Consider the following 65,000-nt stretch of genomic DNA (forward strand, 5'->3'; position numbering starts at 1 on the left):
CAAGCCCAACGTGGTCAGCGACAACATGTTCCACATTCAGTGGTCTCTCATCAGCTTCGAGCACAAGAGGTGAGGGCTGCAGTAAATCAGTCAAGCTGAATCCGTTCCCTCATGTTTTTGTGTAATTAAATGAGCATGATGTGTACAATGATCCTCATCTAGTACTGAGCCTGCAAGTACTTTTTTCAGGCTAGAGTGGACTTTAGGAGATGTTAGTTCACATCCAAATTGCTGTAGGTGTTCTACATAAAGGAGCTTATTCGTGGTTAAGAGCATTGGCCATAATAGTCTCCATGACACACGTTTTCCTTTGAGTTTCTCCTCTGATGTCTGGTAACCACAGTGCATACTCAGGGCCAGATGTACTGTACGTACATTTGCGAACGTAGCGTTATCAGCGCCATGGACAAACTGCATATTGCGAACGCAATCAGACCCAAGTTTCCGTCGTATTTATCAAACTTTCAATCCATAGTGTAAACTGTGACTTTCTCTGCCAGTCAGTGCTTTTAGATGAAAATGTCCACAGAAGAAGTCAACTGAAGCTCTGTATAATTATGTTGTGGTATGTCAACAGTGCGTTGCTTTCTGATGCATGAAAATACAGACAAAGAGACACCCAAACCTGTTCCTTGTGTCCGCAGCTACAACGTGAGTGAGAAGGCAGGCACGGTAGCCGTGACGGTGAAGCGAACAGGCAATCTGAACCAGTATGCCATCGTGCTGTGCCGCACAGAGCAGGGCACTGCCACCTCCACCTCCAGTGTGGGCTCTCGGCCTGGACAGCAAGACTATGTGGAGTATGCTGGGCAGGTACGATTAAAAACCCACAGATCACAGATATACTGTAGATAGGGTCCATCTCACAACTTCATACTTCCAATGTCATTTCTATGTCTTGCCACAATCACACTTAGTTTGTGTAGATGTATGGCCTTTGTGTAGATGTATGGTCTTATTGTTATGACTTATTAGCTAAACTTTTTCTTTGTTCAGCACTTTGGCTCAACCCCTGTTGTTTTCAAATGTGCTATATAAATAAATGACTTGACTTGACTTGACTATGGAAAGCATTTGTTTACAAAGGAATTCCTACATGTAAATTGCACAGTTGCAGAACACATTTTAGGATAACTTTCTACTGATAATCTTAATTAATAAACCTTACTGTGGATCTATGGTATGTTACTTTGTAATTTATTGTAATAGTGCTGCCATTTACCAGGTTTATGTCATTCATCATTCAGACATGTACTGTAATACAGAAATCACTTTTCCCCCATGTTACAGGTACAGTTTGATGAAAGAGAGGACACTAAGGTGTGCACCATCGTGATCAACGACGACCAAGTGTTTGAGAACATCGAGAGCTTCAACGTGGAGCTGAGCATGCCCGTCTACGCCCTCCTGGGCCCTGTGACCCGTGCCAAGGTCCACATCAACGACACGGAGGACGAGCCAATGCTGCAGTTTGACAAGAAGACTTACCACGTAAACGAAAGCACCGGCTTCGTCTTCGTTCCCATCGAGAGGAAAGGTCCGGTCACCCACATTTACTCTCAGTCTGAGACAGCATTGCCTTAGCTAAAACATTATCTGCATTTAGATTCCATGCTGAGTGGGGAAGGGGAAGTTAGGAAACATTACATTTACATTATATTAGCACACTAATTAGTATCAGCTAGATTAGTGAATTGTATGCATCCAGTCTCAGACATTAATATTATTATACTGTAATTACATTTCTTTCCTTTTATATAATTGTAAATTTTAAATTGTTAAATTGTTAAATAAAATGTTGTTTGTTTATTTGCTGTTTGTGATAGTCAAACTTTGAGAACTCATCCATAATTATTATAATTATAATTTATCCATATAATTCATCCATTATTATTATCTGTTTTACACCATTGTAAACCACGGCATTATGGCTGCTAGTGTCAGCTCTGACGCGCCCGACCTCTCTGTCTATCCCCCTCCAGGAGACACGAGCAGCACGGTCTCGGCTCTCTGTTACACCGTGCCCAAGTCGGCCAAGGGCAGCAGCCTGCACGCCCTGGAGTCCGGCTCCGACTACAAGACCCGTGGCATGTCCAACGACAACCGCGTCATCTTCGGGCCAGGCGTGAGCATGTCCACGTGCGACGTGAAGCTGATCGACGATAGCGAGTACGAGCTGTCCGAGGAGTTTGAGCTGGTCCTGTCGGACACCTCGGACAACGCACGCATGGGCGGCATCACGGTGGCGAAGGTTGTGATCGACGGACCCAACGATGCCTCGACCGTATCCCTTGGCAATGCGACCTTCACCTTCAGTGAGGATGCAGGTGAGTTGGAGTTGTAGTGGCTGATGCTTAACACTGGAACATTTGCTGTACGTCGTAAAAGAAGAATGAAAACTAATAAACATACAGTATACATTTTTTGAATCAGGGATTCTTCGAATCAGAGATTCTTTGAAGATTTGAATTGAGATTCTTTGAATTAGAGATTCTTTGAACTAGAGATTCTTTGAAGATTTTAATTGAGATTCTTTGAATTAGAGATTATTTGCAGACTCTCCCTATGTGTGTTCCTCCCTTGAGTGGCTCTTTTGAAAAATGTCCTTGTATTCTTATACCGCCCCCCTCCCCCTCTACAGGAACCATTGAGATCCCTGTGGTCAGACACGGCAGTGACCTCTCCTCAGTGGCCTCCGTGTGGTGTGCCACCAGACCTGCTGACCACGACTCGGCTACGCCCGGAGTCGACTACATCCCCAGCTCCAAGAAAGTGGAGTTCAAGCCTGGGGTCACAGAGGAGGTACAGCGCATTGCCTTTCCCAGCATATGCTTAAGTTCAAACACAGCGCAAAAACCTGTTTTATATCTATTTCCTTGACTCTTCACAGACCTGCAGCCTCACCATCATGGATGACGTCCAGAATCCCACCATTGAGGGGTCAGAGTCCTTTGTGGTTTTCCTGAGCTCTCCGCAGGGGGCTGTCCTCGTTGAGCCACACGAGGCGTCCGTCCTCATCACCGACACCTTCCTGGACAGTACGTACCACGCACAGATCCACCAAAAGCACTAAAACACATTGCGTTTCCCTGAATTTGGGAATTTGGGAATTTGAACACAACGTTCCGCTTTTCTCCTGTACTAGTTCCCAGCATGCACTTTGAGAAGGTGAAGTTCACGGTAAAGGAGAAAGACGGCGTCCTGCACATCCCAATTGTCCGCACCGGGGACCTGTCCTACAAGTCATCTGTCCGCTGCTACACGCGCACCATGTCCGCCATGGTGATGGACGACTTTGAAGAGAGGCGGAATGTGGACGCCTCCCGGGTCACCTTCCTGAAGGGGGAGAGGGTAACAATTTCTCCAAGTAGCGCACAATCATTCAGCAGATGGGAGAAAATGAGCTGCTGGGAATTTAGGTTGCTCAGGAGACTACAAAACAGTGACGGTTTAAATCATACTCAATCTAAGTTTTAATAAGATCCTTGGAAACCTAATGGGTTCTAACATTGGCAAATTATTGAAATTGACTGAATACGCTTCAGCAACCTCCCCCATCAGTCTCCAACATAACTTTTCCCAAATAAAACTTTTTAATCTTCTCCTTACCCTGAAAAAGAACTGTTTAGCGGAAAGCTAATAAAACTTGTTAGAATGCAGCATGGTATGCCATCAGCATTTATGCAGTGGAGTTCCAATCCACTAATTGGAACTCTGTTGATTGACAGGTGAAGAACTGCACGGTGCACATCAACGACGACTCTGTGTTCGAGCCCGAGGAAGAGTTCCAGGTGCATCTGGGATCTCCTCAGGGTGATCACTGGGGGGGAGCCATGATTGGTGTGAACGACATTGTTACGGTCACCATCACCAATGACGAGGATGGTAAGCTTCTGAGTGTTTCGAGAACTGTTTTGTGTCTCAATGTTATTTGGTCATCACCATTTTGTAGAAAGTAGAAGATTAGTTTTGATAGTAAGTAAGTACTCATGTTAAGTACGACTGAGAAAAAGTCTGTTTAGATGGACACGAAGTCATGACCAACATAACATAGAATAAATGTAAAATTCTGAATAAAAGAGAATTTTATGCCTTTTATTGAAGCAGTTGTAAAGAGAAATACATTAACAGATATGATGATAGGCTTTATAATGTCTTCCAAATGTGGTGCCTGTGACTCCCTTAGCCCCCACCATTGAGTTTGAACAAGCCTCCTACCAAGTGCGGGAGCCTCCAGGGCCTGACGGAATCGAGGTGCTGAACATCAAAGTCATCCGCAAGGGAGACCTGGACCGCACCTCCAAGATCCGCTGCAGCACCCGGGACGGCTCGGCCCAGTCCGGAGTGGACTACAACCCCAAGAGCCGAGTCCTCAAGTTCAGCCCGGGTCAGTGTTCTGTGAATCCGCTTTTTGAATTAGTTTCCATTTTTGTTCTGAGGTGTAGTTTTGACAAGTTAGCTTTTCAGTAAACTAATGTTGAGTGATCGTCTTTATGTGTATAGGCATGGACCACATCCTGTTCAAGGTGGAGATCTTGTCCAATGAGGATAGGGAGTGGCACGAATCTTTTTCATTGGTCCTTGGCCCAGACGACCCTGTGGAGGCTGTGCTTGGGGAGATCACTATGGCAACAGTGACTATTTTGGATCAGGAGGCTGCAGGAAGCCTCATCCTCCCTTCTCCACCAATAGTAAGAGATGACAATCCTTCTTCAACATCTCCAACGTTTACTCTCCCTACAGAAATCCAGTGAAGAATCTCAGATATATTGAGTATATAAATTGAGTATACAGTAAATACACTACAGTATGTCATTTAGCTACAGTAGGTGAAATCAGTGGGCCTTGTTAAATAAAATATTCAATTTGCAATCCACAGTGGTTTGATAACCTCTTACCCTCTTATATGATTTAATGGAACTATTACACCTTATAGTTGATCAAACCTTTCAGTGACTTGATATTCTGTGTTAAGCTTTATTCTCCTCTCACACACCTCTGGTATCTCCTCTGTAGGTGGTCTCCCTGTCAGACTATGACAACGTACAGGAAGTGACCAAAGAGGGCAGCAAGAAGACCCCGTCCCCGGGCTACCCCCTGGTGTGCGTGACCCCATGTGACCCCCACTACCCCAAGTACTCAGTCACGAAGGAACGCTGTGAGGAGGCGGGCATCAACCAGACCTCCATCCACTTCAGCTGGGAGGTGGCAGCGCCCAGAGATGCCAGCGGTGCCCGCTCCCCGTTTGAGACAGTGACCGACACCACGCCCTACACCAGCGTCAACCACATGGTCAGTCTGAATCCTCACAGGCATATAGTACTCCACTGAGTTGTACAACAACAATACGAGTTGTATAGTTCCCATTACGTGTAAAGAAGGAGAGCTCTTTTTAGCACTTCCTCTAGCACTTAGATAAGGAGTGGTCATTTCCATTGTTATTGTTGACATGTTCTGTGTTTGTGTGTGTGTGTGTGTGTGTGTGTGTGTGTGTGTGTGTGTGTGTGTGTGTGTGTGCGTGTGTGTGTGTGTGTCCAGGTGCTGGACAGCATCTACTTCAGCCGGCGCTTCCACGTGCGCTGCGTGGCTCAGGCGCGGGACAAGGACGGCCACCTGGGCACGCCGCTCCGCAGTAACATCGCCACCATCGGCACCGAGGGCTCCATCTGCCACACGCCCGTCACCACGGGAACCGCCCGCGGCTTCCAGGCCCAGTCCTTCATCGCCACACTCAAATACCTGGATGTGAAGCACAAAGAGCACCCCAACAGGTGAGCAGAGAGGGCCACTGATGGAGTGGTAGCTGATGACTGTTGGATCCCCTGGTCATTGCGTTGTGTTTTAGTTCTAATGTCTGTATTGAAGATGATCAATAAAGCTTGACGGCTGGATCAGGATCAGTGATCAGATGATGATTTATTGTAGATGGTAAAACAATAAAGAATAGAACACAGGCTAATTCTCGAACAGTAAAACGGCACAGTTGTGGTTGTTACTAGAAGCGGGCTGCTGCTGAGCGTTTTGACAGAAGATGCTCTCTGAGTCACTTCCTCGAGTCCAAACCTAAGACAAAGCCCATTATATTAAAACATACGAACGTAAATCATGCCAACGTGGCAGGTGCCAACCATAAAACCATCTCTGACCAGCTAGCTGGAAATACTAGCCCGAACAGAACAACACATTATGTTCCTCGGCCCATGTTATCACTGATGTTCCTCGGATGTTCCTGAGCAGGCCTAAGCCTCCCTTAGTGTCCACATCTGGTCAGGCTTTTGGTATTCGACAAAGTTATATACAATGGTAAGGACCTCTCCCCGTTGTATACAGAAGTAACATACTGTATGAACACATCAGAATACAGTGAGAATACCCCTGAATTCTACATGTCTTATAAATGCAAGAGAATTGTATCATTAAAGAATTATCACAGTATAATATAAGTATTGTCAGCTAAGATGCCTTGTTAGTTAAGCATTTAAGACAACAAGAAATAAAGAATTAGAAAAAATATATATATTACACTTTTCCAGCCTAGCAGGTTCAGTGTGACATAGTCAAGGATTTGGTGTTGAAATTACATTAACAAATATCAAGTGTCAATCATTGCTGTGTATGTAATTGACATGTACAGCCCTACCGCTGGCAGTGACTGATGTATATACGTGTGTGTGTGTGTGTGTGTGTGTGTGCATGCGCGCTCTGTATGTGGCAGGATCCACATCTCTGTCCAGATCCCTCACCAGGACGGCATGCTGCCCCTGGTGTCCACCATGCCCCTGCACAACCTGCACTTCCTACTCTCCGAGTCCATCTACCGACACCAGCACATCTGCTCCAACCTGGTCACCATCAGGGACCTGCAGGGCATCTCAGGTGAGCCAGCCCACGCCTCTCAGAGCATGTGGCAATCACAGAACAGAACAGTTTTATGTGGGTTTTGTTCTCTAAATTAGAAGCAGAAAAGTTTTAAAATTCCTCCCAGAGTTTAATCCATAAAAGGCTATAAATATCAAATGAGCTCCTAGAATCTCCCAAGGTCTTTAAATATGTATGCACCCCATAGATATGAACACCCAAGCGAAAATGTTTTAAATGAATTTGTACAAGAACCCCTGCTTTCACCACCCCAGTCAGACAGAACTAATGACTATCGTTCTTTGCATTATTTCCAATAATAACCACCTATTAATTTTTTTTGAGCATATAATGTGTGATTTGTCTTATCAGTTATTTATGGTTGTCTGTGTGTTCCAGAGACTGGCTTCCTGGATGATGTATCGTACGACAGTATTTCCCTGGGCCCTGGCTTTGACCGGCCCTACCAGTTCAACCCGGGTGTGAGAGAGCCAAAGACCATCCAGCTCTACAAACACTTAAACCTGAAGAGCTGTATCTGGACTTTCGATGCCTACTATGACATGACCGAGCTCATCGACGTCTGTGGGGGCTCGGTCACGGCAGACTTCCAGGTTAACAAGAGTCAATATATATAACTTTATCACTTTAAGCGTAATGTTGAACACTCAAGCAACCTATAATCTAATGAGGATATCTGAGCTTGGTTGAGTTAAGTTAATGTGTCGAAGCCAAGGCCCTTTGACACATCATTTGAATTAAATTTGACTACCTTTAAGCCAGACGACTCATACCCTTAGTGATCCAGAGGCAGGCTCATTATTTTGCCTATATTTGCATGTGTCTCGCCTACATTGTATTCAAATTACCTGACCATAGCGCTCAGCTGCATATGCAATTGGTTTGATTGTAAACGTTATTTTAAACTGTCCAAAATATGAAACTTAAAGGCTTGAAGTAATTTATTCTGAAATTCAGTAATTAATTCGTTAATCAATCAAATTGGTTCCCATAATGAATTGCTCATATTGTTCCAGCCGTTGGCTTTTACAACTTTATGTAACTCTACGCTCTCTAAGAAACTAAAATCAATCAAGCAAAAAGACTTTGCACTTTGAATTATTCCTAATTTGATCAATCATAATTCAATAATTCATAAACCCTAATTTATAATTCACATCCTCTTAAAAAAGTAATACTTTTATATTAAAAAATTATATTTTTCCTGAAACTCACTGCGTTCCTGTGTGCCCTCTCAGGTGCGGGACTCTGCTCAGTCCTTCCTGACGGTGCAGGTCCCTCTTTACGTGTCCTACATCTACGTGACGGCGCCTCGCGGCTGGGCCTCTCTGGAGCATCACACCGAGATGGAGTTCTCCTTCTTCTATGACACCGTGCTCTGGAGGACAGGTACTGTACACTGCCAATCCAGGTGTACTTACACCATCGGGTGGCCTGTTATACACTATAGATATTGCAGATAGCGTTGTACATACTGTATGAATTAACATTGTAATGTAAGTTATGATCCCATACATCATATTATTGGGCTTTGTGAATGTAGTTTACTTTCTAATCGACTTATCCTAAGCAGTCAATAGCGTCATTTATACAGTAAGTCATCATAATGTAAAGTCTGACCCACAGTATAAACGGGGCTAATGTCTTCTAGCCATGCTTTATGAGTTTGCCCCATGTGTACATCACTCACTCTGGTTTGTCTCCCTTCTCTGTCATTTCCTGTCCCTTTTATGCCAATCAAACATTCCTGTGCCCCCCCTATAGGTATTCAGACAGACAGCGTACTATCAGCAAGGCTGCAGATCATACGAATATTCATCAGGGAAGATGGACGACTGGTGATTGAGTTTAAAACACACGCCAAATTTAGAGGTAGGTTATTCTTCGGAGTGCTGATGCCTATTGTGTTTGACTGTCCCTGGGTTTTATGGACATGTTTAAACCTTGATAAAGGCTGTTTGGTGAACCATTGATCTTGAATAAATTATATTAAAAGAGATCAGAGTGTGTGGCTACTCTGTCCGTATTTTGTATGGACATGCTAACATGCTAACCCAGTACTCTGTGCACAATCCAGGCCAGTTTATCCCAGAGCACCACACGCTTCCTGGGCACAAGTCTCACCTCATGGCCCCAGACCACTTGGGGGGCATTGACTTTGACCTTCAGCTGCTGTGGAGCGCCCAGACCTTTGACTCCCCTTACCAGCTCTGGAGGGCCACTAGCTCCTACAGCAGGTACAGCCCTGCAATAAAACAAAATGACCTCATTTAATTTAATTAATTAATTTATTTATTTATTAAGACATCACTCACATTTCTGTAAATGTGCCGGTGTTAGCCAGTCCAGCCGGCTAATTTTCAACTGCAGTCCTTTAGCAAGATGTTGTAGGCCTTGTGGATCTGCTTGCAGTAGTGTGGGACCTGAGTGGTGGTTTCTACTGTGTGTTCCAGGAAGGACTACTCCGGGGAGTACACTGTCCTCCTCATCCCCTGCACTGTGCAGCCCACTCAGCCTTGGATCGACCCCGGAGACAAACCCCTGTCCTGCACAGCCCATGCCCCTGAGAAGTACGTCAGTGCCTAGTCCTCAAATGCCGAACAAACTCAACTTTTACAATGCATTAAGTCATAAGTCATCAAATACAGCACTCAACCAACTATGTTTACTGTCCAGAACAGCAGGATGTTTTGCATTGCTTATTTATGTTATTTCATATAGAGTAGATAGTGATTTAAGTATGGTTTTTCTGTCTGTTGCTAGATTCCTGGTGCCCATTGCCTTCCAGCAGACCAACCGCCCAGTGCCAGTGGTCTACTCTCTCAATACTGAATTCCAGCTTTGTAACAATGAGAAAGTGTTCATGATGGATCCCTCCACTGCAGACATGTCAATGGCTGAGATGGACTACAAAGGAGCCTTTTCAATGGGTAAAGACACTGCCTGCTGTTTTATGAATAATTAAGACCAAGAACAAGGTTGTTAGTACACACATTTTCTAATTTCCCTTCCTCTTTTGTTGCTCTGAGTCCCAGTACGTCCTCATTCAACTTTCTCTCATCCAATATTTATCATTTCAATGCGAGCGACAGAATAGAAAAAACAGGGTGTACGACAAAAGTTAAGCTCAGAATGGCAGCATGGTGTTGCTTGCAGCCAGTGAGGGCATTCTAATTGAAAACAAGGCAATTTGTTGCTGCCATTCACTTGCATTGCATTGCATTGCAGGCAGCCGTGGCCTACTGGTTAGCGCTTCGGACTTGTATCCGGAGGGTTGCCGGTTCAAGCCCCGACCAGTAGGAACGGCTGAAGTGCCCTTGAGCAAGGCACCTAACCCCTCACTGCTGCCCGAGCGCCACTGTTGTAGCAGGCAGCTCACTGCGCCGGGATTAGTGTGTGCTTCACCTCACTGTGTATTCACTGTGTGCCGAGTGTGTTTCACTAATTCACGGATTGGGATAAATGCAGAGACCAAATTTCCCTTACTGGATCAAAAGTATATATATAGTGGTATATATATATATATAGGCACTGACTTATATATATATAGTTATAATTACTGTAGGACATGGTGTGAGTGTGTCAGTACACTGTGATAGGAATATTTTGTCCTGTGACTCCCTTTCTTCACTCTGAAATGCCATGCGTCTGTGTGTGCAGGTCAGACCCTCTATGGTAGAGTGCTGTGGAACCCGGAGCAGAACCTCAACGCGGCCTACAAGCTCCAGTTGGAGAAGGTGTATCTATGCACAGGGAGAGACGGATATGTTCCTTTCTTCGACCCCACGGGAACCCTTTACAACGAAGGCCCCCAATATGGGTGCATTCAGCCTAACAAACACCTCAAGCACAGATTCCTGCTGCTGGTAGGTCAATTGAAACCTGTCTGCCACGCTGTCAGGCTAGGGACGAAAAAATGCAGTTAGTTGTTAAACTGGTTTTGCTACCTTTGGGTGTCACCTGGATCGGACAATGAAATGTAAATTATTAAGAAAACAATAGGCTTTATTGAAACAGTCACTTCTCTGTGGTGAAATGATCTGTTCAACTAAATCTATCTTGCAGGATCGGAAACAGCCAGATGTCTGTGATCGTTACTTCCACGACGTTCCATTTGAGGCCAACTTTGCATCTGACAGTCCAGATTTCCAGACCATGAGTGCAATGCCAGGTGTCGACGGCTTCACCATAAAGGTTGATGCCCTTTATAAGGTCAGCAAAAGATCTCTTTTCAGACAAATAATGAATACTTTTGTCCAAAAGATCATCCAAAAGAATAATATTATTCTTCTGTGCTAGTTGTGGATTCTGACAATCTGAGGCTGTTCTGTAGGTGGAGGCAGGGCACCAGTGGTACCTACAGGTCATCTATGTGATCGGACCAGAGTCCACCACAGGCCCTCGGATCCAGCGCTCGCTGACCTACGAGCTGAAGCGCAGCCGCCGGGACCTGGTGGACCGGTCGGGCCACCTCACGCTGGACGAGTCTCTTATCTACGACAACGAGGGTGACCAGGTGAAGAACGGCACCAACATGAAGACGCTCCGGCTGGACGTGCAGCCCTCGGCCACCTTCAACCCGCAGGTGGGCAGCTCCATTGGGGGCGGCGTGGCCGCCGTCACCCTGCTGGTCCTGGTGCTGTTGGCTACCTGCTTCGTCGTGCGGAGGTGCCGCCGCACCGCCAGGAAGAAGCTCCCCAAGAAGAGCCCGGCCGAGGAGTACCCGCTCAACACCAAGGTGGAGGTGTGCATCGAGCGCTTCGAGAAGAACCTCAACAGCAAGCACTGCACCGTCAGGAACGTCAACATCCTCCACAAGAGCCCCGAGTCCTGCAAGGTGAACGGCGTCAAGGTCAAGCAGGTGAACCTGGAGGTCAAGCTTCACAACAACTTGAACGACGGAACTGAAGTCTGATCCTTCATCGAAAGTATTTTATGGAAAAAAAAACTCCCCTCCCCACCCCTTATTTCTATCACTGTTTGTAATTATGAGATGAGATTATTATTAATGTATTTTTATACGACCATTTCAAAAGGGAAGTGTGCATGTGTGTCAGCTATGCATCATAAATCATTTCACAACTGAGCTACCTCAGTGACAGGAAAAAAGAACACAAAAAGAAGACTTAAGAACCACTTTTACATGATGTCTTCTTCGAACTACGTAATGGTTTTCCATTTCCACAGATATCTACATAAAGCATTGCTTTTCTTCAGGTACAGCAACATCACCACAGCAACATATCCAGGGGTAGCTCAGGCACTTTTACTCCATATTGCTTTGATGAATGGTTCAATTGTCTGGCAGAGTTACTACTGAAAGTCACAGCACAACCACTATTTTTAAAAAATAAATAAAAAGTATTAAAGACACATAGAAAGTGCCAGCACTTTGGACAGAGCAAGCTGTGTAAATATTGTTTTAAAAGTGCAATTATCTGATGACATGGTCATCCCTCATTCGCTGCAGGTGTGAGTGTGGAGTTTGATAGGTAGCTTCATCAATGTTCTTAGCTTTTAATTAAACCACTGGTGTGCCATGAATTACTGTTAAGTGTGATTTTTTTTAGGCTGAAATCAAGCAATTGTCCAAAGCAGTTTGTTATCAACTTAATGTAACTCATTAGAACACTGTCTGTAACTTGCCATCTTGTGACAGAACAAAACGAATGTGTTCTGATGAATTGTGCACTTTTAAAAAAATACTGTAGATTGTATTGATTGTCTACTAGCTCACTCCAAATGCTGTTTTGATTCTTTAACCACAGATATGAGATGGTTAAAAAATACTTAACTACTGTTTTATACAACGTGTACTCTACTATTATATTATCTGCCAAATAACCCCATGTTTTTTAGTATTGTTTAATGTACATACACATTCTGAACACAATCATGTTGATTTTTTTTTTTTTTGTCTCATCAAGTTATGTTGCGTTATGACATATTGTATTACCCACATACAAAGTATAATGTACGTATGTAGCCCTACTGTTGTATTTTAATTAATCTTTCAAGATGCATTCATCTGATGGATATGAAATGGTGCTGATTTGAGAGTCCTTCTGGCTTATGGATGCTAACCATAGCCTACATTGTCTTCATGGTTACAATAAGTGGAGAAATTGATTTCATTGTTGTCATCAGTTTCTTTAATATTTTATTTTGCTCTTTTATTTGTTAACCCTCTCACTGTTTCTGTTCATATGTCAGTCTATCTCTGTTTCATCTTTGGTCAGCTATGAGAATGGTGTGCCTATCACTTTAGCATTGGGAGATTTTAGGAAATAACATATTTTTGGTGCTATCATTTGTGGAAAATAACAATGCTCTAATAAGATGCCTGTATTCTGTGCCTTTTTAGTAATAAAGTGAAAAAATTACCCTGATGTAGCCTATTTTTTTTGCGTGTTGTGGAGTTTGGCAACTATTTTAGGCCTACCTATGAAGAAGTGTCCTAGAGTGTTCCTAGTAAACAAAACAAGCCTACTGGGCAGTTCCAGCGTTATGGATGTGACAATTGGACTCATATTGGTAAACAAAATGCCTTAGAGTGGGGGCAAAATTAGTATCAGTGAATTAATTTGCATAACTTTTAATGCAACCTCTGTCCTCTGAATACTGAGAAATCCTCAAATTTCATATAATCAATTTCATCCTAAGAATACAAGGCATTTTATCAGCGTTATGGATGTGACATGAAATGGACACACTTTTATGAGAGATTACAGGTTTTCTACAAACTTTGTGAATTTTAAAGGAAACTGCCGAAACTATGATATATGTACCATGAAGGAGACTTGAATGAACACAAAAAGTGTGTTTTTGAAACTATGGGTCATTTTCGTAATGCATTATGTAGGAAAAACTGGCGTTATGGATGTGACGTGTCTGAACCAGTCCTCGACAAACTACATAAAACATAAATAAGTAGTGAATTTTGATTTTTTGAATTTTGATTTTGAATTTTGAAACAATTGAAATGGTAATCATGAAAAACTAGCGATGAAATTATTGCTTCCTCAGTGCCCACTAAGATCCACAGGAAGAATCAGGATAACAAGTCATTTAAAATATAAAAAAGAAATGTATTTTTTTCTTTTATCGTCATCAATTTTGGTCAGTGATTCCCGGGTTACTGAAACACCAGGGAACATGAAACTTGGTGGCCACTCCCCTAAATAACTAGCCCTACCTGAACCGTTGCACCCAAGATGACAAAATATTTATGGTATGTTAGTCCGCATGAATCTAACCCACACCCACTCATTTGTGATTTGCACACATAAAGTACATGCACGCGCACGTGCACACACGCACATGCACACAGACGCACATGCGCACACACACACACACACACACACACGCACGCACGCACAGTCGCACACATACAGACAGGCAAGCACACACACACATAAACACATACAGACAGGCAAGCACACACACACACACACATGCACAAACACCCACCCACATGAATGCAGACACATAAACACACACACACAGGCACGCATACGCATGTGGGCATGCAAATACATACGCACACACACACACACACATAAACACACAAACACAGGCACGCATACGCACATGCACACACACAGACACACACACACAGACACACACACACACACACACACTCTGATAAACAAAAGCAAACTCACATATGCACACACTCATTTACATGCACATGAGTTGCAGGAGTAGGAGATGGAGACAAATTGACAAGCGTGATTTATTTTTGCGAAGAGAATATGCAGGACTGAGAGGCGGTCATATTTTGTACCGCTATGCGGTACATCTAGTTTATTGCTGCCCTTACTCATGTTACTCTGTGAGTATTAGCTGCAGAGGACCTGACACTTCAAATGCTGTCATATCGCGTCACATTTAAAATTAAACTGTGTTAAGCAGACGTGAACGGCAGGCTGAACAGATCTGCAACAGAAGGAGGTTGCTATTAGCCTGGCGGGCCATCCTATATCATTGAAATGTATAGTCTGGAATCGAACCATTCACCTCGCTTAATCCAATGGGCGGGCAGAGAATTGTCTTTCAAACTGCCTAGGCATGCAATAGGCCAGCGCTACGACCAAAACGGCAAATACATCCTTCTTCGAAAGGAATGACATTGTGTTTAAGTGCATTGTGTTGCTCAACTTTCAAAGAAAAGCACAAGTCCAACTCCTCCAAAGTTGACGCCAACGCCGATTCAAACAACCGCTCTTCGTTCGCCATAGCCACCTTCCTTGTTGTTCACGTCGCAGGACTGTCGTTATCCTGTTAAGCCCGCCTTAAGACTCTCTAACAAAATAGAGCGCTGTGATTGGATGACGTCCACGGCGTCAGCCAATATAAATCCCTATGGTTTGATACTAGACGTACAGGCTGAGCAAATTAATTTGCCGCTGCTAGGGTGCGTCTAGATTTCTAGGCTAGGTTGCTATGTTAACTCCAGCCGCAAAGTCAGCCATCTTCACCAGCTAACACGATAATCCAGTTACTGTACAACATTAGTATGACAGTTACAGGAAGATAATCGCTCAGATTTTCGTTATTAGGCCACTTGAAAATAGGATATGGCTAGGCTAATCACTGGAGGTATTTTAATATTATGTTTGTTTTGCTAATGGTTAGGCAAGGCCTCCCGGTTTTGATCAACCTAATAATCTTTGAAATGTCAGTTGTAAACACTAAGTTGAAATGTGGTGAAACTGACATGCCACCAGAACAGACGTTTTATCAGCATTGAGGTATAATAAAGTCCCCAGTCTTGTAAATTCACATTATGTAACATCCATAACGTCACATCCATAACACACCATTAAAAGTTTTTTAAAGTAAGAAAGGGGCACAATTTGGTCATCACACTTTACATTGATATAAATCAGCTTTGCACGGACACTATGGACATTGTCGCATCAACACTGTATATGTAGCATAAACTTTTCCTAAAAAACGTTATGGATGTGACATGGCCATGGAACTTGCTGACTTAAAAACAAAAGCCTTACAAATGTAAGGAGTTGTGCTCTTAAAGGCAAGCTGAGCATATCCATTGCTCTACCATTCCCTTGTCAATCTGGAATTTGTCAAATGACACAATTTGTTTGAACATTGGGTCCATTTATCCACTTTTGAAATATGGGTAATATTACCATGTAAAAAGAGTTGTTTCTGTATGGTTGCACACCGTATTTATGATGTAAAAAGAGTTGTTTCTGTATGGTTGCACACCGTATTTATGATGTAAAAAGAGTTGTTTCTGTATGGTTGCACACCGTATTTATGATGTAAAAAGAGTTGTTTCTGTATGGTTGCACACCGTATTTATGATGTAAAAAGAGTTGTTTCTGTATGGTTGCACACCGTATTTATGATGTAAAAAGAGTTGTTTCTGTATGGTTGCACACCGTATTTATGATGTAAAAAAAGTTGTTTCTGTATGGTTGCACACCGTATTTATGATGTAAAAAGAGTTGTTTCTGTATGGTTGCACACCGTATTTATGATGTAAAAAAAGTTGTTTCTGTATGGTTGCACACCGTATTTATGATGTAAAAAGAGTTGTTTCTGTATGGTTGCACACCGTATTTATGATGTAAAAAAAGTTGTTTCTGTATGGTTGCACACCGTATTTATGATGTAAAAAGAGTTGTTTCTGTATGGTTGCACACCGTATTTATGATGTAAAAAGAGTTGTTTCTGTATGGTTGCACACCGTATTTATGATGTAAAAAAAGTTGTTTCTGTATGGTTGCACACCGTATTTATGATGTAAAAAGAGTGTCATTCTTCATCAAATTCAATCAGATCAGTTACAAACAATAAAATATAGACTTAAATGAAGATTTTAACAACAGTTCTATTTGCGTATGCACAACGGTAAGGATGACCTTTGCATGGAATTGCCCTATATTAATTATAATATAGTTATTATATTATAGTATAGTATAGTAAACCAGACAAACACTGTTTATTTCATCGACAGTGGTTTATTTAACTAGATGTACCGCAGAGCGGTACAAAATATTACCACCGCCCAGTCCAGCACATTTTTTCCACAAAAATAAATCACGCTGAAAGGCCTATATGATTCTAAATTGCATTATCCACACTCAATTCTCACTGGTATCTGCTAGACAACAAGTACCAAAACATGATTAGTTCATAGATTTCACATGTAAAATTAATTTTATACAACCCCACCCCCATCATGCCTGTTCATAATTCTGAGAAATTCTTGTGTGCATGTATGCGTGTACATGTTTATGTTTGAGTGTGTGTGTGTGTGTGTGTGTGTGTGTGTGCTTGAGTGTGTGCCTGCGTATGTGCCTGTGTTTGTGCATGTGCATGCATGCGTACATATGTCTACTGTGTGAGTATGTGTCATGTATGATTACAGTGAATGTATGTGTGTGCGTGTGTATCTGTTTATGCACATGTGTGCACATGGAATGGGTTAAGATGACCCCTGGAGGCAAACATGTGGAAAAAATTGGTCATCCTAGGCCCTACGGTTCTCAAGATATTCACAGAAAAATGTGTCTGGTTCCATGCTATCCATGTGGGGTTACATGCCCACCAAGTTTCGTGTACCCCGGTCTTTCAGTGTCCCGGGAATCCTTGTTGGTGTACGGTCACTATATGTACACATAAATTATTTTATCGTAAGGCCCCCCATGAACGAAAGTACACAAAACTTGGCATGCATTCGGAGGGTGTCATAATGATCCTACACTTTCAATTTTGTGCAGTTTTTAACCATGTCAGCCAGAGATATTGTGATGAAAACACCTAATGTTTTGCTTTTTAATTTTTAACTAGGTGGCGCTATACATGAAATAAGTGGTAATGGGATGGGTTGACATGCCCCCTTAAGACCAACATACAAAAAAAAGGTGGACCTCCTAGGCCCTACGGTTCTTGAGATATTCACAGAAAACTGTCTCCGGCCACCTACAGGCCAGTTGGTGTATAGTAACATAAATTAATTTATTGTGTGGCCCCCCATGAGCGGAATTCCACGAAACTTGGCATGCATTCAGAAGGTGTCATAATGATCCTACACTTCCAATTTCGTGCAGTTTTGACTATATTAGGTCACAGATACCTGCGATTACAACACCTCATTTTTACTTTTTTGTGTTTAACTAGGTGGCGCTATACATGAAATGAGTGGTTATGGAATGGGTTGACATGGCCCTTTGAGATCAACATACAAAAAAAATGGTCCTCCTAAACCCTACGGTTCTCGAGATATTCACAGAAAACTGTGTCTGCCCTACTCTCCTTTCGGGGGTTCCAGTCCAGGGGGGGGGCTACAGATCAAAACGAAAAACGATGGTTCCATGCCATCCATGTGGGGTTACATGCCCACCAAGTTTAGTGTATCCCGGTCTTGTGTCCCGGGAATCCTTGACGGAAATTTGGACATGCGAAAAAGAAAAAAAAAAATCTGACTAAACCATATGCTTCGCTGCGCGGCGGTCATAAGAAGTAGAATTGCCAGAGGGCGGGCCATTAAGTAGCCTAACCCAAATTGTTCAGGTGACTGACACCATTTCCTTTGACTGAAGCTATGATTTAGAAGGGTGTGGTGTGATACTGTCATAGTTACGTGTGGCACCACCCGGATACCTTTCTTTGATACAGGTAAGTGACGGAAAGACTCAATAATGTTGCTTTCCTGGAAAATATAGACGTATAGAAATATATGAAATATCTCTTCAGACTAGATTGAACTTAAATGCTTTGGGGAATAGCCTACGATCTGCAATAACAATCTGAGTGTTAATACAAGGAAATCCTGTGAACGTAGAACTCGACAAAACAGGTTTATTAGCCTACAGCGATGACGGGTCCATCCCAAATGTAGAACTCGTTGTAGGCCTATATTGATAATAATAAAATGAAATAAAATAATACAAGAGGATATGGTCTAGGCTATGAAGAAACAGAAAAAAAACGTGTGTCGCATGTGTTTGACTAAACCGACTTATTTTTTTTACAATGTCACTATATATGAAGACGACATTTGTTCAATTTGTTATTCCTTAATAAGAAAAGGGCATTAGTGCTATTTGTAAACAATAATCATAATGAGTAGGCTAATAATTCCATACGAACTGATAAGCCCATCCTATCTTTGCTCAGGAGGCGTACATCTTTCACCATGACAACTTTATGGGTAGGATATGTTCTGCTTCTTACCAGAGTAAATATCGAGTGCTTGTATTGTATTATTACTGCATTTACTACAACCTCTGTATCAATATTCTTGTGCAGGATGACCTGGAGAGCATTGTTGATGCACCTTCCTCTTTCACAGTAAAGGTAGCTTGATGCCAACACTACAGTATACTGTTAGGCATTATGATGATATGACATGGCCTCATCTTTCCTTCTTGCAATCTTATAACAGGGTGGAGAGAAAAGTAGCATCAAGCCAAAAGCAGACTTTAATTCTGGTGACGATGTTGTAGCCCTGCGCAAAGCCATGGAGGGAATAGGTAATGCACTTATCTCCACGTACCCTTCCTCTGTGTGTTGTGTATGAGCTGAAGCAAAACCTTTTTTTCACAGTTTTTTGCACTTAAAAGAAACAAAAATCTACTGTATAGCGTGTATAGATTTGAGTAAGCATTTTTAAAAGATTAGCTACCCCCTGACTCTCTTAGACTATTCTTCATACAAGGGCAGAATATGGCACTTTTGCCCTTCATCTTCATCTCTCTGTCTCTGCCAGGTACAACAGAGAAGACCTTGATTGACATACTTACCCATCGAAGCAGCAGTCAGCGTGAGACAATTTGTAAAGCATATCTTGCAGCTACAAACAGGGTAAGAAAACTTGGTGTGTGTGTGTGTGTGTGTGTGTGTGTCTGTGCGTCTGTGTGTGTACTGGGTTTTGCATGGAGTAGCAGTAATCAGTTCTCCTTGCATCTCCATTGTAGACTCTGGTGGATGATCTGAAAGGTGACACCAATGGCAACTTCGAGCGGCTGCTTGTAGCCCTTGCTACCCCACCAGCTGCGTATGATGCTCAGGAAGTGGCGCGAGCAATGAAAGTAAGGGCAAAGGCATTTTGTTTGTTTGATCGCTTCTCATAATTTGGAAAGGCATGAGTTTTCATATCAAAACATACTGAATACATTCAAGTCTCTTCCCTTCCCTTGAATACATTCAAGTCTCTCCCCTTATGCCTATGCCTATGCATGCACAAACCCATTTGTTATCTTTCTATTTCAGGGTGTTAATGATAACAACGCCATGATAGAAATATTTGCCTCCAGAACAAATCAACAAATCAAGGAGCTCGCTGCAGCTTATTTGGAAGGTAAGTCATTAGCTGCTTTAAGACACAACCTCCGCAGTATATGCGGATCTTTGTCAAACGGAGGTCCGACACTTCAGGTGATTCAGATATGATGCTAACCCGCGGATATTATGTGTGAACGACACAGACGCACATGAACAGAATCTCTGTGGGGTTGAACAGGTTGAACGTGGTTGAACATGCATATTAACAGAATTTCCGCATGTTCTTCGCTTCGTTCAGACACAAGCTCATTTACATAATGTCCGTCGGAAATACTAGGAGGGGAGTAGTGTAAAAGCATAGGTCTGAAAGCAGCTAGTAGGTCTGAAAACAGCTATTATGGCAGTGATTGGAAAGGTAGAAAATAACAAAATCCTCATGTTGTCGTGATTGTTATGTGGTGTCATTCCACAGAGATGGAGAGAAAAATTACATTTGACCTCAAGAAGGAGGTCTCTGGACAATTTGGCAAGGCCATCCTCCTCCTAGCTGAGGTGAATAAAACTGAACATCCTTGAATATACAGCACACTTGAGTTTAAAATGAGACTTTACATGCTGTGCTTGTGTGTGTTGCCAGGGTGTACGGGATGAGAGCACTACTGTTGATAGTGCCAAGGCCAAAGAGGATGCCAAGGTGCAGTATATGCTATGGAATCTGTCGAAAGAGGCAAAGCTTGAATGCTGTGACTTCACTGCATCCATTTGGTAAACTGTAATCTGATTATTTGATGGGGCTAAATGAAATGCTGTACCCATTTTGCACCACAGGCTCTGTATGATGCCGGCGAGAAGAAATGGGGGACTGATGAAGACAAATTTATAGACATCCTATGCAAAAGAAGCATACCTCAACTGCGACAAAGTACACCCAACTTTATTTTTTGGTTAAATTTGATCTCTCTGTGTGTGTGTGTGTGTGTGTGTGTCAGTAGCAGTAGGCTGAGCAGCACTGTCAATGAGTGAGTTATCCTGAGCAGCTGGTTGGTCAGCAGCATTAGTAGTCCCAGGATCCTCCAGTTTTTTACCCATTTCCGGAAGTCCATTTTGTTTAATTGCTGGTTACTTTCGGAGGATACCATCGGACTTCGGAGTATTTTGATTAGCCTGCACTCACCTGACAACCAGCCAAGTGGATTTGTGTGGTTTGAAATGGCTTGAACGGGACTTCGATTTTTATTATATCTTAATATTTAAAATGAGGATTTTTGAATTAAAAATTAATGCGGAGTGGGTAGTCCCTTTAGCGCCAGGCTTGTGTGTGTGTATGTGTGTGTGTATTTTGTTATATTCAGAAGTGTAATCTTGTTCTGCAGCACTTGTAGTGTATAAGGAAATCAGTGGAAAGACCCTTCAGGAGAGCATAGAAGGGGAGATGTCTGGTAATCTAGAGGAGCTGTTGGTGGCCATCGGTATATTTCACATTCCATAATTTACCATAAACATAAGCATTCACTTCTAACATTTCTTTAAATAAATATTCTAATGATGATCTTCCAGTGAAATGTGTGAAGAATGTCCCTGCCTACCTGGCTGAACGACTACATGAGAGTATGAAGGTACCATATGAGCATCAGCATTTAATATTATATACATACAATACATATACATACAAACCTTTCAGAGTACTTCTTTTTAATGCGGACATTATTGCAGGGTGCTGGCACGGATGAAGCCACACTGAACAGGATCATGGTCAGTCGCTCTGAAGTCGACATGCTTGACATCAGAGCTCAGTTCAAAAAGCTCTATGAGGATTCCCTTCACTCTTCCATTGAGGTAAGTTTTGTAGCTGTGCGAATTCAATTAGATATGACTGTTGACTAACCAAATATCTTCTAATCTTATCTCATCTTTTTCAAATCAAAGTGTTTGCTGTTTTAGTGCCTGTGATTAATCTGTCTACTGTATAAACTAGAAGGTGAACTAACAACTAGTTCAGAGTGAAAATAAATGGTTCTTAACGGGCTTTATGGCGTGACTGTTGGGTGGCTTTTTGTCTTATTTGATCACAGTCGGATGTGTCAGACAGCTACGGGGAATGTTTGAAGATGATTTGTGGAGGGGAAGACTGACAAAACTAACAGTCGAAGAGCAAAGTAAACATTTGATGTCACATTTCTTCTCTGATGCTCATATTTATCTGTATAGGCCTAATGTAATCTTGGTTACTGTTGTGAGGACAAAATTGTTCCTGTCTGTAATACACCATGTGTTATGCCACTACTGATGATGTATATTTGATCCAAGGGTGACCAAGATTATGTTTACACATTGCTTCACATTACCTACAACCATTTCTAATTGAATAAGTAATTACACAATGGCATTTAGTTATATTTTTCATCAAAACTATTTTTATTATGCGCGTATGTCATCACTCATATTGCAATCTTTTGTTTCCAGTCAGATACACATGGTAATTATAGGAAAACGCTGCTGAAAGTCTGTGGAGGAGAGGACATTTAGGAATGAAAAGGCATTATTTTTCACGACTTTGCTTTCCACTTTAATGTTGGTATTTGCATCACTGCAATGTGATTGTGTGATTTCTATGCTACATAAAAACTTAAAACAACATGTAAACAACAGCAGCAGCAACAACAACAACAACAACAACAACAACAACAAAGACTGGTCTGTGTCTTCAGAAATGCAGTTTTGGCTATTTATTAAAGATTTAAAGACTAAACACTGTTTTGTTTTGCAAGTTCATGGAATTGAAATTGCTATTGTCATTACAGTGCATTATAGGCTATTCTTTGTAACACTAGGCCTACGTGTTTTATTGTCATAATGTATCAGAGATGTGGCAAAGCAGGTTTACTGGCTTAACTGGGTATGTTAACACAGAGTTAGCGGTAAACCTGGGATTTCAGTTCCAGAACGCTCAAATATGATCAGGCTATGTAAGTAACTATGGTAACATAGGCTCTGAACTGAACTGGGTATGTAAACCCAGAGTAAACGGTAAACCTGGGATTTCAGTTCCAGAAAGCTCAAAATGATCAGGCTATGTAAGTAACTATGGTAACATAGGCTCTGAAACCTGGTACCACTTAACCTGGTAGGGGGTAGGTTATGTTCGGTTATTTCAGTGCATGTTCAATCAGGCCGCTATTTTTACACTTGTCACACAATGTATATTATGTCTATGGATAAGACCACGACATCACATGATGGCCTATCCATTCTTTTCCAAACGAGTTTTTCAAGAGCGCTAGAGTTTTTCAGCTGAATCCTAAATATAGGCTACTTGAAAAGCAGCATGGTGGATTAGAATAGAATAAAATAAATATTTAATACACCATAGTGGACATTTGTGTTTGGCTCACCAGACAGATGGACAAACAACATCTCAGACACATTGAAGATATAATTAAAACAAGTAGGCTACAGTACAAAAAAGGGGAAACATAGCCTATAGAAAATTGATAAATAAGTTTAAATATAGCTGTACAGCTCAGCCGGGTATGCATGTTGTCACTAAGTTTGGTTAAGAATGCTGATGGCATTTGGGATAAAATATTTTTTAATAGGCTACACACGCTCTCCGACTGGGAGTTTTTGTAGTGTTGGAGACGCAGAGCATATCGGCAAGCTGTCGGTCGGTGCGTAAAGTTTGCCTAAAGCAGTCCCTGCGCAACTTCATTCGTTTTCCTGGACACAAACCCACGAGGATCATTAATGTTTAGTTTCACCAACTGGCAGGTCAGCATCACTTATTAAATTTTCAAAATGTGCACTGAAATGTGTCCAATAGGCTACCCATGCCTTCCGACATTCACCCTTCCGATGATGGAGCGCAAAAGTTTAGTTACTTGGCCCACAGCTGCAGAACCCGTGTTAAAATAGAAAATTACATTTGGGATTCTCAAAGAATTCTATGGCCCACTCAATCTGTGACAAGGTTAGTTTAAGAAAGCATCATTCAAAGCTGTCAATACAATACGTGATGTCCAGTGAATCATTTAATTGTGCTTTTGACATTAAATAGGCTATCCTAAACGTACGCATTTACACGGTCAGTTAGGCTGTTCTCTGCCAAGCAAGGTCTCGGACGCAGGCGCTTAAGTATTGCTCTTTTTTTTGTTACAGTTCTCTCCTCGTAAGCCTCGACTACTCCGCCTCTGAAAAATACGGTGCTCTTCGTTTCGCCGGTTTCACTCATTGTTTCGACTCTCAATAGATGATGCCTTTATAAGTTCGCCGTGAACGCGCACAACTCTAGGTTATCGAACACAGGGTTGATTGAACTAACTGGTAACCGGTGTTTTGGAACCGACAGCTCGGGTTTAGTCGCCACAGGTTCAGACAACCCAGAGGTTAAATTTTATCTCAGTGTTTGTTAAACCTCCTTTCTGGAATACCCCTCTGCACTAGGCTGTTAACAGTATGCTATCTTTGACTGGAATTTTAGGAATTCTATATGATTGAGAGTTTTGAAATGTAGGACTAGCCTAGTATCCTACATTAGTATCAGAGACGGTTGTAGAATCTTTGTTAGTATCCATCGCAAGTACACATCGCTGCTGTCACTGTTGCTAGAAATTCAAGCCGTTTCATAAGATATAAGAGATACGTCATCACGTCAGTATCTGTTGACGTGGCGTCTCTAAACAAACGCACCGTGTACAAGGGGAGAAGAGAAAAGAAGTGGTTTCGCTGTCTGTTGAAGAATGGCGTAGAGCAAGGAGTGAACCTTTCATGTTTTCTGGTAAGATTAGCTAGTTGTGTTTTTGTTAACTGCATATCAACATTATTATACACACCGTGATATCAACCAGCTTTACATTGTTATTTGAATAGCGTACTGACGCAGACAAATGTGAGTTAGCAAGCTATCATAGCTAACACGAGAGACTGCTAGCACAGCTAGCATACATTTCTTGTTAATGAGAAAGCACGACGTCCATTAACTAAACATCCTAGTTAGCGTTGTTGTTGCTCTGAAGTAAAGCACGTTACCAGAATAGCTAAGATTGTAGGATATCCATTCGGAAGTACTTCTGTCAAGTGGTAATGGGCACAAGTAGAACGTATACAAATATGGTAGCCAGACCAGACATATGTTAATTTATCCAAACGTTAGCTGTCTGCTAACACTAACGTAACCTTATGGAGAGGGTTAGCTTGGTTTACAAGACACTAACCTAATAGACAACTTGAGTCTTGTCTCCAAAGTTAGATTTGAAAGCGACTCGTATCACAATAGCTACCTATCCCCAGCTCGTACTTTGCCATTTGCCATTTTACTCGATACTTAACCGAACAGTTGATTCCTCGGCTACATTAGCTGACTTAGCCTGTAATGCCAACATGAATACGGCCGTATGGTTGTAGCCCAGGTTCTATCCAGAACTGCTTGCTTTATTGGTAGTAATGGTATGCCAATATTAATCATTTTTTTTTACATTTCATTTTATCGTGTAACTGTCAAGTTACATGGTTGTTATTGTCAGCTACACACTGTCGGTCTGTGCAATCACTGTCAACCACATAGCGATATAATCTCGAGCTAGAAAGTAACAGCAGCAGCATTACTCTAGTTTAAAGTCTTTGGTTTAACTTTATCCCTCGCAAGTAAACCTGGAATCATTATGCAATCAATGGCCTTTTACTCTGTCAGCAGAATGTAATCTGTGTAAATACCTCGCGTGGAAGGGGGTTGAAAGATAAGGATGATGGGTGAAGTTACGTGGCTAAACACGTACGTTTTCAAGAGTCAAATAGTCTACTTGACGTGGCAAAACTGCATGTATTTTTTTTCTATCAATTTGATGTTGACGTTTTTTTTTTACTGTTTATTTTATTTACGATACATTTGACAGTAGCATAATGTTCACTACTAACTGTTAGGGTCAACTTGACAGGGGAGAAATGATTTCTGAATCAAAAGGAAAGAGCATCGGATGAGCCAACGTGTTACTCTGGTTTAGGTGACATTTTTAGTCCATGATGTGGTTGCTTTGCTAAATTTCTTGTAACCTGTTCACCCGCATTGAAGGTCTAGTGCTCCTGTGATATCAATCACACATAACAGGGCTCTACAGTGCGCCCATTTCACTCCCACATGCGAGTAAAAATGATGCCGTGCGAGTGCAAAAAAATATTTAGGCGCACTGGTGCGAATGACTTCTAACCATGTCAATGTTTGTCTACAACATACACCGCAACATCGAGAAACATTACTGGTGCAAACCATAGAATCACGTCGCGAATGCAGCATAAAAACTACACCTCCCATCAACGTTAGCAGTTTCGCGTTGTGACTCGCTAGTAGTCGCTTCTATCAAATCCAAGAGCGCGCAGAAAAAGGGGAAAGTTAGACTAGCCAGCCAAGATGCAAAGATTGAAGAAATTAGTTCTTCTATCCACCGAATTCATTGGATATAAGAGGAACAGGATGAGATTCTGAGAATGCAGTGAGAGAAGTAAATGTAACCTAACATGCCTTTTAGCCCAGTTGACGTATTGGCTGCAATATGCAAAATATAGCTGTAGCGAACGAACCGGCACAAAAGTACCCTCCCGTAATACTCCCATTTTATTCAAAGGTAGAACGCTACTGACAACTCCAGGCTTCCACGCATGTATGTTTGTTTACACCGAATACAAGCTGAAGTGCAAAACGAAAGTAGGCCTAACATTTGCCTACTGCCCCCATCAATGCAGATATTTCAAATAAAAACTAAAAGTAAAACATATATCCTTGATTAGCCTATGTTGGGTTTTGTGGAAGATAAAAATGGACTGTTTTAGTAGTAGTAGTCTTATGCAGTCAGATAGGTCACCATGGGCATATTTGGATTAGCTATAGATGGATTCACAAATAAATAAATAAATAATTTGGCAGGATACTTAATATACAGGCTAAATGCAAATATGACAATGTAATATATTATTTTACATTAACAAAATGTAGGAAAATAGAACAGACTGAAAATAAAGTAGGCACTGATCTTTAAAATCCTGTTTCCTGTAGCCTAGATGTTGTCAGTCATTCTTAATATTCGCAATTGGTGCACTGGCATGTTTAACTATTAGCTGCAGTATAATGTTAGATTATGTGTAAGTTAAGTACAGAACTGACTGTGCTCCCAAATTTTTGTCTGTGCTCCTACATTTTTTAACTTGGGCGCACAAGTGCTCCTGAAAAAAAAATGTTAGTGTAGAGCCCTGCATAACTTAGACCCTCATAACTTAGACCCTCTTCAGAAAAATGTGACTTAGGGTTTAATTTGACCAATTGCATAAATTGTCATCATAATTTTTAGACTGAATTGTCACTGTCAGTCTCTGTGTTCCATCATAATCATAAATGTATTTATGTGCTTTTGTGCTTTTCCAAGAGTGAAAAATGACTGGGAAAAACCAGCACAATGGTTTCCAGTCAGCCTCTACTGTGCAGCCCACCTTCGGAGGGCACGCATACATCTTTGGGAATGGTTCAGAGACGGAGTGTTCGGAGGAAGACGGGGAGAACTACGAACTGCGTTCCCGAGCACGAGACCGGATGCGTCGGAGCACCTCAAGAGACAGACTTGACGACATAGTCTACCTGGTCAGGGACATCAAAGATGGAGACACTCTCAACAGCATCTCACTCCAGTATTTTTGCTCGGTGAGTCTATTAACAGGTGATGCATGCAATAGATAATTTCTGTTGTGAGGAATATAAAGCTTACAGTTTCGCCCAAAGAAAAACTGCTGATGAGATAAAAGTGAAGAACTGTTGTCGCTAATATTCTCCCTTGTAGTCAAAGTTCATGCTATTCTCTGAAGACACTCTGAGCTGCCACGTATTAGAACATTTTGGCCCTCTTGGGGACCAGTTCCATGTTTATCTTGAGTATGCTTGCATAGTGTTTACCTAAGCTGTCCCAGCTTACATTTGTGATTTCAAAGGGCGTCATCTGGCACCAGTTTTAATGTTCACACAAAGTAATTGCTATGCATTCTCTGAGGCATTTAAAAACATATAATGTACCAACACTAGTCAATGCTAGCATTAATGTTTATTTATTTTTTATTTATTTATTATATTGCTTTTTACTTCTACAGTAATTTATTTGCTTTTTGGTCCCTCCTCGAAAAAGTTTTTGTTGCATTTATAATGTAAATGTATACAGCATAACAGAGATGACGTACAATCAGCAAAGTTCCTTATGGGAGATTTAAATGTAATTTAATGTTTTTCCTTTCAGGTGGCAGATATCAAAAGGGCCAACAATCTTCTCACAGAACAGGACTTTTTTGCGTTGAGGTCTATAAAGATCCCAGTAAAAAGGTTCAGTGTTCTGACGGAGACCCACAACACCACTCCTCACAAGTCCGCCTCCCCAGGAACGACCCGTCGCCTGGTGGAATTTGCGGCATCCACCAGCGAGGCGGCGGCGGTGGACTCGGCGTCCTCCTCCTCCACGGACAGCGTGGGAAGCTTCCTCCAGGAGAAGGACAAGGACATCGAGCTGCTAGTCAAATCCACAGGATCCTCCAGGAACAGCCTGAATGAGGTGGTGTCCTCCCTCAGTCCCCAGCAGCCCCTGCTGGGAGACCCCGAGCGCCGAGCGCCCCTGAAGAAGGACCCTTACTACGGGGCGGACTGGGGCATGCGCTGGTGGACAGCGGTGGCCATCATGCTGGTGGTGGGAATCATCACGCCCGTGTTCTACCTGCTGTACTACGAGGTTCTGATGAAAGCTGACGTTAGCCATCATAACGCTACGAACCAACACGTGACCCCAGTCATGAATGAACTGCACAAGACTGTGAACACTAAAGGGGGTGCGGTTGGAGAAACAGGACACAAGGATCTTCCTCAACGGGACTCGCAGGCACAACCACCCCTTGAAATGAAACGCAACCAGGACCATAAGAGAGGAGACACATAGTGAGGGAGAGACAGGCGCTAATAGGGACCAGAGGCATTTCTGCATCCGGAGTTGTAACCACTTTCGTTGATGAGAAATAGCAGATGAGCTACATTCAGTCATTGACTCTATGGGCTTTTTCTGCACAGTGGAAACAAGTATGTCATTTTCAAAGGGTGAGCTCATGTGTAGCTGCTTAAGTCACTTCTATGGTTTTCCTTAGGGGTACATGATGGTTGTTTCTTATTTTCAGAAACCATGTGTATGAGCAGAGAGAGTGTTACCACTGTCTAAACGTCAGGGATGTACTTTAAATAAAGCATAATTTATTGGAGAAAAATGTTCCAAAATCAGTATTGTTGCATAGGTTGAGTAATTATTAACCTTGCCTTCAAACTATTGCTTGCCATAGGATTTTTTTTTTCTTCTGAATAATTAAATGCACAATATTATTTTTGGCTGTGTTTTAAAAAATGTTTCAATTGACAGTACAAGGATTTGTGTTTTCCTTCTTGTAAAACAAAAATGATGAAAACAAGTGTTAGCATCAGTATGTGCCTTCTTCCTGTGGTCTTACTCAAGTACAGGTTGAAAATAAAGTCATTATTTTAATTATGAAGTCAAGTTACAGCCATCCATTTAGTATTTATTCATAATTAATTTTGCATTAAACGATGGAATAATTAACCAGCACTACTTTCTCCTCAGGACAATTCATACACATATTTACAAATATACCATGACTGATTACTTTAATATGTAGCTTCACCGTCCATGTTGTCATCACTGCCAGCTCCAAAGTCATCACCATCTTCAAAGTAGCTGGCAATGTAGTCATTCTCCTTCAAAAGGGAATGGAAAGAAAAGGTTTACTTAGCAATAACTATATCACACCGCACAACCCCTGTATCACATTGCATCCATTGGATTCTATGTAGACGGTTGTTCATTTACTGAAGACACTGAGGGAGGGAGGGAGGGAGGGGGGGGGTCAAGCTATTCCTGTACCTCCTCAAGGTCTTCATCATCATACTCCTCTCCTTCAATTTCCTCTCCATCTTCAGCATCATCTTCTCCTTTCTTTTTTTCTTCCTTCTCCTCTTCTTTTTCTTCATCTGCGTTTACGTTGTCCGTCTTCTCCAGCTCCTGAAAGTAATACCCGGAGTATGTTAAAAGTAAACATAAAATTCCTTCATGTTTCTCCTTAAAGTGCACTTACGCTTAATTTTGAGAGCAAACCGTCTTTTTCCAAGCTGGTTAGTGTTCTGGGTTTCTTCTTTGATACTGTAATAGTAGATACGTTGAAAGTCAGTAATTTATTTTTTATTCAGTTTCATTTCAGGCTGTGGAGAGGTCTTGCACATCTATATAAACTCTACATTTACCTGACTTCTTTTTTGGCAAATTCTTCTTTGGCATTAATTCTTTTGGCAGACGTTCCCAATCTGAAAAAAAATAATGATACTTGATGGTCCATGGCTGATCTCAGATTTTAACTAAACATTACTTTTATAGTTCTTACCTGGTGTCCACTCCTCATCCTCAATTTTTTGACTTTCCCTTACATACTTATCTTTATACTTCTCCACTTCTGTAACAGTAAAAGAGAGATTTTGTCATGCCCAGGGTATAAAACAAATATACCTCTAACAACAGACTGACCAGTTCAACGTGAATAATGGAACACTGTTCCATCTGCCTATGTCTCTATACATAATCATCTGACAAACCTGATTGGCCTCACATGTGAGTGCATATCCTATTTGAGATGAGAAGACCTAATGCGTTTATTCATCTTTGGATGTCTGCACTTTAAAATTGAATTGCATTACATCGGCTACTGTACTACATTTCTTTCGGGGTGTGGGTTTCCAGTTATCTGTTGTTGTGTGATTGGATTAGATGATGGCTGGATGGGCTCACCTGACTTGGCTACATTAGCCTTCAGATAGCATGGCAACTTGCGCATCGTGCCCCTGATCTCCTGTTTCAGGGCGAGCATGTAATCATCACTCTGGCTTAGCTCCAGCGCCACAGGTTTATACTCCATCGCCTAGACATGGACAGAGAGGTAGCAAAGACGCTGTTAAAACCAGTACAGGTTATATCTACTGATAGTAGGAATATTGTGGGGCAACAACCAATTCAATGTTAAGTGTGTTTAAGAATTATAATTCACTAAAACACATCACAAGGGTGAGATGAATGAGTTGACGGTCATATTCAAATTTGTAGTGGTCTATCAACTCATTCGAATGCCACTCAGCAACCGTAGGAGGACATCAGAAAGATCTGCAGTGGTCTCTTAATTTTTTTTTTTTCCCCAGAGCTGTATGTGTAAGATAGGTTAGATATTTGAAGGTATGCACTTACTGGGTAAAGTGGGTTAGGCCCCTTTCTGCCATCTGGCATGTTGCCCCTGGTGATGCCCAGGTTCTCCACCCTGAAGGAGAAGGCTGCCATTCCTCTGCCTCTGCCTCCTGCCATGGTTGTTTTCCTTGTTCCAGCTCCTGTAAACTGATGTCTGACCCAAATTGCCTTACGATCACTAGTCAGAAGATCTAGGTTCTGTGAGGGGATGGTCTTGTTAAAGTGTGACTGATCGTGTTCAATTGCAATTAAGCAGGGTCACTGAGGATTGGACTGGAACCTGTCATGAGGCCTGGTTGGAGGGTGTGGTTTAGCAATGAACCCAATTGGACTGTTGATATTGGACAGGACTATTTATAACTGGCATGCAAAATTCAGTATTTTAGAAAAAAAATCACATTACAAGGGTCGTAAATACCTTTGCAAGCGGAAGCAGAGCGCGAGTTATGCAGACGGGCTCTGGTAGTAGCCTGATTGGAGGTGTCAACATTTCCCTCAGAGTAAAAATCAAGTGTCGCAAGCACCATGTAATTGCACCATGAATGCATCATGTAGATTAAACGACTTCTTTCATAGGCCTAACTGCAAGCAGTGGAACACGCACACACGATCATACAAAGATATGCTACGCGCATATTAAAAAGTGTCAGGTTTTGGCATAGGCCTACTCAAGGTATTTGGTATTTAGGCCCTATGTTCGTGGTGCACTTGTATCATAGACCTCTCCAGAATAAGTCCCGCCTCCATAACTTCCGTATCCATCCAACTTCCGGGCGTCGATTGTCTATGGGAAATAACACTGCGTTTCGAAATATCATACCGGTAAAACATCTGTAGGTAGCGATGTAGAAAAAAATTGTCGGCACCGACAATCAAAAAATCCAGTGGAAACTAGATGGCAGAAGTGTGTAGGCCAATCTGCCCACCAGCTTTTTCTACTTTGTCACCTACAGAGTTTGACAGGAAACGCCATGTTATTTCCCATAGACATTTGACGACCGAAGGTTGGATGGATACAGAAGTTAGGAGGCGGGGCTTATTCTGGAGAGGTCTATTGGTTTACAGACCGTATTTGTTAACCAATAATACCGTTTTTCCCACATGCGTCATCATATCATCCAATCAGCGCTTACGGTTCCAGCGAATCTCCGCCTTAACAATCTTTAGAGGCACCATCCCTTCCAAATTTCCATATGATTCTGAGACTAAAGGTGGCTTTAAGGTGTTAATTAAGATACGCGTATGTTTTGTGATGTCTGCACAGGACTGGTATGCACACAAGTCTGTTGGAGACGGACTGTTCTGGGTCCAGGAGCGATTTTACCAATCGGGGAACAGAGCTAACATTTGGGTCATACGCGGCTCCCATCAGGACGTGGTGATAGACACAGGATTGGGACTGCGGAGCCTGCCGGAGTACATCAAGGCAAACGGCCTCCTGGGGGACGATTCGCAACGCAAAAACCCTGTTTTAGCTATCGGCACACACGTTCATTTCGATCATTCGGGTGGTCTCCATCAGTTTCAACAGGTGGGCGTTCACAAGGCAGAGGTCGATGCACTTGCTAATGGAGATAACTTCGAAACGGTAACCTGGCTGTCTGACAGGGAGATTGTTGAGAGTCCCACGCCCGGATGGAGAGCCAGGCAATACAGAGTGAAGGCTGTCCAGCCGACTCACATATTACAGGAAGGTATGGCAATTTTAGTCGTTACCTAGATAGCTAATGTTGGCATTGTATTGTATTGTTAGCATTAAGCCATAAACTGCATTGGGTGCAATAGGCGGTGCCTTGGGGACCAGAGAATAAACTGTGAGGTAGCTGCACCTTTTTCTCTCCCAAGGCAAAAAAACTGGCGGATTTTATCAGATGGTTTCAATACAATCATGACTGAGGAGTGCAATCTGATTGTAGTTGCAGAAGCAATCTAGCAAGACGAAAACGATCGATGCAAATTCAATTGTAGCTGCTTCTAAAATGTATTGTTAACCGAAATCAAACGCATTATGTAATAAGGTTGCCTTATCATCTTCCCAGCCTATTAAGGTTTTGTTATCATCCAGAGAGCTGTCCTCTACCATTATAGCATGCATTTGTTGAAGGGAGTTGGCACCACAAGTGCTCTCTTTCCAAACTAAGGCCCCTATTCTACTCTCCCGGTGAAATTCTGATGCTCTAGAACTACATAGCATCCCACACGTTTATTTCTAAATAGGAAAGAAGACACAATGAAACACAACAAGACATGGCTCGCTCCGTGTCAAACCAGTGTCAAAGCTGCACCGTCTCAGATTTTGTTCAATCTTGTCTAGCCTAAGCTTATATCATGAATGGGTCCCAAAACCAAGGCATGTAAAATGTTAATGTTCAAATCTTCCAAGTTTTTTTTTTTTTTCATTCCTTGATATAACTTGCAAGCAATGTATAGGCATTAATATCTTGAAAAGTATTACTCATAGCCAGCCCAAACTTTTTAGGATGTTAGACACACATGTTCTCAATATGACTGAACCATTACAAGTCTGTATGGCATGCTCATTGATTTTCGTCAAGGTCCTAGATTGGGGAAAAAGTATTGTATTTGCAGATAAAATGCCTGTCTGCGTTTTGGGACTTTAAACTTAATGCAGACAAACTTTGAGCAAAAACTCATACAGTCTGAGACAGTGCAGCAACCCATGATTTGTCACAGAATGACCCGCATGTCTGGTAGCCTATAAGGAATTAAGATGCTAATCCCCATCCCATTCCCAGGTGAACTGTAAAGCCTCTGTGTATAGCTTATGACTGCGCCTGGTGCAGTGTACCTGCTGTCATGTATTACCCTGATGTACCGTTGGATCCATGAATGAAAGAGCCGTTTCAGCATTTAGTGCAACACTTGGGGAGCTTTGCTCTTTGGAGTTCAGTTGTGTGCCTAGTCATCCTGGGCTCTCTCAAAGACATGCCAAGCTACCCCCTACCCCCCAATCCCCTCCCTTCTCAGTTTGCTGGACGGTCAATACACTTCCTCTGAGTCAGTGCCTGCATTGCAGCTGGAATAATTTCCCATCAGCTGCTGCTAGTGCACTGCACACGTCTCCACTCCTACCTCCCTCTCACTCACTCATCCACCTCTACCTCTTCTTCGTCTGTGTCTGTCTGTCTGTCTGTCTTGTCTTCCCCTCTTATCTTCCCCCCGCTCTCTGTCAGGTGACGTCATCAACCTGGGCGACCGTCAGCTGAGCGTCCTCCACATGCCGGGCCACTCGCGCGGCAGCATCTGCCTTCACGATGCCGAGCGCAAGCTGCTGTTCAGCGGCGACGTGGTCTACGACGGCGCCATGATCGACTGGCTGCCGCACAGCCACGTGGGCGACTACGTGCGCAGCTGCGAGCGGCTCCTGGCAATGGCCGAGCAGGATCAGGTGGAGCAGGTGCTGCCCGGCCACTTCAACACGTTCGGGGCCAAGCGGCTCCAGCGATTGGCCTCGGGCTACGTGTCCGGGGCGGGCGCCTGCCACCGGCTCTCCGCCTGCGCCATCAGGTCGGTGGCCAGCATAGCGCTACGCTCCTCCTGCTGTTAGACGACGGAGATGGAGGAGGAAGAGGAGGGGGTGGAGGTGGAGAAGAACCGGGTCCGACACTCCAGTTAATGAGGTTCGTCTCATCAGTGTGTTTTGGTTTGTTTTCTCTTGGGACACTCTTGAGGTTTACAAGCTTGTTTCCACACGTTGCTGCAACCTCCTCCTTCAGAATAGTGTGTATATAACAATACTATATACAATATGCTTATCTTGCATACCACATATCTTGACGTGACATTGAGTATTTAGGTGGACTGAATTTCTGAACCTGGAAGTTTCTGTGTATTGCTAAGCTCACATTGTCAAGGCCAGCAGGTCTGGAGAGCCTCGCGTGATTCGGTGACTGGTCATCTCCAGCGCTGGACGTTCGGGCATCATCAAAGAGAAGAGAGAGACTTTGGCCTCTGTGCCAGGCTCGTGACAGGACAGAAGGAGGAAGTGAACGGATGTATGTAACTGATGAGCACCAGAATCAAGTTCTTAGTCCACAAAGCCTAGATGTAGATGTTTTTTTTTAAATTATTATTTGTTTGTTTTTTTTCGGACGCTAATGGCAAAACAGGAGCCACCTAAGCCTTCATTAAAGATGCATGAGCACACTCTGTCTGAGCACAGAAAAGAGAGAGTTACACGTTAGGGTGCGAAACATGAAAGTAGGTCGGCATTCCAGTTAAGACGACGTACTGCCCCCCCCAGGAATGACCGTAGTATGAATTTACATGAGCTTATTCCTGCTGAGGGTTGACATTTTGCTGTTGGAGAATCGCAAGATTAATGAGTAGTGAGTGAACATGTGAAGTGAAGCCTAGAAGTAGACTTGAATCCGTGTGTGGGTTGTGTATTCTGTGTGATGTTTTCATGGTAAATATGAACGAATAGGCATGGCATATTCTCTGTAGCTGTGCAATTGAGATCAAATCATACTTCCTTAGAAAAACAGATACGGCAGGCAAACATGGTGCTTGCATTTTACATGTATCACTGTACTCATAAACTTCTGCTAATTCATAATCGATCAAGTTTCATATCACAAGCAGGTTATGCAAGTTAACTATAAACTAGTTCTATGATTATAAATAAGCACAAGTATACTTTGTCACTTAACATCTGATTACTTCCAAACTCTCAAAGGTTAGAGAGTGACATATGAAATCATACTAATCTATAATACTGATAAGAGATACAAAAGATTACTCAAGTTTTTGTGTGGGTGTTGGATTGGTTGCTCTTTGTTGCCACGGAAAAGAGTAGCATGCTTATTGACCTATAACCCGTATCCCTACTTGATATTGCTAATGTGCCATTTGGTGTGATGTTGAACTCTCTCTTTGTTGCCAAAATACTTCTGGATGAGAACATCCCAGATAGCCTTTTTTAATCATTTGTGTGTGGTCTTCACAAAAGCATAGTTTATAGAGTGCAATGCTCTCCTCCCTCCTGTGCCTGAACTGTTAGTGGGAAGATGAGTTTGAGAGGTTTATTCCATATCCTGGATATCGATCTACTATGTCATACAAGAAATGCCAGTTTCTGCCGACCAAGCTCTTCAGGAGCAGGTGTGTCAGACATGCAGTGGTATTGAATGGGCTGACGACCGAATCTTCTTTTAGGAAAAGGGCTGGGCAACCATCCCTGCTTTTAACTTTTGGTGTTTTCTTGCAGTACAAACACACAGTATTAGACACAAGAACTAGTCCTAGATGCAGAGCCTCTTGCTCTTAAAGCATTCTTCCTTTCAGAAAAGAGTAATATAGGGTTACAAGACTCATTCCATGTAGGAGTAATGATTTCTGGACCAGTGGGTCCAGAGACTCTGAAGGAAGCTGAAAAAACAACGTATCCAGTGCCTCCCAAACTCACACTCTTACCTCACGTAACCCTGGCTGCAACTGTTCCTATGAGTAAGCTGAAACACTATCAGGAAACTCAAGAAGAGAACAGGACATGCATGACCTCCAATGCACAATCCAAAAATGAGCTGTCTGCACTGGCTATAATCCAGATGTGTGACGTATTTTTGCTTATCTTTTGTATGTCCTTTATAATGAATTTTTTTGTATTGTTTTATAATCACAGCAGTGCCCGCTGTGTCTTACTTTGTTGAACTTATCACTTTTATTGCTCTCCATAAGCAAAAATACTATGGCATCTAATCCAGAGACATAGGAGCTTTAACATGACAAAATCCATCCTAATGATAATCCAATGCATAGGAATGACCGCTTTCACTCAAATTCAGTAGCTGCTCTATTTCGAAGCTTTATACTCCATACTAAATTATGAATGCCTTTAATTAATGGACAATAGTGCAGGGTAGAGTTTACATGTACTCTGATCTGTGTGGTGTTCAACCGATTGTATTGGTTTAGGGTTGGGCTGGTCATTCACGTGTTGGGTTTGAATGGACATGCATATTGCAGTTGTATTTAGAATCAGCGGAATGCATTGCTTGAGTGCCTGCTACATTCACAGTTCAATAAAGTATTATACTTGGTGCTGCCTCCATTAACACCCCTTGTAAGATAACACTCAGTAGCCACCAGCCTACCTGCAATAGAACAGGACAAATAGCCATATAACACACTACAGGGATACAGTTTCATGCAACTGAACACAACTGACATGTTAACAGCATCAGAAATGGTTCACCTTAACGTGTAGCAAGCATATTATCATCGCACCATCTGATATTATTCACAAACAGATATGGTCTCTATAATCCTATTCACCATTTATTGCTATTGAATGTCAATAAAAAAAATCTTGGAAGTTTGAAATGTGTCCATCGTTTTGTTTGAGAAACAAATCTGAGTAAATTGTTTGTATGCATGAAAGCCTGAATTGCACTAGTATCCCAGCATGCACATCTTCCCTAAATGCCACAAACTAAATGTCCGTTTCTGTTTCACAGCATCCTGTACATTGGAAATGGTAGGCCAGTTATGGATCTTTCATGCAGTATGTTGTCTTCATACCCAGAACCCTATCTGCAACATACAGTCAGTGGCCTGTGGGTATGTTATGCACAGACACAATTGTGTTCCAAATGGAATTAGGTTTAGCTGTTTGTGAACCGCAGTCTCGCATCTATATGAGGTCAGCCTATTTGACCCTCCAGAGGTGTTGGCTCTGCAGGCTGCTTTAACACGCTAAAGTGTAGTTTATAGTACACAGTGGAATCAGGGCTGCTGCCATTTGTGTCTCCTCTTGGATAGACGTGTACTCTTACTAAGAATTATAAAATAAGGTTAGAAGGGAACATAATTTCATAAGTATCCTATATTTGAGCATCCTATACTTGTGAGGTTTAGGTTCAAAAGATTAATTTCCTTCAGCCTCCACAGAGATTTTGAGGATCAGCTACCTCTGCTCTAAATGTTCCAGTAAAAATGAAGAAAAAATAAACTTCTCAGAGCCCCAGAGATTCTCTTTCTGAGACTGTCTTTAAACTTAAGCACAGTTGGCCACCGTTGTATGTATCAATCAAAGGAAGAATGCTCTGTATTATCACACATTATCATCAGATGTTCATAAAGTCAAATGTATGACCACAGAAACATAATGGTCAGGAAAACCCTCTATCGCAAAACTTAGGTGTACAAAATTAAATTGTTACATACATTAAGCACTGAATGTTCTAATTTCAAGATAATTTTTTGTCCCCTTGGCAGTATTGCTAGATGGAGTGGGTAATAGCTTGTAATGTGGCACTATCACCACTAGAGGTAGATGTTGTCTCTACTATTATGATTTATCGAGAAGTATCAGAGAGGAATAGAGCTCTGCTCCAGACAAAGGACTGTCTATTGCCTGTAAATACACTCTCCTAAAAGCTACAAAATAGTACAACTCCATCCCCAGACATGTATTAAAAAATAAAATAACACCAATATGCCTTCAGGTTAAGACTGATTAATCACGGTGCTAATTTCTTTGCCTAATTCCTCCAACAGTTTTGGCAATGCTACCTAAATATCCTGGTTTGGCAGACACATATCTCATATGCGCATGTAACATTTGATATGGCTCTCACTGAGGATAGGCTGATGATGGATGACAGATGACTAATTATATCCAGGCAACTGTTAGTCTTAGTCTTAGTTGCCCTTGAGATGAGTAATTGCTTTAAAAAAAGATGAGAAGAATATTGTTGTTTTGAAATGCTGATTAGGACAGAGAGAGCTTGGCTTAGTGGTGTTAAAGAAACAGACGTGAGATTTTGGTCTGCTAACTCGGCATAACTGAGATGGTTTGGTGGATATAGAAATGTAGCCTACATAAATGGCATGTACTTCACCATGGGGAATATTGTATGAAGACCAAATCTATGAATCAGCCATAGTCCGTTAAATATTTGCAATTCATAATTTGGGGGCAATCAAACATAAATCTTAGTGGATATTTTGGAAACTTTCCAGCAAATGTCTGGAGTTTTTAATTTCACTGTAGATTAGGCTACACTTGGATTTTTCTAGCCACATAGGCTATGAAAAAATGAAGGGTGGAAATTCCAGCAGATCTCTTGACAAGGCACAGGGGCTGACCTAGCGGAGGACTCCAGATGTCTCAGCGACACAATCAGACGCCCGTGTCTGTCTGCATTAGGAGATGCGAGAGTGAAAACCTGTAATGCTTAGAGGCTCTAATGTGTTTGTTAAGCTTTTGTCCTCCTCCTCTGTCCTCCTTCTCTTTATTTTCTTTCTTTCTCTCTCTTCCTTCATCTTTATCTGTCTTTTCTTCCTCCCTCTCCTCCTCCTCCTCCTCCTACGGGCTGTCTTTCTCCCTCTACTCGTTTCTCTGTAACAACACTTCGCAGCCCTGCGGCATCGAGACGGACATTTGACGCGCGAGGGTGCCGGGAGGGAGCGCCAGCTTGACATCTCGGCGCGCTCCTCGCATTATTTCCTAATTGACAGCCCCTATCTGCCTGCCGGCGCTGAGAGATGACAAGTGTGGGAAGGCCGAGGAGGAGGAAGATGCCAATCACGGCCGGGTTATCAGGGGAAAGGCCAACGACACCCCCGTAATCTGACCTGGCTGGCCCGCGCGGCAGCTAGCTGGCGGCTCACTCGGGTCGTGTTAAGGCAGCTAGCCTTGCCCTTAAACGGTGCCCACACAAAGCAACCCCCCACACCAACACACACACACACACACACACAATCACATACATATACAAAAGTCTCATCTGTTGTGCCTCTGACTTTCAAGGCATCTCCTTGTGGCCCATCTTCTAATGCTTTGCGACAAGTCTAAGAGACTTATCACTAGCTCTGAAGAGGTGTCAGATTTGGTGGGGATTGAAATGTCTGCCTGGGAAAGGCAAGAGCCAACTTGGGCTAGGTCCAGCTCTGTTAGCCTGCAAAGCCAAAGCTGCCAGGTCAGTTTGCACAGTGGCCAAGGATGTGTCGTCCTCAGTGGTCCGCCTTTGGCCTCTTTTGGAGAATGTGGTGTCCCTTGATAAGGACAAAACAAAAACATTGGAATACATCATGAGTACCATGCTTTTGCATTTCTTTGAATTTTTTATATGGACATGATCAATGGATGCTTTTTTAGAAGAGAAACATATTGCTTGCCATTGAATCACTGTTTTTGTAGTGTTTGCCAAGAACATTTAATGCCTTAGGTCAGGTGTAGTTTTAAAATAAGAGGCGGGTAAACTATGAATTCTGTATAGGATTTTTTAAAAAGGCATTCAGAACATGTTTAAAGACGGTGGAGGTTATTGTCCAAAGTTTATATCAATACCAGTGGTATTACATTGTTCCTAGCAGGGTTGTGCACAATTCGAATTGCAATTCTGCTTCCTGTTTGCTACCTCAATTGAAATGCAAGTGAAATTCAAGAATTGAATTGGAATTTAAGAGCCAGTTTCAATTCAATTCTGGAATTTTGCACAAGCCTGGTTCCTAGAGTGTTGATGAGCGTACATATTGTGAATGTGGATAATACAGTGTGATTTTTGAATGTTAAAGGTTGCAATTGGTGAATAAACTCTTTTGAGAGGTGGATAAACTGTGTTTACTTGTGTTTAGCCTCCACTAGACCACTAATTACAATGTTTTGGACAGTCCTTTATGTTACAAGGTCATTCGAAAATTTCTTGTAACTCAAAGAGAACAGCAACAGACAAATGTATGTCATTCATTTTTTGAGGGCACACTACCTTTGTGCATTCCTTGACAATAGGGATGTGCTAATCTAATGATAACAATACTGGGACTTTTTTGACAAAAGTCTTTTACATCAGTGTTTTACACACAACAAACATAACACTTAGAGCTGTAAGAACTGCTGTACCTAATACTGACTCTTTGCTGACCCTTTGTTTTAGCTCTCCTTTTACCAAATAACTCTGGTATGGATTTTGGCTGTGTGGGTAAGCTTTATAATGAAAAAGAAAACACCATTAATTTATAAAGACTTTTCCTGTCAGATCACTTTTCTGTCACCACTAAAAGACCCCTAAAACATATGAAAGTCAAATCTTGGTGGGATTCATACTGTGCAACAATGAGCCCACACTGAGTCCAAGGGAACTCAGGAACATGTCTGCCATATATCCTAAGGAAAAACTGGTGCCAGTCATTTCTTAACGGCTTTGCTGTATATTTTTATGACAAGATTTCCATGAGGGAGTTTCACTTGCCTTATACCATGGTTCCCGTGCTCTCTTCTGATCACTGTATTTCATTTTATTTTCTTGGTGAATGATTAAAAATCTGCTTTCTATTGTAGAGGAATCTTCAAAGTGTGTTGGGAAACCATAGGGGAGCTTCCCCTGTTGGTAATTAATGCAATAGACTGAATGGTACTGTTTTTTTCATGCTTTTGTTCTTGATTATAAATAAATGTAACACTCACTTTAAGTCGGCAACAGGCTTGCCCAAAAGTATCTAGAAATGTGTGCCCCCCACAAAATCTAGAAGGGTATTTTTGTTTTTCACAAACAAAATTGAAATAGTCTTAAGTCTCTTTACAGAGCCCAGAGCCTGAACCTCCTTGAGCAAGCACTACTGGCGACAGTGGCAAAGAAAACCTCCCTTGTAATGGGAAGCCACCTTAAGCAAAACCCAGCTCCCACCCAGTCCACGATTACATGATATGTACAAGACAGACAGTGGATAAGCAGAGCCAGCTCTCAAGGCACTGCTTGTAGAGCAGCTTAGCGTGTATACAGTGTGTTCATAAGGTTACTATTATGAGGATAAGAAGAGCAAATACAGCAGGAAAAAATGATCTATGGTGGCATTCGATTATATTACGGGAAAGTAGGCTGGCACATAATATGCTGTATTTAAGATGTATCATAAGCAGGGCAGACATGGGGCATAATAGTTTGGTGGGAATCTTGTCAGTGTTCTCTGCTGTGGTTCCACCGCTTCTCAGTACTTCTTAGTTTCGTTTCTTTTTTTTAATAAAATCTCAAAAAATATTATTTTAACCAAAGTCTTTACGTTTCCACTGGGATGGACTGGACCCTTAATGAGCCTTGCTGGTTTCCATCAGAAGTGCGCTACGCTTCTAACATTTCGTTCGTTGGCTTTGTCGTGGGGCCCTTTCCCCTTCATGTGGATGCTGTGTGCTCTTCAGGGTAGTGGAAATGCCTTACACCAGTCTGCTTGCCCCGTAGAGAGTGTTCATTACACGAGAGGACTATACTTACCACCATGAAGCTGATCCACCACAGCCTTCCCAGCGTTGCCAAAGACACTGCAGTGGCAGATATGTTGAACAGTTGGGGCGGGAGGGGGAGTCTAACTTGCAAGCAAAAAGCATCTAATTCCAGCACTGCACTGGTGCAGGGGAAATTATTTGTCTCTTCATGGTGAATTAGTGTTGTTGCTGTGAATGCTCTGTACATTTATGGCCAAAAGAGGTTTTCTCGTAAATCTCAGGTTGGAAAGGAATGCACACTTTTTTGTGTTGCATTTTATGATATATTTTTGCAAACTTTCAATCACATTGGTATGACAGATGCCAGTTTCAGCTCTAATAAAATCGATGTAGGGCCCATGCTGCGAGCACAGACTTTGTCTCAGACTTATCAACCATACGTGACACAGGGTAACCTATATACAAGGCACTACCAGGAAGAACACATGCAGTCTAATGGCTCATTTAATGTGAGATAATTGTCTTAGGGTACTGATGAGGAAGCATTCAGCATCCTGACCAAGTTAATTGGACTGACATTGTGCAACTTCTCTGATCGCTCTTTCAACAAAACAAAACTTTTCTCTTTGTTTCTCCTTTCTGTGGTGACATCTTCATTGTTTGTGTGGCATGCACACAAATAGTTGTCATTCAACAGTTGATGTCATTTTCTGTTTGTTTCCCTGTTTTTTTTTCTCCTTCATTCATACTGTAGCTGTTTCTGACTCTTGACACCTCTTGGCTAGAGAGAGAGAGAGAGAGAGGGAGAGAGAGATGTCAAAGTAACCCACAGAGCTCTGTCTGTTCGGTGGCTCCTTCGCTTGGAGGCGCCGGGAGCCTGCGGCTGCCAGACACCTGGGGGGATGTCGACAAAAACACATGACACTCCACGAGTGGAAGTAATGAGCGACTGGGTGGCCATCACAACCACAGGGACACAGTAGAGGATGGAGGACAGAGGGCATGAAACCATGGACCCTGCGCTGCCACCAGGGGAACACCACCCAGACCGCTGCCCACACAGGTGGAGTGCACATGAGACATGCATGGCCATTTTGATGTTGACCTCTGCGGAGCAAAAAAAAAAAGTGCTTTATGTGTCTGCGTTTTGATGGAAATACCCAACGGAAGAAGGTCATATTATTATAGGGGGGATAATTCAATACACTCAGAATCCCACACAATGGGAATTCAGATGCTATCTTTTGCAACCAGGACACATAGTATTTTAAGAGGAATTTGAAAAGTAGGCCTTAGCATGTTGAAATAACAAAATAACAATGCATGGGGCATTGTCAATGGAATGACACAGGGGAACAGTTGAATAAAGTGTTTAAACAGTAACTTTGCAGCTGTCAGTGGTGACAAAGTGCCCTCCATGGTGCAAGAGAAGGACTCTATCCATTTTATGCTTTAGGCACAAGCTGGGTGGGGCATACAGCCTTGCCATTGTTCTGAGGAGATGCCATAAAGTTTTTGTTTATCACGTTGACTAGAGATTATAGCTGTGAAGTGGGTTAATCAAAGTAAATATTAAATGGCAGTAAGGAGGTTTTTTCACCAGTTGTTCTTATGATGTTCTGATGAGCATCATTAGGAAGCCTAGTCTTGACTAGGTTTGGGAATCGGTTCCAGATTCCGGTTTGGAATCGGTTCCAAACGTTCCGATCCATCGGAATCATACACATCCACACGATTCCGAATGTAGCGTTCTGTCCATTCCTGCGTCGCGGCACGACGTCACAGTATGCGAAATTTAGACATTTTAAAGCATTCAACTTCTGTATTGATATTGCACACTTGCTATTCATTCTCTAAAACCACTTTAAATTAGACATTCAAAGCCAACAACTCTCAAAGCCATCCTATAAGTGTTCAGCAAATGGTACAGGAATCGATATGGGAATCGATAAGGAATTGCATCGATAAGCAGACTCGACAATGGCATCGATATCGATAATTTCTTAACGATGCCAATCTCTAGTCTCGACCTTATCATTCCCAAGTGCTTGCTCAAAATGATTCAACTAATCTGACCTTGGTTGGCACAGACATTCAGACATAAATGATCCAGGTGTTTGTTGTTGTGCAAGAAATATTACCAGTCTGTACATTTGAACCAATCGCCCCCTTTCTTGAAAAGAGAAGAGAACAAACAAATCTCGGGGAAAAATACTTCCCTTTTATGTTTGTCTGTAGCTCCAAATTTGAAAAACAAGTGAGAGGACTCTCAAAGCCAATCACTTCCTGTCAATCAACTAGATGTAGCTGCCAAGGAAACCATTACACCCACTAGAATGTAGAATGCAATCAACTTTGGAAGAATGATGTGGTTCAGCTCTGCTTTCTACAAGCCTAGAGAGCCGCAATCACGTGTCAATGATGCAATAAGTGTTGACTATACTGACCTTGATCGACCTTTTGTTCCCAAGCCAAACCTGTCCAGAGACACACGCATACACAAAGCTGCATTTCAGTAATGCGTATTCATGCATTGCTACAATAATCAGATTGATGTGACATCTCTATGAGCTGTTCATAAGTTGCTATATGATTCACTGATCCAGACAGAGTAGTTCTATTCTTTTGTGCCTCTTGATAGAATGCAATGCCAGTTTAGTACCACTGAAACAGCAAATCATTCAGTTAGTAGCAAGAGTCATTCAGTCAGTTAGTCATTCTTTATCATCTTATTGTTGCATTTATAACATAAATAATTATTTTATGCATGTGAAGAATATAATGCATTGCACACATGGCAATAATTTGTGTTAACCTTTCATCATTTTACAGTTGTGAGATGTTAAGAATTCGCCCGATAATGCATTTTGAAGATCCACTCAGATTAACTATGCATGGTTTCAGAAAGGTGAAGACATCATGACTTCAAGACAAATCATGTTCATTACAAAGTAAATCCAGGAAATTTATATTTTAATCTGACCCAATAGTACATGCATCATATTGAATCACTGAAATATTGATTTAATGTCAGCCTTGACTAGTCATCTGAACAGTAGTAGGTACAGTATAATTAAGGATTTATTGGTCAGGCCCATTACATTAGTAGTCGGGTATTTCCATCAATCAATTCCAAGCAATACGTAACAGTTTGGAGAGGATACTGAATGTAAAAAATCCAGTTCTGGATTTTTAGTGCATAGTTCACTGACTGTTTTATTTCTAATTATTCATTCATCTTGTGGCAGACAGGTAAAAATGCATATGAATTGTGAGAACCAAGGCTAAAAACCGTTAATGCTGCATTAGCAGCGACAGTCATTCGAGCCAGTGGTCTGCGATGGCTTCCAGATGGCTTTGGTCATCTTTAATAAACAGCATCATGTTACCTCGACTCGGGGAGATCCCAGTTTCGACCGAAAACCTCAAGTATTTTTCTAATGTAGTCGACATGTCCAGGATTTCCTTTGGTTTGAGGAGATGCAGCGCGCAGGAGTCTTTTCACTGTTATTCTTCTGGAGCTTTCGCGCCGCTCACAGTTTTTTCTCTCTCCTGCCCCCCCCCCCCCCTCCCCTCTCTCTTTCTCTCTTTTTTACTTTTTGGGGAGGGTGGGGGTGTTGAGGTGGATGTCTGCCACGGGGGCCCGGGCCTGTTTCCTCCCCCGACCCGAGCGGCTCGCAGTTTCCATTACCCCAGTGGAAGGAACAATAAAGGGACTGATGTGTGGATGTGTGGTCTGCTGGCGCACGAGAGGGACGGCCAGCGTCGCCCCTGGAGACGGCCGCCTGTCAGAGGTGGTGACTCAGCCACATAGAGGAGATGGGCCGAAAGAGAGAGAGAGAGGGAGAGAAAGATGGAGGTAGAAAGGTGGTAGGGAAAGATGAGAGAGATGGAGAGGGAGGTTAGGCAATGAGGAGAAAGATAGAGGGAAGGGAGAAGGAAGGAGAGAGAGGACAGAATTAAAGGGAGAGAGAGAATGAGAGCAGGATGGATAGAGTGAGTAAGGATAGAGGGAAGGAGAAAAGAGAGAGAGAACGAGAGAGAGGACAGAGTGAGAAGGGGAGGGATTGTGCGAAGGACCGACAGAGGCAAGGTGTTGAGGTGGACAGGGCAAGGTGTGGAGGGAGAAGACAGAAGTGCTAGTACCAGCACCAAGGAGACAAAATAACAGAGAAAACTTACTCTCAGTTTAAGGTGTCACAACTCATTTTGTGAGACAATACCCTGCTGCTTTGCCTTGGCTGCTAAAACCCATTCGTGCCCTAAAAAGGAAATGCACAGTTGGTCATTGTGCTTATGGAATTATGTATTACAACACAGGGTAAGAAAGTTTGAGTTTCCACATTGGATAGTACCCATGAAAATCCCCCACACTCAAAATCAAATAATAATCTACAATAGAAGGTACAGTATGGTGAGGGAATGTAGTCATCATTTAAAATCAAAAAAGCATAACAATTTTAAAGAGCGTTGCTTTAGTCAGTCTTCAGGAATCCTACTGACGGATAGAAGAACATGTCACATGAAAATAAAAGGCCGCAGGCTGGTGAAACATCATGTTGAGTTAGCCTTTGATGAGAGAAACACACACACACACCCCCACACACACACACCCCACACACACACAGGGGAGTACAGCGTGGACAACAATCCCGTGCTCAAGGAGAGCCTCCTGGAGGTCTGCGTCTGCTCTGATATGCCGCGCTGTGCCGCACTACTCCACGCTGCCAGAGTTTACAGTACTTTTCCCTTGTTTTTCCCCCCCTTTCTTTTCCGCCTTGACGAGAGCATGACACGCGGCGTCCTGTCACTTTGGGAGCCGTCTCCTGCTGAGCCAGCCCCGCGCGTCCTGGGCACGCGTCAATCAAAGTGACAGCTCACCGCCCGGGAGGCAGGGGATCATAGGGACCAGCGCGTATAGGGGGTGGGGATGGGGATGGGGTGGGGGTGGGGGTGGGGGAGGGTGCAGGAACAGGCTTCTCCCAAGGCCATAGCAACACCATGTCGAGGTGTTAGCAGATGATGCACATTTCAGATACGCTAATGCGAAGCGTCAGGCCGACCATGAAACCATTTCCGCCCCTGCATCAGTGCCAGCTCCACAACCCCAGACAGAGAAAGAGAGAGAGAGAGAAAGAAAGAGAGAGAGACAGAAAGAGGGAAAGAGCCTCTCTTTTGGCTTATCTCTGCTCAGAGGTGCTAAAGAACTCAGTCTCTCCACAATGGCTCCCCCACAGACCTCGATGAAGATAAGGAACCTGTGGCAGCCTCTCTTAGCATGGATCAGCATCTGACCTTTTCCATCTTACATGCTTGAAACAGCACTGCTGTGTGATGTCAGTCAGTAACTCTCAGTGCTGACATGCAGTAGTAATATATGAAGGGTTCAGATGCAAAAGCCTCTAAATGCCACCTATGTCAAAAATGAGATAAAGATGGTGAGGGGATGCGCTCCACACATAGTATACGCTAATCAAATAATTTAACTTCTAAACCCACTAAATACCACTCTCTTCCTGGTCTGAAATATCGATTTATAGGCAAAAACCTATAGGAGCCTGAATTTAAATGCTCATTTAAAAGAAAAGTGGTCAGACGGATTTAGAGGGTTTTGCATCTGAACTCTTCATATACAACAGCATTTACTTGGAAAAGTAGCATGGGATGAGTAAAAGTACAAGATCTTGCCTTGGGTCTCTTTATAATGTTGGGTTTGTTGATCAGTGATGCACGTTAAGTTGCATGGAATGTTGCTCTGTTCCATCCACACGTCCACAAGTCAAGTGACTGGCATGGTTGGTTGAGGAGCACTGACCGCTGTGTGATGTGAGGTGAACTCTTCAGTGCAGGCCAGCCAGTACTCACACTCTTTTCCCCCAAACCTCTTTGAATCATGCCATTAAAATCCGCTCAGCAGGAATCGTTTGTTTTCTCAAGCCCCCCCCCCCCCCCCCCGGTAATGGATATAATGCTAATTTTCTCTCTCTGCTCCTTTCTGCTGTCCATCCAAGCTGTCTGTCCGGGTGGTGGCACAGGCTTGGTCGGTTTCTTGGAATCCAGGGAGCTAAGTGGTAGTTTGCCCTGTCACATTAAGTGTGAGAGAGAGGGAGAGAGAGAGAGAGAGAAAGAGAAAGAGAGGCATGAGAGCAAAACCGTCATGGTGGCCAGGCCGTGGATGACAATGAGCAGTTGCCGCAGGCACAGAGATGGCTTGTCACAGGCTGGTCCTGACACTAACCAGCTCCACTTTGTGCCTGGCATGGCCTGTTTGTTTGCACTGGTCTCCGCGCGTGTTGATCTAGCCCGTGCCTGCCGTCCCCGGCGCTCTCTCGTGCTGCCTCCTCGGCCCACGCCGGGCTGTCAGGGGCCAGGCTGTGGCGGCGGCGCCGACCAGCCCGGCCGTCCAGCTATTACCGTGTTTGCACTGGCGAGAGCCACCCACCGATGGGCACACGCACCCATCTGTGGGTCTCTGCTTGGTAGCGGTGTTTTCCGAAAATCGATGGCCAAGGCCAATTGCACGACACAAAGAAAAAGAGAGAGGTCAAGCCTTCTCCTGTGACTGCTGTTTGTCATGATTGTTTTTTTTAGCTCCTTCGATGTGTGATCAGTGTGAGTAAGAGCCTTTCATGTGCTCTTTGCTGGTGGGCAGGTTGGCGTCACGGAATTGAAGCGCCTCAAGACGGCGTGCTCACATGAACCTCATCATGCACATCATCATTGCCATGGAAGCAATAATATTAAATAAATAAATGACAAACCCCCATCCCATAATTCACATCCCAATTAGAGGGTGGAACATTGCACGAATATAAGATCTACCCAACAAAGAGTCATTCTATGGCTTTAAAATGGAGGGCAATCATATTACAAGTGGAAACTGTGATGGCTTTGCACAGGCAGGGCCGAGAGGACCCATAATAGTTTGCGGGTTAGCTTGAAAGATCTCTTTTTGAACCAACATTTATAGCATCACTTTCAAATCGGTTTAACTGTCTACCACTGTCAGGATGAAAAAAAGAGACATGGTTCTACCTTTCTGGCTGAAGTTAATGTATGTAGCAGGTGTTGTCTGACTGTATATACGAAATTGTGGAAGAGGCCCTATCCCTGCATTACAGCAAAATAATTGTTTTAGTGAACATCATCCAGTGCAGAATGGGAGGCAGTGTGGCCCCTTAGCTACACACGAGCTCATAAAAGCTCCCATTCTGTCTTATTTTAGCGGATCGAGTTTGAAATGAAGGAAGTGCTTGAACAGGCATTAGGAAGAACTTTATGAGGGATTTGGAGGCCAGAAGCTGCACCTGGTTAAAGCTGGCTCAAGAAATCGGGAGGGAAACAAAATGAGTGTGTGTGTGTGTGTGTGTGTGTGTGAGAGAGAGAGAGAGAGAGAGAGAGAGAGAGACAGACAGAAAGAGAGAGAGAGTAAAATGAGGAGAGAGAAAGAGAGCAGGATGGGTGGGGAGAGAGAGAGAGCGACGGGTAATGGCCTAGTGGAACACCTGGCATTGATGGGAGCCAGATGTTTTCTAGGGTGTTTTATTTTTTTGTCATGCATACACACACACACACACACACACACACACACAGACAGACAGGCTGACGGGGGAACACTAGCTGGTGTGTAAAAGCACACCATTTATCTGTAATTCTTTTCAAAACGATCACTTACGGCCCCTCAGCCACTTGCACTTGCCAAAAGGCTGGATTTCCCCCGACTAAATTAGCACACTCCGAGTGATATTTAATTAATCACCACCAGGGAGTATGTAAGCTGCTGGAAACGACGGAAAAAAAAGAATCAATGTGTGTACAACACCGTTTCAAATCCCCCAGACAAAAATAAGTCATTTATCATTCACATTTATCCATTACAATAAGTGCATCCACTTGTGGAGACTGGAGACCACAGTCAACAGCCACAGATTATTTAATTTGCAAATTATCATGTTATATCATCGTCTCTTTTCAACTTCAACACTGAATCATCTTGACTAGTGGGTCATGTTAAATTATTTTTTTATCCTAATTTTCTGTGTTGACTTGAAAATCTGAAACATATTTTCAGATATAGACTTCAGAGATAAACCAAGAAATATTTTTTTCTGTATTATGTTCTATATGTTTGAGTCTGTATCACCAAAGTCTGCTTCAAGGTGAAACCATGCAATACCATGTACTCTTCGACTACAGACAACAGGAGTTAGCGAGCCCTGCAAGCCCCAAAACTTGCAACTCCTGCGTATTCTCCCCAATTCTCTTCTGAGATCTGAGAGCAAAACATGAAGCTGGCATGCTTTGTCCAGTCAGCGGTGGAAATGCTGACCCTTCCCTCGCGTTCTCTCGACAGTCTTTCTCAAAGGCTGGTTTTACCACACAGTCACTGTCCTGAGAAAATAAGAAAAAAGAGCTGATGCCAATTTATTTTCAACAGCAATTTAAGTGCTTAGCTATAGTTGGCAATTAGCAAAAAAAATCAGCACATTTTTGGCCCAAAATGATGAGAACTCTTTTTTTTCCATCCCAAAAGAACTTCATAGTCTTTTGCTACTGTGTGCAGTTCACTTGCCTATTGTGTCTCTCCAGACAGCTTCAACACAACAGAACAGGTTTAATATATATTTCTCCTAAGATAATAATGTGCTTTTTAAAAAAAATAATAATAATAATTGCACTGACAATACTGCTGTTCTGTATAAATAAGTATTAATGAGTACTGTATGAAAACAATACGATAGCAATTGCCTCATGTCACCTTTCTATTTGTTAATTCTCCACCTCCACCAGCTCTGAACACAAGGGGGCGCACTTATCCTTTCCCTGTTAGTCCATACTCCGGAGAAAAAGTGGCAGTCGCCAACAGGCCTGCCGGGGGAACTTGCTTTCTGTCCTAAGTCTGGAATAGTTTGGTGGCATCAGCCTCTCTAACAACGTTGATTCCATCACATCGCAGAAAACTTCTCAAATGGCGCACAAGCAGTCTCACCAAACTTGTACAAGCGTCCTATCTTACTTCAGCAACACACAAACACATACACAGACACACAAAAACACATACACAGACAATAAATAAAAACCTAAACAGTCCAAACCAACAACAAAGGGAAAAAAGAAACTAAAGAGCAGCATCGGGTTTGACCAGGGATGACGTTCCCTCTGCTAACACTCTCTCTGTGCTCTGGCAGTGGGGGTCGGCTTTGGACTTTAATGCGAGTGATTTTTATTTCCCTCCGTGTGAATTAATTAGTCTCTGCCAGAGCCCACCACATTTGTCATTTGAATTTATGCTAACGAGGAGCGAGGCCTCCTGGTGGACCTGATAGGCCCGAGCAGTTGCTGCAGCCTTGCGGGGCCAGGATGTCTACCCTCCTCCATCTTCCTCTCCCTCTCCCCCTCTCTCTCCCTTTCCCTCCCCTCTCTCTCTCTCTTCACTGTCATGATGTGTCTCCTCTCTCTCCATTATATGTCTTTGTCTCTATTCCTTTCTTTCTTTCGTTCGTTCTCATACTTCTAATAATCTTCATCTGTCTAAACCTTTGTCTTCCCTCTTATTTCCTCTCCATTAGAATGTCTCGTCTACATCCCTCTCCCTCACTACGCTGTAATACAGGTCCCAATTTCTTCTCTTTTTCTCTTATCCACGCGCTCCCTCATTCTACACAAGTATTTGGTCTTTGTCGCCCGTTCAATTTCAATTTCAATTTAGACACACAGACACGGGCATACACACACGCACGCGCACACACACACATACACACACAGACACACAGAGAGAGCGCGAGAGAGAGAGAGAGAGAGAAAGAGAAAGAGAGAGACACTTTTGTGTCTGTCCCCCCACTCTCCTTCTTATCCTTCTCTCTTTTTCTGTCCTGTTCTGACTACTTATCGGTCATCCAGATCCCCCCTCCCCCCCCCCCCTCTCTCTGACCTGTCTCTCTGGAGCGGACCACCAGTGGTGGCCTGTGCTGATAAGGAGGCTAATTATCCCTGGCTGCCTGCGCGTGGACTTAGGTGAGTGGGCGTTGGAGGACCACACATGGCAGCCAGGCCTGGCCTCTAGGACTAGAGGTAGTGTCCTCCTTGTGCAGACAGCCCGTCCCAGCTCCTCCAGTGTCCTCAGAGTCCCCCAGCAGCCCTCAGGAGCCTTGGCCAAATGGAACAGCACGACTGGGTTCTTCTCCAGCTAGAAAGAGCAGCCAGAGGATATGCTGAGGAGTAGTCAGGGATTTACACTATTGTTTATTTATTACAGAGATAGTGGCATCATGTTTAAGACATCTTCATACAAATAAAATTACTTATTTATTGTCATAGTGATATTTTTGTTTGGTTGTGTTTGTTTTGTGTGTATTTATGAATTAGGCAAAAAGGGAAATGCCGAGTGTACAATTACAGTGAAGTTCAAATTGAGTTAAATCGGAATGTTCAGCTGATATTTTTGTGTTTTGACACATGACATAAGAGGAGTTCATTAGAAGGAATCCTGAGTAAATCAGTAAACTAATTTTGTTTTACTCTTTTTTGTTTCACCATCATTATTAGTAGGAACAAATATTATTACAGGCATTCTTTCAAGACCGTGAATGACTCCATTTTCAGGCAACCTCCCTAAGTTTGGTATAATACTAAAAGTCATGGTTTTCCAATCCTGGACATGCAGCACAGCAGAGCAGATAGAAAAGCATGAAACTGCACATTTCAGTGGCATAGATGTCGGTCCTTGAAGACATGAATGAACTTCTTTTTTCCCACCTCAAGTCCAGCATGACGGTTTAAAAAATACCGGGAGCGAGTGAAAGAGAGAGAGACAGACTGAGTCGAATAACAAATGCATATCTTAACCAGCTACACAGGAGCAGAAGTAAAAGAAGAGGAAGAAGAAGAAGAAAAGATGGAAGGATGAAGGAACGATGAAGAAGAGGAGAAGAGAGAGAGCAAAAAACAAGAGAGCAGGCTCTTTGTCGCTGCACACTCGGGTGAAGGCAGAGAGTAGCACTAAAAGCCAGTGGTGGTGGTGCGCCTTGGCAGCGATTTGTGAAGTCGGAGCCGTGCGACTCAAATCAAGCCTCCAGTCCCTCCGTTTAGCCAAGCAGACACAGGCACTTTGCTGCCTCGCCTGTAATTTTCTAAACACGTTGCAGGGGTGCAGAAGCTCTCCCCATAATGCTCTGTGTTGCCTATTCTGGAGTGAACTTTGCTTCAAGTAGGAGACAGACGGTGTATTATTAGACCGATCCAGTAGGCAACGGCATGCTGGGCTCCGAGCAGCAATGCAACAGAAACTGATGCACCAAGGGAGAGACAGCGTTCCACGTCTGGCCATAATCTTATGCTCAAATAAATGTGACGGGGGGAAAAAATTTCATTTTTCTTTTTTTATTCTCCTATTTTCACAAAAGTTGAAAATGTAGTGCTCTGTGTAGACCCCCCCCCCCCCCCTGATAAGAAGCTGGTAGCACCTCTGATAAGACACTGGTAGCACTACCAATGGGCTCTGTGAAGGTGAGAACTGAAAAGAACACAGTATATGCAGACACGAAGCAGAGGCAAATCCTGACCAAATACAGGCTCAGAGACCACAATCTAGCAATAGAAACAGCCAGACACAGGAAAACCTGGCTGCCAAAAGAACAAAGAATATGTGGTCACTGTCATCTTTAGATGATTAAGGCAGAGGAGCACTTCTTTCTTTACTGTGAAAAGTATGAAAATGTAAGACGGACATTCTTTCCCAAATTTCAAATAGGTATTTGGAATTTGAAATACGCAGTGTTGGGCAAGTTACTTCAAAAGCGTACTGCATTATTTATTACTTGTTACTGTCATCTCAAAGTAATTTGTTACATTACAATATTACTGTCTGAATTGTAAGGCATTACACTATGTTTACATTACTTTCACCAAAATAACAGGAAATATGGATTTGGTGTTCTCAATAGATCTTCATGTGTTCAATTCAGCTCATTACACGGCAGGAGGTGATGTGGTATGACATAATGACTGAGCTAGGCTTAAGGCTAACAAAAGAACAATATAATGGTTGCAGTTATGGCTCATGGGACAATGTAGGCCCCAAAGGCCAAAGGTCACTCACAACTTAATATAGTAAAATATAGCCATAGTGAAATTGTATGTTGACTTGGTTCTCATCATTGCTGGTTGCCTATCATTCCACTTACAGTGGTGTAAACTTAATGCAAATAGTTTGAGAATAATGGCTACGATCTTTGTCTGTAAAAGCAACATTTTAGTTATTCTCACTGCTTGAAATGAGAAGTATAGCCTAACCATGTTAGATCTGTTGCATGAATGGCAGAGATAACTCAAATTCCCTTTCTACAGTCATCTAAACAAGGCAATCAAATTCCAGGACCAGCATAGATTACTTTTTAATTCTTGGATAATCTTCTCTGGTGCCAATTGAGCATTTCTCAATTTTGGATTAAAAAGCAAAGTAACTTCAGTTACTGAGAATTGGACCGAGTAAAATATTACTGAAATTGTATTGGTAATGCCTTACATTGCTGCATTACAGCAAAAAACAATGTATTACTGTAATTACATTACTTTTTCAATGCATTACTCCCAACACTGGCAATACGTACACTTTCAAGATTATGACAACAATGAAAACATGGCCATACTTCTTGGTGAAGGACTCTCTGCTGCCTTAGCAGCACAATTTATCTTGAAATGTGAGGATCTGAGGGACTCAGTCTAAAACAAATTTGTGTCTGTGATACACACACGCACACATACGTGCGTACGCACGCACACACACACACACACACACGCACAAACGCACGCACACACACACATCATACTATTATTACTCTTGTTCTTTACTGCTGTTAATTCTAGATCTTTTATGTCCGACCCCACACTGATGTACCCCTGACCCTACCCCTCCCTTTTTTTTCTTTTCTTTTTTTTCCCTTTTATGGTCTTATGTTCCTGTACTGTATGTTGTATGTAACAATAGCTTTGGCAACACTGTTTCCATACAGTCATGCTAATAAAGAAACTTTGAATTTGAATTTCAGTTTACCTGCCTACACTGAAGCGTTCACAGCAATATCACGACTGTGGTGTCAGACCTTGTAGTCAAAGAAGGGAACAAAGCGAGGCGACGTTATTATTTTTTTCCCCATCGCCATTTTCGTCCAGCGTGGGCCGTGGAGTCATGTGGTGGCATCATTGTAATGAAGTCAAAAGCCCACTTTAATTATTCAATGAAACATATTAATACGAGGGCAGGCCTAGCGAGACTTGCCGTGGATCTCGTTAACACCCGCCGTCTGCATTAGTGAGCTCTCTCTCTCTCTTTCTCTCTCTCTCTCTCTCTCTTTCTCTCCCTCTCTCTCTCTGTTGAGCTCTGTGTGTGCGACACCACTGAACAGACCCCCTGCTGGGCCGCCAGGGAAACCCCACCACCACCACCACCAGCACCACCAGCAGCACCCGCGCCTTCCCCCACCTCCAACTCAGTATTATTTTAATGGTCGGGAAAAGGAAAATAAAAGAACATGCACCCTCGCAGACTTGCTCTCGTCTCTTTCTTTCTTTCTTTCTTTCTTTCTTTTTTTTCTTGCTTTCTTCTTCACTTGGCCCCAATAGCAGTTGTGTACCCTTTCATTAGAAACCTTGGGGGAAAAAAGGGAGAAGATGGCTGAAAAGAAAGAATGAGGAGCGGAGAGACAGAGAGTGGAAGAGAGGGAGTGAGTGGGTGCTGGGGCAGGGACCGGTGGCTATGCCGAAAAACATGTTCGTTCAGTCGCCCCATCCCCTTCCAAATACGCCTTTCCCCCTTCATCATCGCAACTAGTGGTTGAACTATTGCTCTTCCTGCACACATACTCCTAAAACACTGGTGTAGTTGTGTGGTGTGTTTTTTTTTTTTTTTCCAGTATTGTCCTGGACTTGTCTCACAAACTTCTCACCTCAGGGGTCTTGCGTTTAGAATAAATTGCATTAGATTATGCCTGGCAAAAAGCAAGATTTTTTTCCTCATAACTTGGATTTAAGAGAGTCTAAGAATGTCTGTCAGGGATAATGATGCCTCGCTAATTGTTGTTAGCCCTCTGAGTGTAGCTATGTGAGGTCAAGGCCTGCGGTTCACAAGGTCGATGCTGTTTGAGATGGCAAGAGGCAGACTGCAACTTGTCTTTATTGGCCATAATTCACTTATAGCCTTTGAACACAGTTATGCACAACATTGGTAAATGTCTGTTTTTTTGCCACACTGGGTGTAATGAAATTACATTGGGAACTTTGCGTCTTTGCCATAGTGTTCCGTGCACCCCGCTGTGTTTTCAGTGATTTTGGCTGCGATTCATGCCACCTACTCAAGAAGTGGAATGAAGGCTGTTGCTAATGTCATTTTGATGGGATTATTGTCTTCTTTTCAATGGAGGGTTTTTGGGGGACTGAGTGTGTGCTGTTAAAGAATCTGTGAAGTGTGTGTGTGTGTGTGTGTGTGTGTGTGTGTGTGTGTGTGTGTGATGGGGGTGTGAAACTTCAAGAACTTCTCCATGTCTTCTTTCTCTTCTCCCATTCTCTCCTGATGAAACCCCAAGAGCCGCATTATTTGCTTGTCAAGATGGATAAACCCCCTCAGCCAAATGCTAAGAGAAACAAACGCTGCAGCAACGTTTGTGTAATCGTTTCTGTTAAAGGAGGCTTCAAGAGGAACGTAAACATTTTCTCTGGAAGTGTGCCTGCTGTACACTAATTCCTTGACGCTTTGTTTGCTGACATTCAACTTGAGGAGTCATTTCGCTCCAAATCCTGATGGGAGCGTCACATTTTAGAGAGACGCTTAAAAACTATTTTGTGACATTGATGCATTTTTACTTGACAGGCATGCTTAAGTCATTTTTTTTAAAAACCTTCCCCATTTAAAGTAGAGGTGCATGTGAATGAGTGCATGTGTGTATGTGTCTCTGTGTGTTTGTGTGTGTGTGTGTGTGTGTGTGTGTGTGTGTGGGTGCGTCTCCTTTTGTGTGTGCCTATTTAGTTCCTGAAGCTTTGAATTGGATAAGCCCTCGGCTGACCTTTATGGGTTCTGACAAGGATGAATAGAGATGTCATAAAGGCCCGGTGGATTTCTAATGTATAGTCCACGGTCTATGGTGCCATGTTTGTTGTTGGCAATGGGTTGTAATGACAGTGACAATAAGTCCCTAAGCACCATTGATCATTAAAGATTAAAGAGGACCCTGACATTTTTCAGTAATATCCACTGTTTTGTAATCAGGTGAGCATAAAGATATTTTTTGGTGTTTAGCTGCATGTACAGTATGTCTTAGGAAAGCTATGATTGAAACATAGTGTAATAAAATAATTGGTAACACTTTATAATAACTACACACAATTCATCATTTATTAAGCCTTTGTTACTTGGTTTGTTCATCATTAGTAATTTATTTTTCATACTTAATTTATCATCAGTAAAGCATTTGTTCACACAGTTATAAATGGTTTGTTCATAGTAAATAAGCCTATATCTGAAATATGTTAATATATTATTATGAATACTTAATAAATGATGCAATAATATGTTTTTGATAAAGTAATATTTCCATTATTTAACAGTTGTTACATACACATACACTAATTAATTTAGCAGACACTTTCAGTCAAAGCGACTTACACGTGTCAATGAAATTAAAGGGCAAAGCCACATTAGTGGACGCCGGGGCTTGAACCCCCAACTTTATGGGTTACTGCATGCTAACCCACCTCCATATCCACTACACTACCTCTATCCAGTGGTATTACAACAGTCAATTCAATATAATAGAGATATGCGTGTTTACTATGAACAAACCATTTTTAACTGTGTGTAAACATGATTTACAGATGAGAATTAATGTAGGAATAATGCTTTACAAACAAAGAATACAGCATTTAATAATAGATAGATAGATAGATAGATAGATAGATAGATAGATAGATAGATAGATACTTTATTGATTCCCAAGGGGAAATTCAAGGGTCTCAGTAGCATACAGACATCACACACAACATGCACTTACAGCAGAAATGGTAAACATAAGTATAAGTATAAACATATAACTAAACTCCACTGTACAATAAAGACAGTAGAAGATAAGAAAGATAAGAAAACTAACAAAACTAAATACTAAATACACTATATAAATTAAATTAAGAAAGTCCAATATGCTTGAGGGTGATCAAGCATAAGACGCTTGTAGTGACAGGGCCGGGACTGGTAAGTGTGTGGATAAGGGGTTCGACTAGCATGCAGTAGCCTGAAAAGTTTGGGGTTCGATTCCCGGCTTTTACTGTTGTGTCAGTCGATTTAATTGACATTTGTATGTCGCTTGTCTGCTAAATGAATGAGTTTGAATGTAATCTTTACAACTCATTTGAAAATGTGTTGCAAGGCATAGAAAGTCCTCACTTTAGACAAACTCACAAAATATCATTAACTAACCACTTGTAACTCCTGAGTTAATCGTGAATTATAGTTAAGAAGTGATTTATAAAATATGTATCCTCACCCTAACTAATCATTAGTGCATGTATATGTAACAACTGTTAAATAATGGAAATATTACTTCATCAACAAAACATTATTGCATACTTTATTAACTATTAACAAAAATGTATAAACATATTTTAGATATAGGCTTATTTACTATAAATAAACCATTTATAACTGTGTGTACAAATACTTTATTTATGAGAATTAACATAGGAGCAATGCTTCACAAATGATGAACAAAGCATTTTGTAATAGTTTGCAATTGGTTTATAATGTGAAAATGATTTCATTTATACACGGTAAGCGGTTGTTTCATTATTTATTAAGTTTAAATCATGTACTTACAAACATATTTTTTGATAGGCTTATTTACTATGAACAAACCATGTATAACTGTGTGAACAAATGCTTTACTGATGATAAATTATGTATGAACAAGAAATTAATAAACCATTAACTAATAAGTAACAAAGGCTTAACAAATGATGAATTGTGTGTACTTATTATAAAGTGTTACCAAATAATTTAGCATAATGCAGTTAAACTTCAAAGACCACTGTTTCTTAAATTAAATGCAATTAAGCTGACTATTTAAAATATACTCTATGTATACTCCATATTCCAGTCATATGGAGCATAGCATTTGCCCTCATTGTGATGCCCACAGTATTAGACAGTGCCACAGCCTCCTTTAAAGTTTATAATGTAAATTCAACATGAAGTAGAGACTGAGACGTGCATATATTGCTATAGCCTGTACCTTTCCATTCGAGGCCCTTTGATGATGTAACAAGGGTTCTTTCAGCAAAAGAGCTTCATGCAAGCTTTAAGGACTAAAAGAGAGAGGAAAGAGAGTGAGGCTTTACACTTCTTAAATATTTGACAAGAAAACACGCAGACCTATCCTTCTGTATCTTAAGATCTTTAAAAAATTCAAATCATGCGCCTTAATTTCCAGTGCTTTGCTATCTCTGTGTCCAGGTTTTTTTTTACTTTGTCTGGGCAGAATCTTTGGCGGAATGAAACAGCTCTTGACTGTTCCAACTCAATTTTTACAGAAATGGATATGTCATAATAAGCCATAAATTAAAAGATACTAACCACATACGCAGTAACAGAGAACAGTTGGGGAAATTGATTTCTCCTTGGCAGTCTAGGGACAGAAAAATAATATCAATGTGATGTGGTTAGTCTCTCTCTCTCTCTCTCTCTCTCTCTCTCTCTCTCTCTCACTCTCTCTTTCTCGCTTGGAAACGGAAAAACCTGAAAGGGTAGTCCTGGTCAAATCCCAAAGCCTAACATCAGGCTTATAAAAAGGGAGCATTGAAAAGTCAAAGCTTTGGCCTAGCTTGATTTCAAAGTGATGTAATAGGCACAGAACTCAAACAGCGACTGGATGGAGCGCCATGGCCGTGACCCCTCTGTCTAGGGAGCTCATTTTGCCATAATGATGCGAACCGATGTGATTGCTACGCTTAGATGAGTCACACAGAGGCAGAAAGAGCTATCAAGGAGATAAAGGATACATAAAAAGCAAAAAAAAAAATCCTAATGGTAGGGAAATATTCAAAGAAGTTGATGGCTGGTTCTATTAGTTTTACAGTGACTTGTAAAAACTGTAAAGTATATCATCATATGAATTTGTGCAGCTCCCCTCTATTTTCCTGTAATATGAATGGTAATTGATTATACAGTCCTGCGTGTAGCCAATTATATACCACCCAATAATATCACAGGTAATTGATTATGCAGTCTTCAATGTTAACAGATGATTTTCCAATATATGTCCCTCTCATATCACTGATAATATTTTATGCAATACCTCATCATATTTCCCTTATGTACACTTCACATAAAAATCAGGACTTGTTAGCATTAAGATAAAACAGTGGAAAATGACAAAAAGATTAACAGGTGCACTTATTGCGTATGTCGCATCTAGACATTTTTCAAAGGAGTACATCAAATAGGCCCAATATAAGCAGATAGCCCCTCTCATTGGTAGCAGACAGTGCTAATGAGCCTGATGGGGTATCTGGCAGAGCGTCCATGTTTGCTTTGCGCTGACTGAGATGGGGGGAGGCTGGAGAAGAAGGAGGAGGAGGAGGAGAGAGAGAGCGGTAGGACAAGGCCTCCCTCGGAGTCGGCCAGCGTGGCTAAATGAACCAGATCAATCACTGTGAAGACGCCGTGACAGTGATGTAAGGTCTGTGCCGTCGCACTTTGGACGGCGGAGCCCCCCTCCAGACCTCCGCTGGCAGATGGCACTGGGCAGTCACGTCCGAGGGCTCGGCAAAACAGATGGCAGCGGAGGAGAGAGCGGGCATGCAAGCAGGCGGGCAAGCAGTCGGCAGGCAGGCAAGCGGATGGATGGATGTATGCACGGACAAACGAATGGATGGACGAATGGCATTGCTCCCCATCGGTCTGGAAGGTGGTGGACACTGGTAGCTGCGGTTGCAGGCTCGACCCAGGGGTTAGGCTGGGTCTTTGTGGCTTTGGCATTTAAGGGGGCTGGCCTTTAGAAGGGTGGAGGAGTCGCCACTGGACACCCGTCTGAGGTTTGGGTCTGGTCTGGCCTCCGTGTCCTGGCGAAGGTTCTGTCGGAGACCAGCTAGGCCTCTCGACACCGGCGGTGGCAAAGTCACCGGTTGCCTGGTGACACCGCCTCACCCGATGGCCCCGAAAGAGATGGGAGGAGGCCAGCGAAAGGGAAAGTCTGACCTACATTACGGTCAGGGACTGTGGCTTCCCAGTGCCCTCTCCTGACTCAGAGAGCTCGGGCTATTATAGACCACGTGACAGGGGTTAGATCCTTCTCCGCCCACTCTCTCTCTCTCCCCCAGTGCCCATGTGCCTGGGTGTGTGCTCTCTTTGTTGCTATGTGCTAAAAAAGACACACAAACACACAAACAGGAGCACACCAACCCACTGTCCCATGTTCACAATGCAGCAAGGACAACCTGTTTATTTGATAAACAGACATCCTTTTTCCAGAGGAAATTTTACAGTCCCTGACCCATTTTCCACAACGTACCTCCCTCGAAGATGAAACCACTGAATTTTGGGCTAGACACTCCGGCCATTTTTTTTTAAACACAACACCAGATGTTGCTGAGAACTGAAATGTGATTAACTTGAACCTAAAATGTACATGATAAAGAAATGTATAAAGAGCATGAAAAGTGCCTTATTATTCACTGTGGCAGAATGTCCTGTCACTGCTTTCAACATAAAAAACACAACAATGGCAATACTTGACATGACAAATGATATAACAAGGGTTAAAAGGGTTCAAAAGTCATGTGTACATCCTTGTTGCTGTCATCCTGGCATGCATTTCTGCTTGCCATGACTACTCCCTGAACTGCAGCCGTCCTGCTCATTAAAACGAGTGGCCTGCAAAGGGCCCTTGGAAGCCTGAATGAACATGCTGAAAGCCCCACAGCCCCCAGGCACACTTGCTTTGTTAGGATTCACTCTGACGACAGCAAGAGCAGATTCCTGTCACCACTGTTGCACATTGGAGAGACACTCCAAGAAATCACATTTTTTGTTGTTGTGTGTGATTTACTAAGGACCAGACAAACTAGGGAAATAAGAGACTTTGATGACGCTGTCACTGTGCTGTAGAAATATCACATATATCACACCAATGATTCTGTCTTTCATTTTCAAATACTACATTTACATGGATGTAATGTCATACATACAATGACCTATTAGAGTATACAACAATACCTATACAGCAATACAACTTCTATCTAGCCTTGGATATATATCTTTTAGCTAAGCAATGAGTGGAACCCTTTTTAAAAGTTTCCAAAAGTGTGTCACTGTTTATACCCGTGGATAATCAACAGTGCCACATCACTGATCCCAGTCCTCTTCCCCACAAATATTTGTCAGCGTCTACTATGCTTTACTATACCGGATACTATAACCAATTAGGCCTGATATTATTTTTATTTTGTTATCGCTCTTGATGTCTTTTTTGCTCTTTGTATAAACACAGTGTTATAAAAGCGCCTCTTATGGCACCAGGGGAGTTAAAAAAACGGGAGCCCATTTTGGCACTTTAGCCGGCATGTCTTATAAATAAGTAATAGCCCTGGACATGTAGCGGTTGGTAGTGGTGGAAGCAGGTCCCATGCATCAAGCCCACCTCTGTTTGCGTTGTGCATATTTCATAAGCTTTCGGGGGTGGGGGTGTTGGAGGAGTCTGTGTGTGTGTGTGTGTGTGTGTGTGTGTGTGTGTGTGTGTGTGTGTGTGTGTGTGTGTGTGTGTGTGTGTGTGTGTGTGTGTGTGTGTGTGTTTGGGGGAGGAGGGGATGCTCTGCGGGAATAAAAGGCGGCCATACAGGCCCCGGTCTGTTCACTGTCACCGCGGGAGCGGCTATTAATAACACCTGCCGAGGTGTCCTCAGCCACCGACATCGAGTCCACGCTGGTTTTTCTGCAGGCTTCCGTTGAGGTGACAACAAAATTGTCCCCCTGTTGTAGCGATTAAGAAGGCTGCTGGGACATGGGGCAGGGCAAGCAGGCTGTTTAGCCTGAGACGCAGTCACCCCCCTTCCTGCACAGTGTCCAGGGCTGCGTTAAGCCTAGCCACTGGGCCATCTGCAAAAGACAAAATCCCATAGATGTTGCATTTAGTGTCAGTTTCTTAAATAATTGTACCTTTCTGTAAACTTTTATTACAAGCATGAGTTGTTGGAAAAGACAACAAAACATCCTTTTTTGTGCTGCTTACTTGCAAGAGAATGAAATCTGAGACTTTCAGTCAAAAGGGATTATTCATTCCTTCTTTTAAAATGTGTGAATAGAGTGCACCAATAAATTATATAATTAATGCAATGAAGCACATGGCAAATGTTCTGTCTCTTTCCAGCGAGACTTATGGCACATTTCACTCTCTTCTGTTTTGATATCCATGTTCTCTGAAATAGCTCATTGTTAAATGCTTTTTTTCCCCACCCCGTCTAAGATGAAGTTCAATAATATCATGACCAAAAAAAAGTATTACTGGTCTTGCTGGAGTGTTACTCTGGAAGTGGCGAGGGTTGGTTGAATTGAGGTTGCGCTTGATTGACAGAAGTCAGACACCTGGTCTTGCCGCTCCACTCAAGGCCTTTCCTGCCCTCCGTCCTGCACGAGTGACTCATCATGTGGGTCCACCGCACGTCTGGGACGCAACCATGTTCGGCTGTGACTAGGCAACCAGCCTCAATGTTGTGAACACAGAGACTGCAGCCGCTCTCTAATTCAGTTCCTCCAAGCCAGTGGACTTGTCTCCCCCTAGTCCAAGAGGCATGCGGTTACAACTGCCTGTAATGTTGAGGTCCATGGTTAGGTCCATCATACAAAGCTGTCTTGGTTTATTGTTGATTGCATTTTTTTCCCCCTGAAGTGCTCCTTGAATTGAATGTACAACCACATGCCACAGCCGGTGGAAGAGCAATGTATGACCCCGTAATGCACCTGGTTTTGATACCGATTTGAGACGCCATGTCCATGCAATTATACAAATTCTAAAAAATCCCAGAGCAAATCTAATTTAACATATCTCTCAGCCAGTCCACATAACTTGACCCAGTAATTGCATTTTGTAATTTAACAAAAGTGATAAAAAACTATTAAGTTGACTGCATGTTTCTCACATATTACCATGACGGTAGATAATTGCCACAGGATACTCTGGAATTCACACTTTTTTTTCTTTTTATTGACAAAGCTTAATAAAGAATTATAAAGACATGAACTTTCCACAGATTTCTAGAAATTAGTTTGGCATTTGATCTAACTAATCGTTAACCAACAACAATAAACACTGAACTAAATACTCATATAACTTAAGTCT

General features: G+C 42.5%; 5 protein-coding genes across 11 annotated transcripts in view; 4 read left to right on the forward strand and 1 right to left on the reverse strand.

The window, feature by feature from the left end:
* The window catches only part of fras1 (Fraser extracellular matrix complex subunit 1), a 120,946-nt gene extending 107,687 nt beyond the window's left edge, over window positions 1-13,259 (forward strand). The window contains 22 exon segments of the mRNA XM_042101559.1: window positions 1-69; window positions 645-813; window positions 1,291-1,537; window positions 1,983-2,327; window positions 2,642-2,802; window positions 2,891-3,038; window positions 3,146-3,351; window positions 3,729-3,885; window positions 4,187-4,387; window positions 4,504-4,691; window positions 5,017-5,292; window positions 5,539-5,771; window positions 6,716-6,876; window positions 7,258-7,472; window positions 8,118-8,268; window positions 8,644-8,751; window positions 8,957-9,116; window positions 9,333-9,449; window positions 9,643-9,809; window positions 10,540-10,745; window positions 10,945-11,091; window positions 11,213-13,259. The exon segment at window positions 1-69 is cut by the window's left edge and continues 91 nt beyond it. Coding sequence (XP_041957493.1) covers window positions 1-69; window positions 645-813; window positions 1,291-1,537; window positions 1,983-2,327; window positions 2,642-2,802; window positions 2,891-3,038; window positions 3,146-3,351; window positions 3,729-3,885; window positions 4,187-4,387; window positions 4,504-4,691; window positions 5,017-5,292; window positions 5,539-5,771; window positions 6,716-6,876; window positions 7,258-7,472; window positions 8,118-8,268; window positions 8,644-8,751; window positions 8,957-9,116; window positions 9,333-9,449; window positions 9,643-9,809; window positions 10,540-10,745; window positions 10,945-11,091; window positions 11,213-11,794 — 4,414 coding nt within the window. The 3' untranslated portion in view covers window positions 11,795-13,259.
* A 5,168-nt stretch (window positions 13,260-18,427) lies between these two features.
* Window positions 18,428-22,914, forward strand: anxa3a (annexin A3a). Of its 3 annotated transcripts, none has more exons than XM_042102077.1 (15): window positions 18,428-18,534; window positions 19,036-19,069; window positions 19,168-19,215; window positions 19,304-19,391; window positions 19,628-19,722; window positions 19,836-19,949; window positions 20,131-20,218; window positions 20,615-20,694; window positions 20,780-20,836; window positions 20,971-21,064; window positions 21,516-21,611; window positions 21,700-21,758; window positions 21,856-21,978; window positions 22,215-22,298; window positions 22,606-22,914. In XM_042102077.1, the coding sequence occupies exons 2-14, from the start codon at window positions 19,055-19,057 to the stop codon at window positions 22,272-22,274; spliced, it is 1,017 nt and encodes a 338-aa protein (XP_041958011.1). In that variant the 5' UTR covers window positions 18,428-18,534; window positions 19,036-19,054; the 3' UTR covers window positions 22,275-22,298; window positions 22,606-22,914. The 3 variants fall into 3 exon arrangements, with proteins under 3 accessions (XP_041958011.1, XP_041958012.1, XP_041958010.1); XM_042102078.1 differs by having other exon boundaries at window positions 22,610-22,914; XM_042102076.1 differs by lacking the exon at window positions 22,215-22,298.
* A 269-nt stretch (window positions 22,915-23,183) lies between these two features.
* lysmd3 (LysM, putative peptidoglycan-binding, domain containing 3) lies at window positions 23,184-29,696 on the forward strand. Of its 2 annotated transcripts, none has more exons than XM_042101796.1 (3): window positions 23,184-23,216; window positions 27,552-27,823; window positions 28,407-29,696. In XM_042101796.1, the coding sequence occupies exons 2-3, from the start codon at window positions 27,560-27,562 to the stop codon at window positions 29,091-29,093; spliced, it is 951 nt and encodes a 316-aa protein (XP_041957730.1). In that variant the 5' UTR covers window positions 23,184-23,216; window positions 27,552-27,559; the 3' UTR covers window positions 29,094-29,696. The 2 variants fall into 2 exon arrangements, with proteins under 2 accessions (XP_041957730.1, XP_041957729.1); XM_042101795.1 differs by lacking the exon at window positions 23,184-23,216 and adding an exon at window positions 24,693-24,916.
* Window position 29,697: 1 nt separating this feature from the next.
* On the reverse strand, window positions 29,698-32,226 carry polr3g (polymerase (RNA) III (DNA directed) polypeptide G). 3 transcript variants are annotated; one of them, XM_042101798.1, is made up of 8 exons: window positions 31,861-32,225; window positions 31,446-31,596; window positions 30,996-31,125; window positions 30,595-30,663; window positions 30,458-30,517; window positions 30,292-30,356; window positions 30,081-30,218; window positions 29,698-29,914 (listed from the first exon to the last, which is right to left on the reverse strand). In XM_042101798.1, exons 2-8 carry the CDS (start codon window positions 31,557-31,559, stop codon window positions 29,825-29,827), a joined length of 666 nt encoding a protein of 221 aa, XP_041957732.1. In that variant the 5' UTR covers window positions 31,560-31,596; window positions 31,861-32,225; the 3' UTR covers window positions 29,698-29,824. The 3 variants fall into 3 exon arrangements, with proteins under 3 accessions (XP_041957732.1, XP_041957731.1, XP_041957733.1); XM_042101797.1 differs by having other exon boundaries at window positions 31,446-31,734; XM_042101799.1 differs by lacking the exon at window positions 30,458-30,517 and having other exon boundaries at window positions 31,446-32,226.
* Window positions 32,227-32,514: 288 nt separating this feature from the next.
* Window positions 32,515-37,787, forward strand: mblac2 (metallo-beta-lactamase domain containing 2). Of its 2 annotated transcripts, XR_006033686.1 has the most exons (3): window positions 32,515-33,136; window positions 34,637-35,083; window positions 35,326-37,787. XR_006033686.1 is itself a non-coding variant. In XM_042101813.1 (2 exons), the coding sequence occupies exons 1-2, from the start codon at window positions 32,695-32,697 to the stop codon at window positions 35,008-35,010; spliced, it is 816 nt and encodes a 271-aa protein (XP_041957747.1). In that variant the 5' UTR covers window positions 32,515-32,694; the 3' UTR covers window positions 35,011-37,787. The 2 variants fall into 2 exon arrangements, 1 of the variants encoding a protein (XP_041957747.1); XM_042101813.1 differs by having other exon boundaries at window positions 34,637-37,787.
* The last annotated feature ends 27,213 nt before the right edge of the window (window positions 37,788-65,000 follow it).

Source organism: Alosa sapidissima, chromosome 8, assembly GCF_018492685.1.
Source record: "Alosa sapidissima isolate fAloSap1 chromosome 8, fAloSap1.pri, whole genome shotgun sequence".
In the NCBI taxonomy this organism is placed as follows: domain Eukaryota; kingdom Metazoa; phylum Chordata; class Actinopteri; order Clupeiformes; family Clupeidae; genus Alosa; species Alosa sapidissima.

Bases quoted from the DNA above. Each gene is read 5' to 3' on its own strand.
- anxa3a (XM_042102076.1), top strand. The intron at 19,723-19,835 runs GTAAGAAAACTT...TCTCCATTGTAG, and splicing joins ATCTTGCAGCTACAAACAGG to ACTCTGGTGGATGATCTGAA. The intron at 21,612-21,699 runs GTATATTTCACA...ATGATCTTCCAG, and splicing joins GGAGCTGTTGGTGGCCATCG to TGAAATGTGTGAAGAATGTC.
- lysmd3 (XM_042101796.1), top strand. From the start codon at position 27,560: ATGACTGGGAAAAACCAGCACAATGGTTTCCAGTCAGCCTCTACTGTG. The intron at 27,824-28,406 runs GTGAGTCTATTA...TTTTCCTTTCAG, and splicing joins CACTCCAGTATTTTTGCTCG to GTGGCAGATATCAAAAGGGC.
- polr3g (XM_042101798.1), bottom strand. From the start codon at position 31,559: ATGGCAGGAGGCAGAGGCAGAGGAATGGCAGCCTTCTCCTTCAGGGTG. The intron at 30,664-30,995 runs GTGAGCCCATCC...TTACTGTTACAG, and splicing joins GGCTAATGTAGCCAAGTCAG to AAGTGGAGAAGTATAAAGAT. The intron at 30,219-30,291 runs GTAAGTGCACTT...TATTACTTTCAG, and splicing joins GTTTGCTCTCAAAATTAAGC to GAGCTGGAGAAGACGGACAA.
- mblac2 (XM_042101813.1), top strand. From the start codon at position 32,695: ATGTCTGCACAGGACTGGTATGCACACAAGTCTGTTGGAGACGGACTG. The intron at 33,137-34,636 runs GTATGGCAATTT...GCTCTCTGTCAG, and splicing joins GACTCACATATTACAGGAAG to GTGACGTCATCAACCTGGGC.